The 71,024-nt window shown below is 49.7% G+C and overlaps 2 protein-coding genes across 2 annotated transcripts; both read right to left on the reverse strand.

Annotated features, from left to right (window-relative positions):
• Nucleotides 1-20,805: 20,805 nt before the first annotated feature.
• CD2 (CD2 molecule) lies at nucleotides 20,806-30,208 on the reverse strand. Its single transcript, XM_009816384.1, has 5 exons — nucleotides 30,148-30,208; nucleotides 28,059-28,355; nucleotides 25,518-25,760; nucleotides 23,011-23,130; nucleotides 20,806-21,014 (listed from the first exon to the last, which is right to left on the reverse strand). The coding sequence occupies exons 1-5, from the start codon at nucleotides 30,206-30,208 to the stop codon at nucleotides 20,806-20,808; spliced, it is 930 nt and encodes a 309-aa protein (XP_009814686.1).
• Nucleotides 30,209-45,336: 15,128 nt separating this feature from the next.
• LOC104260614 (T-cell surface antigen CD2) lies at nucleotides 45,337-54,641 on the reverse strand. The gene is made up of 6 exons (XM_009816385.1): nucleotides 54,581-54,641; nucleotides 53,453-53,731; nucleotides 51,213-51,461; nucleotides 47,710-47,847; nucleotides 46,974-47,093; nucleotides 45,337-45,497 (listed from the first exon to the last, which is right to left on the reverse strand). The coding sequence occupies exons 1-6, from the start codon at nucleotides 54,639-54,641 to the stop codon at nucleotides 45,337-45,339; spliced, it is 1,008 nt and encodes a 335-aa protein (XP_009814687.1).
• Nucleotides 54,642-71,024: the final 16,383 nt, after the last annotated feature.

The following is a 71,024-nucleotide window of genomic DNA, read 5'->3' on the forward strand; positions in this document are numbered from 1 at the left end:
GTATTAACTGCAACCTACTGACATTTTCAGCTATCAACTGGGGGGGGGGGGGGGGAGAGTTTCTGGGAAACTATGCAAAAGAAAAAGTTTATTCCCTCCTAAACCTTTTCCTTAAATTCAATTATATTGCTCTCATCCGCAACAGGCTAATGGCCATTTACAGAGTCCGTATCAGATGCAGCTGCACAGTTTCTGCTGAGCAAAAATTTCCCTGGAAAAATGCCACTTCATTTACTGGCGAGTTGGTTTGCTCAGTGCATCTCAGCTTTGACAGATTTTCACCAGCTACCATGCAGGATTGCCAGGATGAGTCTCTGGCCCGGCAACAGTGCCGGCCCCATCCCTGGCTCTCGGGGGGCTGCCAGGGACCCTCTTTCGTGCTGTCAGCCCCAGGAGCTCTCCCAGCCGTTTGGTTTCCCTGGCCAGCGGCAGCTGGGTTTTCGGGCACAAGTTCTTTGTGCTGCATGCTCACACTTCCAGGTTTTAAAGCCATAGTGGAACGCTGGGAGACACGGTCTCGCCCCAACCAAACGCAAACACCACTGGTCACAGTGCAGCTCAGCCACCGTGCTTCTCAGGTGGCTTTGGGCACCAGGAGGACTTCTTACAACCCCTGCCACAGAAGACTGGAGAGGACCTCCTGTGTTACGGGAGCCCAGACTGCCGCTCTTGAAGGGTCTTGAGCCTCAAGCTTGTCACATCAGTGTGTTGGGCTCAGCGGGAGAAAACAGACCAAGCAAATATCAACCAATTCGGTGTGTGTGTGTTTTGGGGGAGTGGGGGGGTGTTGTGTGTGTCAGAGCCTGTCAATCAGAAAAGAGAACAGAGCCAATGTCCTCCTCCCCCAGAAAACAACGCCAAGAGCAAGGGATGGAGGGAGTGAGGATGCAGTGCCCTGGACGAGGAGGGGTTTCTGCCTTACCCAGCTCTCTTCTCTAAAGGCTGTTCCTTTCATCTGCCTCGGAAAGGTCAGCACGGAAATGGAAAACGATTTTTTAAAAACAGCTCTAAGATAAAGATAAGTACTGCTTTCCTTGAAAGCAAAATAAAAAGCCTTACTTTAAAAAAAAAAGGAGGTGGAGGAGGAATAAATAAATAAATAGATAGTCCCTTGACTTTTACTTTATGTTACTATCTGGGGAAATACTCTTATCTGTGGGGACTTTTTGCAATGTTACTGCTCTTGGAGTCAGCATTTGGTGTAGAGCACACATGTGCAAGGATGGCTGCATGGGAGGGTACCAGTTTTCCACACAAGCAGTGAGAAACAGACCCAGACAGCTATGGGGATGACAGGACCAGAGAGACCATCCAACACCCCCTCCGCGTGGGACTGATCTCGCCTCGGGTACTGTCACCGCAAGGGCTGTGGGGTGGCCATCATGCAGATGGTCACAAGCAGGTCACCCCACTGCTATGTCCCCATCCAGTACAGCAGGACCCCGACAGGTCCCCGTGTGGTCAGGGGACACTGAACACGCTGAGGACCCTGTGCACCACGGCCTGTCCCTCAAACAGGCCACCCAGCATCTCCTTTCCATCGGGTGCAAGGGAAGGAGACAGACCACCAATGCTCCTGCAATTAAAAACACAACACCCTCCTGCTGCCCCTTCTGGATGAAGGTCTGTGAGCATTTCGCAAATCTCAATTTGTTACGCAAGCCCCACAATTCTTCTTTGAGGTACTGAATTATTATTTCCATTTTACAGGCAGGGAAATGAGGACGGAGCAAGTGAGGGTGTTTGCGTGAGATCCCATATGTTCTCCATTACGAACCATTGCGCTTCCTGGCTGCAGCCCGACCTGACTGAAGTGCTAAATAACATCCGACATTTGTTCCCTTCGTACGTCCAGACCAACCAGTAGCAGGAAGCACAGTTGCAAACTCATGCAAACCTGGGAGGTCTGGGGAAGGGTTTGGGCCCCCGAGAGCACGTGCTCAGAGACCCAGAGAGCAGAAACGCTGGACACATTAACCTTCTGTGCGACAAGATACACCTCCTACCAAGGGTACAACAGGGCATGACTGCTTCTAGCTAGCAGGAACATTTGCTTTCTAAAGAGGCAGTTTTCTAAGCACCTTCCTTTCTTCCCCTGGCTCCAAAGGGTGGGAAGGGAGATGCGTAGGACACCATCAGGAGAAGGGAGCAGCAGCAGCAAGGCAAAACCACCACCCACGTGAAGCTGTGGGACATCAAAGGTGGCCTTCTCCCAGCTGCTCTGCTTCTGGGTCCACACATGCCTGCCCCACACACCACGTTCCTACCATCCTTTCATCGGGGGGGGTCAAAGCAGCGTGTGATGCAGCCCTTGTACTTCCTCCACTGTACTAACATATAGTCACTTCAGAGGGAGAAGAGGCAATTATTCACCCAGCCAAAGCAAGGAGAGCACAACCACGGTGATGGGCACAGAGCACACTGTCCCAGCCAGATACAGCAGGGAATGGCAAAGGCAGCATTATCCATGATGAAGTGAGGGATCGTGCTTGGACCAGCACCACCACCCTTCTGGAATGTGACGTGGGCATCCAAGAGTCTGGATGCGATCCACAGCCAAGCCAAACCTCTGACCCCTCTTTACATTACCACAAAAGTCCTGCTGAATCCCATTAAGCCAAGATTTAGTTCCAAAGTTACTCTGCAACACAACAATGCCTCACAGTCTACCTGCTTCATTTGGGGGTTCACTGGGACTTGGACTAGATGGCCTTCAGCGGTGTCCCTTCCAGCCTAAACTAAGGTTTGATCCTACAGTTCTCCAGTTTTGAGGGAAGAGGTCTGAGCCAAAGCACCACTCAAGCAACAACACTGCTCCTTCCAGCATAATCACTTTTATCCTCAGTGCATCTTTGAGGGAATTGTTCTTGGTTTCAGCTTGAAAAAAAACTATCCCTGTGGAGACACAGCTGCAGCTGTGTTAACATGGCTGGTCACCCAGAAACTTCTGAAGGAAAACTGGACCATTTTAACTCACTTCACAATGAGGATGCTGCCTCACCCTCTGCTTTGAGTCTCGAAGCCATGGCAGTGGTACGAGGGAGGGCTTTCAGTGTGCGAGTCCAGATTACACCCAACACATACATACAGAGCCCAGCTGGATTTCATAAGGAGGCTAAAAAGCTGTGGCCTCCCCATTAGCACCAACAAATCATCTGGCTTAACGCACACGTTTCACAGTGTCTGTAGCCACATCCAGCCCAGACCCCACAACATAGATTATGTTTGAAATAACATTTTCAACCTGAATCACCTCCTCAGGATTCAAGGGAGATTTTTCTCTCCTTGGGTAGTGTGGATGCTTATCTATCGCACAAAGTCAGTCCAGAAGCAAATGGAGGAGCTGTGCATCAGACAGCATGTGTGACTGCCCGCTTACTGGGTTTCTGCCTTTCACTGTGAAGCTAAGACTGCAGGCAACAGTAAGCTCGTGCAAAGACCCAGCTAATGGTTACAAATAGAAATAGACTGCACTATCAGCCTTCCGAGGCTGTGGGGTTTCCAACATCCTTTTCACAAGAGCTGACATCTATGGCTCTTTCAGCTTGCCTTGGAATCACTCACTAAAACGTGGCTGAGTGCCATTCACCCACATCCAGCCCAAGCCACTCATCTTCTCGGCCACAAGACAAATAATGTGCTCCAGCTCTGGCTCGCCTTTCTCCTCCGTGTCATCTGGGCTAACCTCTCGCCTTCCCACGCAGAACAGCTGGCTCCATCCAGGCTCACATGTTTCCTAAGGACCTTCTGGGGGCTGCACCAATTTTCCACTAACACTGTGCTTTGTTTATGCCCAGAGGTCTCTAGGTCAGCAAGCTGCTGGGGGTGGGGACCTGGAGCCATTGCTTTACACAAGATACATTTGGGGTCCTGTCTTTGGTTTGGCTGGGAACCCTGTGCAAGAGGCAAGTGGAGTGGCAGAGCAAAACAAGCTGGAGATGCTCCCCACCATGGCAGCACCAGCTGCCATCCCCTGACTGAGCAGATGAAAGCTCACTGAAAAATAAAACAATTTGCACAAAAACTGGCTCTGTTAGACATAAATATAACTATTGTGACTCACCACAAAGTTGCAATGAAGGCATGAATAGAGGGAAGCGAGTGGAAGTAGCACCACTGTCACTGCTCGGAGGAGGTAAGCTGTCCTGAGAAGACCATGCAGGAGAGGCAGTACATTTGCTGGGCATCACTTCCTGCCTCATGTCTGTTCTGAACAAAAAGGAATAAATAAGAAAGGGCAAAAAAGTGAAAAGTATGTGACCAATTTAGAACTCTAACCTCAGTGAGAGACCCAGCAGACTGAGAGCAGCAGGGGAGGACAATGGGTTCAGCATCAAGAAGGCTCCTGGCCCAGCACTGCCGGAACAAGCCAGTGCAGGCCAGCATCTCAGTGAGATGATGCCTTTCAATGTATTTCATCCAAGGGTCTGCCACCAGTGTTGCTCTCAAAGCCTCAAGGCTGTTTAGAGCAAAGTGTTAGTGCCCTCAGGGGCACCACAGAGCCTGGCCGTGCCTCCCATGGAGTCAGACACCCACAAAAGCAGGGCTCCCTCCCACACCACACCGCACCGCACCACACTGTGTCCATTTCAGCTGAGTTGGCATCCATTCACCCTGCTTCAGCAGAGCCTCCCACAACACATGGGTGCATTTGGGGTTGGTGTAGAGAGAGAAGAGAGACAGACACTTAGCACAGCCCCTTTTGCTGCACATCACCTTAGCACCAGGACAGAACACTGCTGGCATTCAGGTGCACAAAGCCAGAAACTGTTTTTACATCAGGTGAATCCCACAGAGCCAACACATACCTCTCAGTACCACCCCTGCATCTCCTTACAGCCCCAGTCTCTCAGCCCAAGATAACTCACTCTGAGCAGCAGGAAGCTGTTATTTAAATGCAGAACACAGCTGGGAAAGCACTTGAAATCTGGCGGGGGAGGGCGGGGAGCGGAGCTAAAGCCCTTTCCCCAGGGTATGGGCTCTGCACCACGGCAGCGGCAGCCCAGCCCAGCCCAGCGCAGCAGCAGCAGCCACCGCTTGCAAAAGCCCCAGCAAGGCTGCGTCTTGAGAGCCCTGGGCAGACCAGGCAGCAGCAAGGTGCGAGAAACCTCCCCAGGAGTGGCCAGAGAGCAGTGCTGAGTGCTCAGTATGGGGGTGAAGGGAGACCCTCACCACCTCCCTCCCCTTCCCTAATGCTGCAGTGCACCACAGCCTGGCCACCTGCCCCTGCTCCAGCAACAGGGACCCCCTACCCTGAGTTGTGCTCTCCCAAAAGCTGCAAGCCTTTGCTGTTGCCAGCAAGCCACCCTGAAACCCCTCCTGGCTGCCCAAGAGCCCACATCACTCACTCCCTGCTGCTTGTTGCTCCCTGGCTTTCTGCTGCTCCCTCAGCTCCAGCGTATGAGCAACCCACCCATTAAACGAACGGGGCAGCAGCGCATCGCCCAGGGCCAAGGTGTGCGGGTGAGCCTAAGCAGGCTGGATACGGCCGCCTGGCCTGTCTCGACATGAGCAGGGTGTTGGCAAGAGCGGTTGTCAGGGTTTTTGCTATCGCAACAGTGATGGAAGAGATACCACACCTCCCCGAGGAGGAGCGCAGTCCCTTGCCCTTGCAGCACAGAGCATCCCGCTAGGGGAAGATGTTTCATCAAAATGCTGCATTAAAATGGAGGTCGGGGGGATTCACTGAGAGAGCAGACGTGGAGCCCGTTTTAACAAGCCACACGTTGTCCCTGGAAAAGGCCTTGGCCAAACATCATTTCAAGCAGCTCATCTGCAGCACCTTGCAGCTTAGCTGACAGCCTGAACAAGCAGAAGAGACAGGCATTAGGGAAAACAGAGTCAGAAACAAGGGGGGAAAGAAAGACCAGAGGAGCAGAGACAGCCTAACAACAAAGGCTTGTCTGTTCCGGAGAAAGGAAAATAAGTGTGTGCATGTGTGTCTGTGCAAAGAAAATTAGTATATTTATACTTGAAGTTGTATGGACTGTGTGGAAAAGCTGCCTGTATATATGCAGTCTGTAGTATGAATTTATTATAGAGCAGTCGATGTCTTTGTGCTTAAAAAGTGGAGATGTACACATAAGTGTGAGTTATATGTGGGTTATCTGGGCACAGCTATAGAGCATGAAATGTTTATTGTGTGCGTGCCCTGACTAAGAGCGCAAGGCACTCACCTGAGGAAGGGATTTGCAGGGAAGTGATGCAATTAGGCCATAAGTGTATACAGCAAAGCCACACAGCAGAGCGTGTAAAAAGCATTTGTTGGTAGAGATTTCATGCTTGAATCTGCAAACACCCATGAGAAGCAAGGAGGAAACAGTGCATGTTTGGGGGTTGGGGGTGAAAAGAGTGCATTTCTGCACACGTGAAAGAGGGAAGACCACGAGATGCTCACGCTCTCAGAAGGGAGGTGTGGCGGGGACGCTGTGCTGTGACTGCATGTGTCAAAATTCACTCCGAACAAACCCCAGGAGCTTTATAATCTGGCTGATACTGGTGTTGCGCCTGGCCAGCCCTCAGCACAGCTGCGCTCTGTACATTTCTCAGGCCTGGCACCTTTGATTTGAAGCCTGACTTGCACGATCTCTGGTTTATTTTCAGCCTTTGAAGAACCAGGCTTTTCAGAGAGCAACATTCAACCAGTATTAGCACAAAGAGGGCCAGCATGTAGTGGCGTCTCAAAAAGAGACAGCCAAGCCCGGCACTGCCTTCAGCTTGACATTCTTGCTTGCTCAGGTGGGGTGTTTTTTCCCTTCCTCCAAGCCCTGCTGCGGTTTGAACACTGGTGCTGTTTTACTGAAATCTGCGTGTTTCAGGGAGCTTTTCAGGAAAAATAAAAACAGATCTGTTTTTGGTCCCAGAATTGCTGTGTGGTAACAATATACTTGCATGGGCCCGTGTGTTTTGTAGATGAGCACACTGCATGGCCATGTGTGTGGAGAGGGGGAGAGAATTTGGGGCAACAGTGGAGCGGTGCGGGGCTCGCTGCCCGCTGCTCACCGCTCACTGCCCGCGGCTCTCCGTTCGTGCCACAAAGCAGCAAATTCCAGGAAGATGAAAACGGCTCTCAGGGTTTGCGCAAAGGAAGGGGGGGCGGGCAAGGAGAGGGAAGAGCCCAACGGCAGACACGACCGTGCACAAAAGAGTTGTTTCCAGGTGCCCTCTCCTGGCCTTGCTGGGGTTTCTCCTCAGATCAGGCCAGAGCCGCGATCCGCGCCCGCTCCGCCCGGAGCCGTCCCCGGGCATCGGGCACCTCCCTGGGGGCGGGCAGGGGGGGCTGGAATGGGGTCCTGGGCCGCGGACAGGGTGGGGGTAGGCTGGGCAGGGGCAGGAAGGGCTGGTGGTGGCCTCAGGACCCCGATGTGATGTTTCTGGCTCGGTCCCAGCTGCCCTCCTCTGTACAGCACAGTCGCGTATTGGCAGCTTTCGCCAAAACCGCACTTCCACGAGCAAACGTGTTTTTCCCTGACCCCTGTATCATCCCCAAGTGCGGAAAGGGAAACCCACCAGCACCTTCCTCTACTCACCATCAGCTTGCACCACTGAGCTTCTGCAGCTGCCGTAGTTGGCACTGTGAGCTGGAATAGTTAACCAGAGGGCAAGGAGTGCCTGACACAGCAGAAGAGAATAAGAGAAATTAAACTAGGAGTCCTTTAGAAACCGAACACTTACTGTACTTAAGCAGATGTAACCTGCAGGTTAATGTGCTTCCTGAAAAAGACTAGGAGAAGGGTAGGAAGGAAGCGTAGAGAAGGACAGCATGAATGGGGACCAACAGAGACACTTCATAACTGTATTTCCTTCAGGACACCAGCCAAGATCACCCTCCATCACACATGAACAGAAGTGTTTCAGAGATAGAAAGATGAAGGATTTCAACCTAAACCGCAAGGAGCCACATGAAGAGGACAAGGGGCAATGGGTACAAATTGCACTGGGAGAGGTTTCACCTTGATACAAGAAATAAATTTTTCACAGTGAGAACAATCAATCACTGGCATAAATTTTTCACAGTGAGAACAATCAATCACTGGCACAACCTCCCCAGGGACGTGATGGAGTCCCCATCGCTGGAGGTTTTCAAGACACGACTGCACAGGGTGCCAGAGAATGTCATCTAGGCTCCCTTTTCCACAAAAGGTTGGACCAGATGATCTCTGAGGTTCCTTCCAACCTGGGCTGTTCTACGGTTCTATTTAAAATACGGTTAAGAAATCCCTGCATCTTTAAAAACAAAAACATGCCAATGCTCCTCATATGGAAGACTGCTTTCAGTTCCCTGTTGTGCCTTGCCCAGGCTGTGGTTTGTGTTCCAGTTCCTCCGCCAGAATTAGCAGCATAAGATTTTCCAGCACTCCCTCTGCGGTGAGAGGAACGAGGAGGCACTTACGGGATGAAGCCATTAGAGGCCAGGAAAGACGTAAGATGAGCTGCAGGGCCCTACTCCCACCTCTGCCCTTCCGTTGTCACTCAGCCTTGAACACATCCCAAATACTGAGTCTCTGACATTGGTTTTTGTCTCCTGGAAGACAAGTCATCTCAATGTACCCTCTGGGAAAATTTGGGGCAGCTGACAGGGAAGTTTACCATGTGTTGTGTAAGTGGCGGAACATATCTGAACAGCTGCAAGAGGAACCAAAACTTGAACCTGATTGTAGCAGAGATCACAAAGAGAAAGTAGCAACTGATGTTGCATTTTGAATACTAATCACAGAAAACAAGTGTTTAAGAGACGTCTCTAGCCTTGATCATTCAGATTTCCTTGGGTACAAAACAAGATCTAAATTAGATGGGCAATTAACTATTATTCTATTTGTGCATTGGGCTGATCTCTTTTACAGGCACAAAATACGCTCTACTGGGGGAGGTACGTGAGGGCCAGCTGAGTTCATGAGTTTGGATGAGCTCCCTTTAAGCCTAGCCTGTGATATGCAATCATGATAAAAACTGTGTACGAAGCCTGTAACAATAACAGCTTTTCCACTGCCTATTCTAGGGTAAAGCCTTACAGCCCCAAAACACTCCCAAACCTATTAGTCAGGATGTAAATTACCGCAAAGGAAGAGTAAAAGGCACTGGAGGAAGGGCACAGAGCCATGGTCAGGCCATGCTCATGTTGTCCCACTAGATGACAGCACCAACATGTTCTTCTGCACCCGTGCTCATGCCAGCACCAAGCAGGCTGCTGCAGGCAGGACACCTGCTGCCTGCACTTCTTGACCCTAGAGACAGCTGATTGCGCAGCTGAACGAAGCACTTGGGCCAAATCCTGCAGGACAAGGCTTTGTACAGGAGCTGCTAGGTAGAGCCGTGCTGTAAACTGCCTTCCCTGCCTAGAGGTGTGCAGCAGCAGCTGGCTAGTAGGTGCTGTGCTTAAATAAAGCATCCCTAAACTGTTGTCATCGTTGTATGGCCAGCCCACAAATTCCCCTTGTCCTCCAGTGAGACCAAGCAGCCATCCTCAGCAGCAATGGGCTAGCTGCCCCTTAAGCATGGGTCCGGCTTTGTGTCCCCTCCTCCAGCCATGCTGTTCACTACCCAAGGTAGAGACTTTAGCCCAGGACCACTGGAGAGGGACACCTCTGGGTGTAGAACAGGCATAGCACAAAATTCCCATGCATCATGCACACAAATCCCCCCAGGGAACGTCTTCAGTGGCGTGTTTTAGGTAGGACATCCATCCTGGCCCACTCTGGGTTGTACTTGACTAAAGGCTGACCCTGAAGTGGCAGTAGCTAGGTGTTCAGCTTGCCAAAGCTGCCAAGAGACCCACGGCAGAGATCCATGGACTGGGATCCTGGCTGGGAGCGACGTCATTTGCAGACAAGTCTCTGCTTCCAAGACGCAACTGCTCCATGAAGCCATCTGCTTGCTCTTCGCACACCTGCATGACACTTCGAGGTGGGAGAAGGTGCAGAACGGCCAGGTGCCACGTGAGAGATGGGCCAAATGCATCAGGCCCAGGCAGCCGTGCCTGTCCCTGGGCTCAGCCTGCAGAGGGTCGGTGCCTGCAGTGCAGTCTGCAGTGCTGGGCTAAGCCTCATCTGTCCTACAGAAAAGTATCGTCTGTATCATTTCTTTCATCCCACCTTCCTACAGCAGTTTTTTTCAAAAGGATGCAGCATCTTCTTTTTATGTCGTGGAGAAGCAGAGCTTTTGCTTCCCTTCTGATCAATCTAGGCCTGTAAACCATTATTCTTTAGTATTTCTTATTAGGGCTTCAGAAGCACGCGTCCTTCAAAACTTCAGGAGGGGGAGAGGACTAACAGTTCATCATCTCTAGGTAAGACTTCACGCCTGCATTTGCCTCAGGTGCTCTGTCACAGATGTTCTTCTCTAGCACAGATGCTTTGAGAGAAAGGAGATTCACAGCTACTTCTTCTACAGTTGTCATCTTGAAATGCCTCTCCTCACTTGTCGACATCCCCTCTAACCCTGGCACAATCTGAGGCTCTTCAGAGCTGCAATTTGGTGGTTCTCCTAAAGCTAACCCCATTTTCCTCTTCCCAACATCAACAGAGAGGTCTACTGCAGGTAACATTTGATTTTCACAGACATATATATCCAACCTCTTTTCCCTAGAACATGCACCAGGCAAGCCATCCCTGTGGTACAGGGATGCCAAGGAAGAGGGGCAGGATGAACAAGAATGAGGCTGATAAGAGACTGTACTTTAGCAGCAATAGCCAGGGACGTTTTGCTGTTCTCAGCAGCGTTGAGACGAGGCAGCCCATGTGCAGCCTGAATTTCTAGGCAAGGTGAGATGTCTGATGAAGAAAGAGGGTGGGGACACCATTTATTTCCATCCCTTTTTCCTTATTAAACCTTCCTTTGGAAGACCTTGGATTCCCGGCAACTCCTCCAACAGTCAGTATTTGATTTCCACTACAGGGCCTAAAGGGTCCTACAAGTCACTTGCTGTGCAGACATGTTTCCTTCCTGTCAGTGCTTTTTAAAAAAATTAATGTTACTCAGTTCCTCTTTTGCAGTGGCTAGCTTTTGGCTAATTTTGTCTTTTTTTAACTGGCTAAAAGAAAAATAGAGTCTATAGAAACTGTAAGCTCAGCAAAAGGGTGTTGGAGGTTTTGCTGGTTGAGTTTTGGGTTCGAGATACAGGCACTTCCCCTGCAATAGGAAGCACATCCGCATTCTGCCATTCACTCACACTGGCCCTGGCTACTGAAATCACACTGATGCCAACTAAAATTGAAGTTCTGGCTACTAGCAACCGGTGTGCCTGCAGCACGTAGGCCTTGCAGTCGCCCTTGTGTTGTAGAGCTTGTTGGCTCTACAGGTGTTCATACAGCCCAGCGTTTTACAGCCATTCTCAGAGACACAGCTCCCTCAGGTGGTGCGTTTAACAGCTGTAAAACCTCCAGGAATGTAGAAATGGAATAAAACACTGACGCTGGCATAAATCAATACCTCACAAGTACTCCCTTCTCAGACAAGAGGACCCCATCCCCAGCAGGAGTGTGAACAGGAGCATCACAGTAGCATCCCAAGCCTACAGACTGCCCGTGCTTTCCCAGGTTTGCCATCTGCAGAGTGCTCAGGGCAAGGAGAGGCACCAAGGGACAGGATACGCCATCGGTGTGTGATGAGAGGTCAGGGGTAAGAGCAGAGCAGGGCAAGCCCCTAGCCTCTGGCACAGAGCTTCTTTTCAGGGTAGGGGGCTTAGTGAGCCTAGCAGGACATCCCCAGCGAACCTGCCAGCAAACACAGGGGGCTCTGGGGCACCCAGCCAAATGGGGAAGGGACCGAAGCAGGCTTTGGGAAGAGGCCATCACGGAAGCAAGAAAGGTGCATGCATGTTTTGTGGAAGAAAAGCTGGAGAGCAGGGTACCCTCACGGAGGAAGCTGTTGGCAAACAAGCACCCCTTTATTTCATTCCCATTCTTCATGGGAAAGCTCACCTTGCCTTTAGCAGAGGAAGAGGGGTTTGTCTGACTCTGGCTCCTAACAGCAGTGGTCCCAGACTGCCCCAGCAGGCATTACATTTCAGCGTGAGGTTCTTCAAGGGCTAGTGGTCCTAATACACTGGCCTTACCACCTGTCCCCATTTCCCTGGTGTTCAGCCAGGGAGCGGTAAGCATAGAAATGCCATTTTGGGATGCCTGCATACAGTTTTGTTTCAGAGCTCTTCCCCTCCAGTTGTCCACAGTGCCCGTGCCATGCACATCTCTCCTCGCACCCCCCTGCCTTTGCACCATGCTTGCTCACCTGCCCCACGCCACCCTGAAGGGCTGGAAATGAAAGCGGGTATTTGTGTGGGAGGGCAGGCAGCAACCTGAAATGCTTGCCTGCTGTTGTTATGTAGGCAGAGAAAGCGCATGGGAAATGCAACCAGTGAGCACTACTCTGCGGATGGCGTCTCTGTTGTGGGGTTATCTCTTCCTGTTATCTCAAAAACTGCATTTCAGAGGCACCAAAGGCAGAAACTGTCTAACAATATCACCCAAAACAAAGGCACACGAGGCACTGGCACGGTATTGAGGTCGGTGCTGCTGACAGCCAGGTGGGCAGAATCAAACGTCGCCTTAGTCATTCGTCTGCCCTAGCTTTTGCTCTCTCCTTCCCTCTGCGTGCACTTCAATCAAATCCCCAGCTTGCACCGGTGACACACGTGCCAAAAGAGGGAGAGCAGGGCCTGCCGGCACCACGGGCTCTGGGCAGACAGGGTTCACTGCGTGCCCAGCGAGATTCAGGAAAGGGAGAGTCAGCATCAGCTGTGAACCTCCGCATGGCAGGCGACAGCAATACCCGCCTCCTCTGCAAAGAGGTGTACCCCTCTTCGATCCTTCCGCAGCCAGGGATTGTTCCTGATGGAAATGGCTGAAAACAGCAAAGCGACCTGGAGCAGGGCTTCCTAGGGCAGGCATGATGAAGAAGAACCGTGCTCATGCTCTGAAGCCACAGGGGTGCCTTGGAAGTACCCCCTCCTCCCTTTCGGCAGGCACAGTGTTCTTAGGCTGATGTGTGCATAGGTGGAGAGCTGAGGTATCATTCAAAGAGGAAAATAAACTGCCCAGAGTGGGTGTTCTGTAGGAAAAGAAAGCTAGAATAGAAAGTAATGCTGCAGTAGTGCTGCCTGGGGAAGTGTCACAGGAGGTGAGCACAAGGCAGCTGGTCCTGGGATTAAAAAAGGAGGGGGAAGCAGGAGGCCCAGCAAGGCATGCAACGCTTGCCCCTTGTCCAAAGATGAATCACAGAATGATAGGGGTTGGAAGGAACCTGCGGAGACCATCTAGTCCAACCCCCCCCCACCAGAGCAGGTTCACCCAGAGCAGATTGCACAGGAATGCATCCAGGTGAGTTTTGAATACCTCCAGAGAAGGGGACTCCACAGCCTCTCTGGGCAGCTTGTTCCAGTGCTCTGCCACCCTCAAAGTAAAGAAGTTCCTCCTCGTGTTTAGGTGGAACTTCCTATGACCAAGTTTGTGCCCGTTACCTCTCGTCCTGTCACTGGGCACCACTGAAAAAAGACTGGCCCCATCCTCCTGGCACCCACCCCTCAAGTATTTAGAAGCATTATTAAGATCCCCCCTCAGGCTTTTCTCCAGACTAAAAAGACCCAAGTCCCTCAGCCTTTCGTCATAAGAAAGATGTTCCAGTCCCCTAATCATCTTCGTAGCCCTTTGCTGTACCCTCTCCAGCAGTTACCTGTCCTTCTTGAACCGGGGAGCCCAGAACTGGACACAGTACTCCAGATGCAGCCTCACCAGGGCAGAGTAGAGGGGAAGGATAACCTCCCTCCACCTGCTTGCCACACTCTTCTTGATGCCCCCCAGGATGCCATTGGCCTTCTTGGCCACACAGGCACATTGCTGGCTCACGGCCATCCTGTTGTCCACCAGGACTCCCAGGTCCCTTTCCACAGAGCTGCTCTCCAGCAGGTCAGCCCCTAACCTGTACTGATGCATGGAGTTATTCCGCTCCAGGTGCAGTACCCTACGCTTGCCTTTGTTGAATTTCATAAGGTTCCTCTCTGCCCAACTCTCCAGCCTGTCCAGGTCACGCTGAATGGCAGTGCAGCCTTCCGGTGTGTCTGCCACTCCTCCTGATTTTGTGTCATCAGCAGACTTGCTGAGGGCACGCTCTATCCCTTCATCCAGGTCATTGATGAATATATTGAACAGGACTGGACCCAGTACTGGCCCTTGGGGAACACCACTTGTTACAGACCTCCAACTAAACTGTGCCACTAATCACAACCCTCTGAGCTCTGTCAGCCAGTTTTCAATCCACCCCACTGTCCATTCATCAAACCACACTTCCTAAGCTTGTCTATGATGATGATGTGGGAGACGGTGTCGAAAGCCTTGCTGAAGTCAAGGTAGACAACATCTACTGCCCTCCCCTCATCTGTCCATCCAGTCATGCCATTGTAGAAAGCTAGCAGATTGGTCAGACATGACTTCCCCTTGGTGAATCCACGTTGACTATTTCTGATAACCTTCTTTTCCTCCAGATGCTTTGAGATGACGCCCAGGACGAGCTGTTCCATCATCTTTCCAGGGATGGAGGTGAGGCTAGCTGTCCTGTAGTTTCCTGGGTCTTCCTTCTTGCCCTTCTTGAAGACTGGAGCGACATTGGCTTTCCTCCAGTCCTCAGGCACTTTGCCTGTTCTCCAGGACCTTGATGGAGATGATGGAGAGTGGCCCAGCAATGACTTCTGCCAGCTCCCTCAGCACTCACAGGTGCATCCCATCAGGACCCATGGACTTGTGGATGTCCAGTTTACTTAATTGGTCTCTAACTCGATCCTCCTCAACCAAGGGAAAGTCTTCCTTCTTCCAGACTTTCTCTTTTACCTCCAAAGTCAGGGACTCCTGAGGGCTGGCCGGAGCAGTAAAGACTGAAGCAAAGGTGGCATTCGGTAACTCCGCCTTCTCTGCATCATCTGTCACCATGGCACCTGTCTTGTTGAACAGCGGGCCCACATTTTCTCTAGTTTTCCTTTTGCCTCCGATGTACTTGAAGAATCCCTTCCTGTTGACCCTGACATCCCTTGCAAGGTTTAATTCCAAGGAGGCCTTGGCTTTCCTCGTTTCATCCCTGCCTACTTGGATGGCATTCTTGTAATCTTCCCAAGTGGTCAGTCCCTTCTTCCACGTACTGTAAACTTCCTTCTTCCACCTGAGCTTTTTCAGAAGCTCCTTGCTCAACCATGCAGGTCTCCTGCTTCCCTTGCTTGATTTCTTGCTCTTAGGGATACACTGATCCTGAGCTTGGAGGAAGTGGGACTTGAATATCACCCAGCTCTCTTGAGCCCCCCTACCCTCTAAAGCCCTGACCCATGGGATTTCTCCAATGAGAGGTCTGCATGGAAAGAGAAGCCCCATCCCAGGACTGCGAGGACAATAAAGTTATGGGACTCAAATCCTGCTTCCTGGTCGTCCAGTTCATCTTCTCAAGCAACTGTTTCTGTGCTTGCCCATCCCTCTCTGCCTGCCCTGTTGTCCAGCATGCTACATGCACAGAGCCTGACTTATTCCCTGGGTGAGCTCAGCTCGTCCCTGCTCTCCTCCTCTGCCCCAAGGAAGCCCTGGGCAGTAGCTGGCAGACGCCCATACTGATCCTGATGTGAGGTAGCTCCTCACACACCTGCTCCTCTCTCCCCACAGCTCCCCCCTTTGCACTTTCCCAATTCCAGCAGAAGATTGAGGGGAGCAGCAGCCGTGTCGTGCTGCCCTGCCGCAGGCTTTGGGAAGGCTCCTTTGCCTGCATCCCTGCTGTTCTCAGAGGGAGAGCAGCTCCTCCTCGCCAAGGAGGGGGAATCCTGGTGAGGGTGCTGTACGTTTGTATCCTCACCGGGTTGGGGTTGTTTGCCTTTGCCCTGCCAGGAGAACCCAGAAAGGGTAAGAAATTTTGCTCAGTTTCTTACTTTGACTGCCATCCTCCCCTCCAAAGGGGAGCTGGGGGGGAGTCAGGGTGTTGACTCCTTCCTGGCCTTTCAGGACAGACACGTCAGGGGCGGCTTCCTTCTTTGCAGACGGTGCTTGGAGCCCAGCTACCGCAAATTAGCCTCAGCTGTGCTGGGACAGTGACTTCACCGTCCGCCCACAGAGCTGTAGCTCTCCCCCTCTCCAGCAGCAGGGCAGAGGGGAATTTCCATTTGGAGTGAGCATCAGAGGCCCCTTGAGCAGCTGCTCTGGCAACCCTCTGCCAGCGTAAAGGCTAAAGCTGCACCCCTGAGGGAGGGAAGCGCTCCCACAGCCTCTGCTGATCCGTGGCTCAAGGCAGCAGCCGGCTGCAATGGTGGGAAAAGGCACTTCCGTAAACTCCCACCTGCAGGGAGGGAAGGAGCAATTTGTTGGGGGAGAGGGTGAAGAGAGGGCTGGATTTTGCATCCTTCCTCTGAGATGAGGGTGGGAGAAGATGCCAGGAGGCCACTACATTGTCATAGGGCCTCTGACTGTTCTCTCCTTCAATTAATTCTTATCTTTCTTCCCACAGTGTGAGATAGGACCGCCCAGCAGGGTTATTTCACAAGCTTGATAGCTACCAGAACCTGATCTCATCCCAAAGTCTGAGGCCAGAACTCTTGCATTATCACTCGTGGCACATGAACAAGCCTCTCAGTCCCTCCGGACCCAGGGTGACCATGGTTCAGTTTGGGGATCAGAAGGTAACAGCCATGCCAGCCCACTCGCTGCATAGCCGGCACCTACAAGGAGCATTGGTGGAGCACCTCACCCACCCGGCTGAGCTCTGCTCCTGCCTGTTGCCCATAGCACACTCCAGGGAGGACTACAGATTAGAAGAAAAGCCCAGCACTTCTTAAGCCTTTTGCAAGGTTACAGCATGGCTGAGGAGGTAATCCCCTGTCTATCAGAATGGAGAAGGGAGCTGATGGGCAATGCAGTCCCAGCTGGGGTTTATCTCTGCATCACAGCCTGAAGATTTCTTGCAGAATAAGGATGAAATCGGTGTCTTTTACCCCACAGCACCATTTTGGCAAGCATTCCAAGAAAGACATTTGAATGAGCCATGGTATCCTACTTGACCTTTTACAGACTGCAAGTTTTATTTTAGAAATGACATTATCTAACTGGCTCCAGCACTGCCTGTGCCAGAAGCAAGAGAGCCTCCCTCTGGGCTGGCTAATGCCCAGCTGAGATACGTGCAGGTCTTGTATACTTTACTAGAAAGGCCAAGTTTGGGCAGCAAGTGCTGCTGATGTCAAGTGGATTAGGACCGAGGTAGAAGATTTATATCTTCTATACAACCAACCATTGCTCTTTTGGGTGTCTCAGACTGTGCAACCGGCGAGCGCAGGACCACAGCAAGACTACAAACCTGCTTGGATCACAGGGCTGCACTTTCCTGCCATTCCTTCAGCGCTGGCTCCACAGCACATCACCAAGCAAAACTGATCCCTGCTAACACCCGGGCACCGTAAGCTGCGTCGCCCAAACTGGGGAGGACAAGCCAGCATCCTTACAGAGCATGGCTCAGCACATCAGCCCTCTCATCTCACCCCCCTTAAGAAGAATGGGGAGAAACACTTCATCTTGTGTGACTCACCGGTAGATGTGTCTACGAAAGAAGAACCAAGAAAGGTTGCAGCAAGTATCACCAGAGCCAAGCCCTTCCTGTTATTTCTTAGGTCTCGCTGTTGGCTCATTTTCCAGAACTGAAATGTCCTCTACAACATAAAAACCCAAGATTTGAGTGCTCCATGACACACATTCATAAAAATTGCTGACTTTCCAAGTCAGCACCAAGTACAACTCAGGACCGTACAAGTATCGTCCATTGCAGCGCATCAGAAAAAAACATGAGATATCACAAAAACAATGGTGACAATCAAAAAAAAGGTGTCAATCAAAAATAAGTATTGCCCTGATGAGACTGTGCTCATAGTATTTTCTTGTCTGCCTGATGAGGGACTGTGTTTTGCTGCAAATCCACCCAACAGGGCTAAATTCAGCTCTTTTTACCTAACTTTGAGTCTCCTAGCATCTGAGAGAAAGCTTTAGCTGGAAAGCAACAGGGCAAGAGTGCAGTAACCCAAAGGAGAACTTAGTGACTTGCACAGAGGCTGAGAGTGCTTCTCTCAGCCCGTGGTTACAGCAGCCAGGTGGAGGGCAGTATTAAAATAGGCACCTCCACACTTTACTCATGCCCACTGTCATGGCCTCTGGCCTGCCCTGGACTCAGGGTGCCCCACTCCCCAGGAAGGGGAACCAAAGGCAGCTTTTGCGTGTGCTCAGCCCTCACATGCCTTAAGCTGAGACAACAGAGGTTCCACAGTTCACAGGGTGGTCTCGAGCCCGGTCTCGAGGACGGGTTTGGACCCAGTTTGTGACTGACAGTAGAAGAGCTCTGAGCCTCCCGTTCCTATCCTGGGCGTGACTTAGCTTCATGCTGCAGTTCCTTGCCAGAAGAGCACACCTTTGTGCTGGGCCAGAGTCACTCCGGCACCACCTCATGCATGCACCAGTGCCCCCCTGCAAGGTCCTGTGGCAAGTGTCACCCCGCCAGCACCAGCCCCAGGCGGAGGAGGGCCTGAGGCAGCAGCTGGGGGGAAGCTCAGGGGGGTCTCTCAGAGATCCAACAGAAGCTCACCAAGCCTCTGTGGTGGGGAAGGAGCATTTCCAAAGCATTCCTGCAGCTCTGTTAAGCTCTGGGCACAAAGAGCACTGTTCAGTGCCAGGGGGTCCCAGGAAGAGTCTGCTCTCCTCCTCAGGTCCCAGTAACCCTCCCTCTCACCCAGGAAGGACCAGTGCTCCCGTAACCACCGAAGAGTCCCAGCTCGGCTGCTCGCTCTGGAGAGGGCACCAATAAAGCTCTGGCCACGCGGGACAGGCAGAGCACGCTGCCGCAGCCGGGCACGGCGGCTGTGCTCCCCCACACCGACCCCAGCCCACCAGCTGCCAGCAGTCAGGCAGCAGCTGGTACCTCCCGGGGTTCTGTGTGAAACCTCCGGCATCCGTGTTTCCGTGGCTCAGTGACCAAAACGTTTTTCTTGTCTTCTTTCTACCAAAGTGAGATCCAGATGCTGAAGTACCAGCACAGGTGTGAACGAAGATCCTCTCCACCCACTCTCATCTTTATTCATTCACTACAGGGATATAGAATATCTTACAAAATAAACCATGAAATGTTTACGAAATGCAACTTTAAATGGTGAAAGCGCTAAAACAAGCTGCAGAAAGCTAAGGTGAGAGCAAGTGACACTCCCAGGGCTGTGTCCGCCGTCGGAGTTCAAGCAAAGGGACTGAGCTCTGGAGGAGGCAGAGACCTCCTTCTCCCTGACAAGTTACTTCCCTGCCCTTGTACCAGAAGGTAAAAATAGTCACATTTCTGAGGAGAAACAAAGGATGGCCATTTTAACTCCCCTGACATGTGTAGGATAGTCAAGCCTGGAAGAGGTACTACATGTTCTTCTGCCTAATGCAACAACAGGCTAGCTGGATGTCTCGTGCTCTGTGGCTCTTACAGCTCTCTCTGCCTCCACCTGCACTGCCTCTTACACCAGATGGGCCAATGTACCCCTTCAGACATTGCTTTAAAAAGGTCTGTCCTCTCTCATCTCCTCAGCTGTCCTGTAGAGGCGGTAATGAATGTGTCCAAGGACCAGAGGAGCCAACAGTGTTTGTCCAGCACATGGAGGGTGATGCAGGGGCAGTTATTGCAGTCCAACCTCTCCCTTTGGGACGGGGAGATCTCAGACGTTCTCTGTCATCACCTGGTTATACATGAGGTGCTTACCAGCAAAATCAAGGGACACAGTCCCTCATCATCATCAGGAGGCTCTATGATGAAAAGCCATGACCATCCAGACAATGCCAGTAGTAATTAGGCTGCTCGGCAGTTTGTAACACTTGTCGCATGAACCAGCAGGTACCAGATCACTTCTGTGACAAAAAATTTGTCTGGACAGCCAAACAGACCTATGCTGAGAATCAAGTTTCACTTTATTTGCCAACAAGGAGTCACAGAAAACCGAGCTGAAATGGTTCTTGGAGAAGCCGTGTAGCACATTCTCCTGGCCCTCAGCAGGACAAGGATGCTTTGCAGATGGTTGCCTAATCTGCCCTTTGAAACTCTCAGTGCTGGAGATTCTCTCCCAGAAATCTACTTCAGTGCTTCATTTAAAAAAAAAAAAAAAAAAAAAAAATTCCTGACCTAACTCTCCTTTTCTGCAATTTAAGCCCGTGGTTTCTTGTTCTAAACATGGTAGAGAAAGTGAAAAGTTTACTCCTGTGGACACCTGCATTTTTCCCACACATATGCTTCAAGGCTCTCACATCTCCTTTCAGTATTTTCTTCTCTGCATTAGATGACACCAATTCTTTCAACATCAGACAAGCATTTAATTCATACAACTATTTTTTCATCCAGGAGGTCATGCATTTGATGCTGAAGCCAGAAGGCTATCTTAACGTGCGGCGGAAGAAAGGAAAGATACGTGACAAAACCACATGAGATCCTTAGGCCGGTGTTGTCTCCATAGAGCTTTAGCTTCTTCTTGATATAATCCATCCAAAAAGCAGGAAGACAACAAGGTGCAGTTAAAACAAGGGGACCACAGAAAGACACAGGTTTCGAGGCTCAGTTCTCCATACCCTAAAGTGGAGACACGTGAAGAAAAAATGGCCATCACCTTGAATCTCCTCCACTGGGTCTCTTCATCTCCGTTTGATGCTTTCTCTAATATTCTGCAACAAAAGCTGCCATTTCATAGCTGAGTGTTACGCAAGCCTGGGCGGGAGGGGTTCCTGACTATTGGAAACTTTCTTTTCCCAGTGAGTGGTGGAGCAGAGAGATACCCATCCCTCCCAGGATAGACACTCAAGGTCTTTCTCTTGGGTGGTTTGGAGTCCGCTGCTGAGTACGGGGCCTGGGCCGTGGGGGCAGAGCTTGCTGCTGCACCTGGGGCTGCAGCTGCGGCCGCTGGGGCACGCGCAGCTGCTTCGGGGTGGGATTGCAGGGTGGCTGAGGGAGCTCCCGCACCACCATTTCATTGTCCACTTGGCGAGCACGCATCGTTCGCTCCTCGTCTGCAATGACAGAAAGACCCAGCAATCAGGCACATACTCAAAGTCTACGCAGAAGTCCAACAGCCAGGGAAGAGTACTTGGCCCGAGCAAGATAAAGTCAAATATTGGTCTTACCTGGAAGACCATTGTCACTCTCAGGTGTTCCTGCTACTCCAGTGGAGCAACCAAAATCACCTCCGCCTGCGCACCCTGGGCAAACCTGTCTGGGACAGCTCTGCCCTCTCTGTGTTTGGGGAACCAACTTTGCTAGGGAGGCCCCAGCCGTCACCGATGGACACCCCCAGCCTGAGCTTTTCTGTCCTCTTTGGGAAATGTGCCACTGAAGGGCAAGTGAGATGTAACCCCAGGAAGCAATATCAAAGCACTCTGCCCTGCCACTATCCGTGCTGGGATTTCCAGGCACCTGGAAGCCAGAGGTCCATTTTACCAGCATTAATTTCCCCTCATGAAGAAGAAGTAAATTCATGCCAGCTGACTTTTGATCACTCACTCATCATTTCTGAAATGTTGGTCAGCTTAGTTTAGGATTGAGTGACTTACTTCTTGGGACACTGAAATGGCCTTAAGCACACACCAAACTGTTTTAAAAAGGCTAGTCACCCACTTACATTAGTTCTCATTTTCCCCGACTTCTCTTTTTCTTAATTCTTGCTGAATTCAGACCCAAGAATTGAGGATATCCTATCACTGCACAGTTAGGGGCGTACTGTATCCCATTCAAAGAAGAACAGGCATAATGTAAAATAACACTCAAGATGGCTATGCTCACACCAGCGTTGTGCTCACGAGCTACGGCAAGACTTCTGAGATAATATCTCGTGATTGCACTGTGGTGAGCTCTCCCAGCGAACGGGGAAAGCGCTTGCCTATTCTTCGCGGTCGTAACTTCGGGGGCAGCAGGAGGGCCATGGCGAGTTGCCCACGCTCAGGTAGAGTGGGGTTGCTCTCCCCCTCGGCCATGGGGCAGGACATGCTCACCCTTGTTGTCAGCCTGACCACTGACACCTTTGAGGTATCAGCTGAGGTTTCCTTCAGGCACTGCCCTCTTTATCTTGACAAAGACTGTTGTGGTGTACAAAGGAGCTTTTACTCCCATTTTGTAACTCGAGAACTGACTCACAGGAGAGTAGCTGTTATTTGAGACCACAGAGGAAGCCTGACTGTGTGGGGGCAGGAAACAAGCCTTTAAGCCGAGGTGCTCCCCCGGCTGCAGGGTGACCTCCCTGCCAGGGCGACCCCCCTCCTGCTTTAGCCTCCCCTTCCAGGTGGGCCAGACAACTCTTCCTGAGTGTTGCTCAGTATCCTCTGTCCCCCCAAACTAGCAGCAACGCCGGGGTTGCAACTCAAGGCAACCTCTCCATCATGACTGAGAGCCCACTCTCAGAGAAGACTCTGGCAGAGTATTTCCTATGGTCTTGAAGAGGCATGAATTTTGGACAACAGATGAAATCTCTGCCCACTCTGAAAACCTCAACTCTTTAAAGTGCCCCAAGTTGGACCTCCAGTGTTGACAGGCCCCCAAGGACATTGTTCAGTAGAGAGGACAAGTTCTGTGAGATGCCTGAGGAAACTCACAGAAAAGCTGAGTGCTTCTTGCCCCTTCTCACTACCTACAGTGTTTCCAAATATGACTACTGATTTCAAGGATCCTAATTTTACACCATACAAATTTAGTGAAAAAAATCGGCTGACGGGATATCTAGTTGTATATTTTAGCCCCACAGATGCTCATGACTGGTGGCCTTGGCTGAGCTTTAGAGGAGCAATTCTTCCCCCATGAATAAACACTTGAGAACAAGAAGTCTTGTGTTCAAAGCATGTATCGGAAACCAAGACTGGCAATGCCAGCCAATCTGCCGGGATTCACCATATGCCAAAACCGTGTTTTGCTCATGCCAAGGCAGAGAGCATGCTCCTGCCCACAGGGGTGCTGTCAGCGGGAAGCTCTCAGATTTTAGGTGGCTGGATAGCAACATAAAGCCCCTTAAACACTTACTATCATCTTCAAGCCTTTCTGCTTTCTTCTTCCTTATACAATAAATAAGCAAAATCACGAAGATGATAAAGAAGACTGCGCCTCCTGCTATGCTTAAGATGAGATAAAGGTCCAGCTGGCCTAGTTAAGGGAATGAAAGAGGATGTTAGAGGGAAGGAAATAACTTGCACAACGTCTACCTAGAATTCTGTATTTTCTTCCATTGACTGAAAAGGCAGCCCTGGGGAGAGAGCCCACCCTTTGCCTTTTCTCTGTGCACAGCAGAAAGTTGCTGGTCCTCATTGTGGAGGATTTTGATTGCTCCCTGATGGATTCAAGTTCTGCAGAAAATTGAAACCAGAGCACTGATGTGTGCCAGCTCATTTTATTTAGATTACCACAAATGCCCTGTTCCTGCTAGCAATGGACCCTTTTAAGGACAATGAGCATCCAGGCAGTGCTCAGCATCTAATAAAAATAAACTTTTTAAGTACTTCCTACTGAGCTGGAAACACTGAGACTAGCTTGCTTCATAGTATTTTGGTACTTCCTCTTCAATTTTTGGCTGTATGCAAATTAAAAAAAAGTGAAAAGGAAAAGGACATAACCCACATATCCCACAGCCTCAAAACGGGCTGTCCTCCTGGCATTCAGTGTTCACGCTCAAGCACAGGTACCATGGAGCTGAACCCAGCAGAAGCGCACCTTTCTTGGCTTCCTGGGGAATAAAGCTCCAAAGGGGACTACACCACTGGTACCACCCTTAACATTCACCGGGCATGCACGTGGAGGGCGAAGAGTGACGACACCAAAGCTGAGATGTCTACAGTATAAAGGCCACCATCAGCCTGGGCTGCCCCAATGGAGAAAAAGACAAGTACCCTCAGTGACGTGGTTCTTCTCACCTGTTTTAGCTGCCAGTGTTACACCGAGTTGTATTTTTCCCTTTCCATGCCTGTTTCTCCCAGCTGACTATAAGGTCAGGCCAGGCAGATTCACACATAATTACACTTAAATGAAAAGTTAGCTAAGCTGAAGCCCATCTGAAGCATGTCTTGCCTGCTAAATGTCAAAATTCAAGGTGATAGACCTTGAATGCAGGACCAGGTGTTCATGGAGGGGAGCAGGATGGGAAGGTTTGACTGCGAGCTGAGGGGTATTTAATCTACTATCGAGCTGGCACAGTCCTGCCACCACACAGAAAGGTTTGAGGGGTTTTTAGTTTGAGTAGGAAAGGTAGCGCTACATGGTTTCAGTGTTTTTTTGGTGTCTAAGTAATGCTATATTTGTACCTTAAAGGTCAGTGTGGCAAACCTTTTATTTCTCTGTTAATGATTTGAGAAAAAACAAACTCTCCCACCCAATTTGCGATGCGGAAAAAGAGCATTTCTCAAGGGTGAAAAGACATGAAAGCAAAGTGTCTTGCTGATGGCCCATGTCTGCCCATAACAGCAATGCAGGCAGGCACACACTTGCCTGGCTCGTGCCTCGGGATGGCCGGCTTCATCCAGCGTTTCCTCATTAAGACAATGTGTTTGGGCTAGTTTGCCCTGCCTTAAACGGACCTAATCCAGCAACATGTTTTCACACTTGGCTCCAAAGTCCATGCCACATCCTCCTCACCCGCAGTCCAGCCCCTTCCCAATGCGAGCGCCAATGGGACTGCGCAGCCCATCAGGTCAGGAAGCTCATGCAGCAGAAAATAACCCTTTTCTGTCCATTTTAGGCATCAGGGAGATCCTTCAGGAGGCAAGGGCTGCACAGGAGAGCAGAGGCCACCCCATCCCTCAGCCCTTTGCCTTTCAGTCAGCCTCAGCAGACCTTGGATTGCTTCAGTAAGGCCTCTATATCTTAAGGCTTGCTCTCTCCCTTCTCACACCATGGGCTGGCCTTCAGACTTGGACTTCCCCTAAATTCACTATGGCAGAAATAGCTGGAAATTGGAAATACTGAGCCAGCTCTTGTGATCTCCCCCACTCTCCACTAGCTCTAGAGGGAATCTAGAGCAAGAGAGTGGTTTAAGCGAAGTGCTCACAGTTAGGTAGGATGAACCCGAGCCCAGAAAATTCAAGGACTTTTCCTCAGTGCTGCACTAGAAATCTGAAATTGACTCCAGAAAAACCTCTCCCCCTCTTCCAGCGACCCCCAGGCCTCATTGAGCCTGGGGGAAAACACCATTGGCCCCAGGAGAAGAGGAGCATGGCCCACCTCACACCCCGCTACACCCAGCTTGGCCTCCCTGCTGTTGGAGCAGGGATGCCATAAGGGCAGCAGTGGGGCAGGCAGCAGCAGGGTGGGGAGGTGGAGATGCGGCAAGGCTGGGGAATGCCAAGGAGAAAGCATGACTTGCACCCCAGCTACCACAGCAGCATTGGCTCCCAATAATTGCAGTGATGTTAGACTCTCAATACTGGGTACCAGGAACCATCAATGCTCCTGGCACCTGGACAAGTCCTACAGATTCGTGCAACTGCATCAGGCTTTGTGGGTCCACCCTAGCAGATTCTGGCAAAAATAGATTCTTTTACCTGAACACTTAATTACTTTTTCGGCCGTTTTTTCGCTGACTTGGTTCTTAACAACACATCTGAACGTCCCAGAATACCGTGTGTGCAATTCCAACCTTGTTGCATTCTTTTGAATTTTTTTGCTTTTATCTTGAGTCAGTTCCATCACAAATGTTTCTTCTTTAGTCTTCTGCTTGACTTCACACTTGACAGATACAGTTTTATTCATGCATTCAGCACTGAGGACTGGCTGAGGGACAGGCTCTGAAAAAGAAGAGAAGGGACGGGCACCTCTGAGATGGTTTCTCGTCCTGAAAACCTCCATTATTAAGCATAACAGAGAATTAGTCCCCAACAAGCAGTGAGGGAATAACCCCAGCTAATGAGACCAGAGAAGAATGAAGACCAAATTAGACCTCTACTACAGAAGTAACATGGCAATAATAAAGAAAATGCACTATATTAGCCTACATATTTGGCCTGGCAAAGCAGAGCTGCATCACCATGGCTGGACTACTTTCAGGCTCAGCCTGGCTCACAGCCAGCCAGGCCGGCAAGGGGAGGAAGTTGTGTTTTTGGGGGAGGTGGTGGAGGGGAGGGACTTGGAGCCACAACCCCCTCCAACTCTGGCCCCAACGTTTTGGTGCAAATGAAGTTCGCTCTGATCTGCCTGTGCACATCAGGAAAGATTTCCTCTAAGACAGGGCAAACAGCTACTTACGATGCTTTATGTACTACCAAAGGTACTCAGATAGCATGACAGCCGCAGCATGAAAACCCATCAAAACAGAACAGAAAACACAAAACAGACACCTCTTCGCTCTCAATGAGGTTATGACAGAGAGAACTGATTTCTGTCTCTTTATGTCCTGCAAACAGCTAGCTACATTTCTGTTCCAGATTCTCTATCACTAGTGGCACTGGAAGAGCCAGAAAAGCCTGCGGGGCTTTCCTTAACTGGGGGCAACTGGCAGGGACATCAGATGGAAAAAAATTAATTTCTACCTTTTAGACCAGATAAACAAAAACATGCCAGAGCCACCTATGTAAGTTATAGGGAACATAAATTTTAAAGCCAATAAGGGTTGCTTGTAGCAAATGCAGTCTAGGCTCACGTTGTGACATCTGCAGCCACCCTTTCCTCATTAAGCCCACTCCTCTTCTGCAAGCTGTAACCTATCACTCAGGGGAACACCCCAGTGTGGAACACTAGAGTTCAGGTCCTGGTGATGGAGCTGCGTGATGATATCATCTAAACTATTATTTTTTTGGAACAACTCTTTGTCCAACCCTAGTAACAAAGTATAATCTGGCTGACATATGACTCTATCACCCAACAGTTACTAAAGGACTTCACTTCAAAACCTGTCTCAGAGGTAAGCCAACCTCTGCTGCACAGTAGACAAAATGATGCAGCACATAGCTAGGTTGGAACCTTAACCTGAAATTGAACCCAGGACACCATGACAACAGCTCAGTGCCTTAAAGCATAAGTAAGCAGCATCAGGCCGTGACGACTTCCTGAACCTGTAGAGAGTTTGCAGTAATTCTCAAAGTAGCGAGACACCCTCACTTCTCAGCAGCCTGTTAGCCATGGGGCCTCCCACCGCACAGAAACCATTCCAGCTGTCTTTGCTGCTGCTGCCTCATCAAGGCATCATTTCTGTACTGCCAGCTGGTGCCCACAAACTCAAGAGGCTGGCAGAGGTGTGCATACCGGCTGAGGAAGGACACAGCAAAATCATCTTGCTGGGAAAAAAACCATGCTGCCCAACAGCTTAGTGGTCTGGACAGGGGGCAGCAGCCATAAAGGAGCAGAAGAGCCACCGCCTTCTTCCTTGTCCCAAACGCTTTGGGTTGCTACTGCTCTGATTTCTCAGGGCAAGATACAGCACAGGAATGGAGGCTGCCTTCATGCTTTGAACCCTGTAGCTGAAATCCCCAGACGTGTGATTAAGTGTCCTTTGAACAGCACAATCTTCGTATTTGTTGTGTTACACTATGCAAGGATAGGGTGCAGGAGTCGTCTTGCCCTGCAAATTCAACTCCTGTTGTGTATCTCAGGGGAGGTGACTGCTGGCTGGTTTTTATGTTAGAGCAAAACCAGAGTGGAATCGCATTGCCTAAATACAGGCATTTAGTGCCACCTGGGCTCCTGAGCTCTCCTCAGGAGGTTGGCAGATGCAACACAAGGTGCTCACTTTGCTGGAGCAGTATCTAGAGACCAAAAGTGATAATTCAGCGCTCATAAAACAGCACCAGAAGTGCACAGTGCATCAGCCACAGGCATACCTCGCATAGGTTGCTGCGCTCCTGCAAGAAGTTTCTGCTTGGACATTTGCAGAAACCTGGTGGCTCGCAGAGGGGGGAGCCAGAAAGCGGGGGCGGGGGGGGGCAAGAGAAGGGCAGACTGCAGTCAGCGGCGGGAGGAAAGAAGTATGTCTCACAGAAGTCCCCCCAAAATAGAAAGGGGGTCAATGAGTAGAAAAGTTTGCAGGAGAGAGCTTATACCAAGTCTTACTCAGCTATTCTGGGAATGGTATGGCAAGAGCAAAAACTCACCCTGAACGATGAACATTGTATCTTCTTCTGCCTTCAATTTTCCATCCTGCTGATAAACAGTCACCGTGTACTTTCCACTGTCCTCTTTCGCCACCCGCTCTATTTGCAGAGTCCCATTTAGGAGTATCTTACACCTGCACTGGTCCTTGTTCACATAGTACTTCACTTTCTTATCTTTTATCTGAAGCAACCTTTTTCTGTCTTTCAGCCATGTTGCATCATACACGCTCCCAGAAGCAGCGATGCTGAGAACAGCCGACTCATTCACTGCCGTGTAAATCCAGTTGGTGACGGAGCCTGTAAAGGGAAGCACAACCAGCCCATCAGCCTGTCTCCAGCAGCCCTCACCACCACAGCAGTGACCCAAAAGTCTGTCACTTGCTAACCCCTCCGAGTTGCCTCTCTTCATTACTGATGCTGTTTTCTTCCCCTGCTCCAAAGCGCCTCTTGATCGTTCATCAGATAAATGTCAGCACCCAATTTAATTCTGGGGGGCAAGGAAGCTAAAAGTCCGGCTTTCAAAAGCTGGCTTTATACTTTGGTTGACTTATTTGGAGTAATTTTGGATGCAAGATTCATGGCTGCCTGTGAACACAACCCTGAACTTAACCCTTCCTGAAAAGAAGGTCACTTCAGCATGTTTTTCGCGTGGCACGGGCTGGTACTCAGCGCCCATCACTGCGGATGGCAAGAACACAAACTAGTCGTGGTCCCGGACAGTAGGATCAGTTCAGCAATAACAGCGACGGTAATAATAATAGTGGCCCATGTCAAGCAGTGAGTGAGTGTAAGGCACTGAACTGGAGGCAGACCCAGTGCTGCCAGCTTGCAGTGCCCCCTCCTCACCCATCCTGAGCACCCCGCCCCGCTGGAATATACCCACTTGATTTTTCTAGAACAGGATCACGGTGGGGCAAGTAAAGTGGGGAGAAACAAACAGCTAACCGCATCCTGCGAACTGATCAGGCACTGGAGACATCAGGAGACGGGCAAAGGCCAAAAAGGTTTTCGAGGATAATTCAATGGCATCTCTACCATGGAGACCACCTAGACACATCTCTGGGTGTTTTTCTGATCTCCGTAGTCTTGCTAATGGAAAGCTGAGTATCCCACACACACGATACTAAAAAACTGTTTAGCTAATGAAACAGCATTTCTGCTAATGCCAACTGAAATGCACTCCAAGGGGCAGAAATATCCAAACTGGCAGCGTAGAGCTCACTTGCAGTCACAAGAAAGAGTCAAAAGGAAAAGCTCCCATTATCATTTTAGAAAAGTAAGGAAGTCTTTGAAACAAGTTTTCCATTCAAGGGAATAATCTTCATTTCTGCTGGGGAAGATGTTTTATATATCACGTACAAAATAAAAATTCCTTATTTATCTATTAATTTTGTTCTGGATGAAAAGAAAAGCATTAGACAGCCATATATACAATCTGTAGTGGAATGAACAGAGAAAAAAAATCTATGCATGATGGTATTGTCTCCATCTTTTATAACTTTCTCTAATCTATGAGTTAACACCTAATTAAGTTTTTAGATTAATATGTTAAAAAATAATGAGAGCAATAATATGCAAAATATAAAAGAGGTATGTATCTGCTTGCTGTTTTCATATCTTAGACTTCAAGTCCACTGAAGACACTAAGATATAGCACTCTTTCTGTTAATATTTATGGAAGAATATAATGTGCATTTTCAAAAGATTTGCTCATCTTTGATAAGAAAAGGAAATTACATGCGATAATGCACCATGAACTGGATCTCTAATGTAGTACAAGCTACCTCGAGGGCAGAGAGAAAGCTGCATGCTGACATTTCTCATTATACATGTGTCAAATTAAGGCTCATTATCTTAAAACCAAAACTGTTTACAGCTATTATTATAACTGGAATAGGAAACTCAGGTCCTGCCCTTCCCCCGGCTGAAAATTAAATCAAATAATAATAGCAATAACCCAAAGGTCTTCACTCATTGGGAAAGCGGAACTAGTTTTTTATCAGTAATATCCCACCAAGTTGTAAATGGTTTAAAATGCAATTTTAACAATGCTAGCCCGAAAAAGCAAAAAATGGTAAGAAAAACTCACATTTTACACTGGGAAACAAAATCAGCAAGCACTTGACTAGGAAAATCCTCCTAAAGTTCATTTTCAGGGTCAAAAAAATCCAGTGTCGCCTTGTCTAATGATAGTTCCTGGAAGGTGAAAGGATTTTCTGCTGTGAGCAAGCAGTCGTGGGAGGTGTCTGTACAGCCCTTGTACCCTCCTCCCAGCTCTCACCCTAGCACTTCTCGTTTCTAGCACAGGCACAAAAACCATAGGCAGAAATACCTCTCGATGGGGCATTAATCAGGATGGGGACAACGTGCATTGACAAGGAAAACACACACTAAAATGCAGGAATGCCCCCAAGGTTTGCCTACCCAGCTGGAAGCCCACCCGGGGCCCTCATTCTCTTCAATGTTCACCCAAAGAGTTCAACTCCAGCATCCGCGTGCCACCATCCTACTGGGACAGATGCGGTTTTTGTGGTGGTGGGGTGATGGGAATCCTGCTCCCCCATAGCCTCAGCAGCAGCAACGGGACAGCAGGCCCTAGCGGGGAGCAGGTAGCCGATGGCTGTTGATCAACACGTAGAAAGGAGACATGCTTCCCCTGGAAACCATCAGGATCAGCTTCGCATCAATGTCTGATCTATGAGAGGCAGGCTGGTGCCACACAAAGGTGTCCTCCAGGCACGGCCGGCCGTTTGAGCAAGCTGCAAAAGATGGATGAGTGTGGAAGGGGATGAAAACACTGCCTTGGGTCTAGCCAGAAACCAGCCCTGAAGCTGGTTGGTGTGGGAAAGACGGTCTGAAAAGAAGCTGGGACAAGGCATGGGTGACATGGCAACACGTGAGAAGCTAATAAAGTCTTTATCCCCGATTCCAATGTGAAACAGATGGGGTGGTGAGGATTTGGAATCATATCATCCCCAACACAATCCCTCTGCTACAGTGGCCACTGAAATCTTCAAGCTTTTTATTACAGACGTAGACCAAGAAAGAAAACAGAAGAAAAGCTGTGGCACAGGAGATGTATAATATCAGACAAATCTTTCTCGTTCATTCGTGTCATTCTTCCTTGAAGTCATAGGAAGGTCTTGTAAGACACCTCTCCTTCTCTGGCTTCATCATCTTTTAACCGGTACTAATACTGGTAAAAACTACCCCTTTTTGCACAAAAGGAGAAAAAGTTACCTGAGGTAGAACACACTAAGGTCACAGTACTGCTGCCTCTGCACATCACGGGAAAACCAAGCTTTTCTTCCTTCTTTTTGTTATTGTTTCTTTACAAAGAACGCACAAGGGAGGCACACGCAAAAGGAGAGAGGAAGCAACAGCAGCAAGATGACATTTGTGTGCCTGACCTCTACTCTCTGTGGAGAAAAACAAGCCGAGGGCAAGGGCTGCCGTCCCCTGGCATCTCCCCAGCCAAGAAGACTGTGCCAGCAGTGTGGGCCCTGGGGGGCTGTGGGGACCTCTCTCCCCAGCCACGCTGGCAGGGACATGCAAGGTCTGCACGCTTGGACACATCTGCTTCCAGCCTGAGCACCTACAGGGCTTTGGGCAAAGGCAGCAACCCCGATCTCTCCTGCCTTTTTTTTTTTTTTGCTGGGTCCCTAAAGCAGAGCAGAGGGAGGCCCCCGGGCATGCTGAAACCACTGCTCAACCTTGTCTCTCTTCTTCCTCAAGGCAACATCCCTCAAAGCCACCACCTGCTTCCAGTGTACCCCTGCGTTTTGTCTGTTTGTTGGCACGCTTAGATGGCAAACGTGCTGGGGCAGGGACCGTCCTGCTCTGTGCACACACAGAACCTGCTCAGTGCCACCCTGCTCCCTGGATACTGCCTGCTGCAGAGCTGCAGGCAGAAACTGGGGTGGGTGCAAATGAAAGACAAAAGCTCCACAGCAGCAGAACAAGGCTTAAAAGGATCCCCTGTAGTCACTATGAAGACCACTACTTCCAGTTAATCAAGTTTGCCATGCCCAGATGCCTGCGCTTTTGTACAATCACAGCTGAAACGACTCAGGCTGGAAGCCCCTGTGCTCCAGCAGACCAGTTACAGCACATCAATCGTGGCATCCTTTTTCCTGTTAGAGCAGCAGGTGGACAGGAGCAAGAAACCACTCCTAAAGGATGTAAAAGGTGTGTTCAAAAATGAGTTTGCTGTGATGAGGCACTCAAGAGAGGTGGTGAGGGCTCAGTAGCTGACGTCCCCTGTCCACTGTGCCACAGAAGTGACAACAGGCTGTGGTATTTCTGAGTACTTGGGTGCGTGTGCACAAAATCAACTTGCTTAGAGATTTTGTATAACAAAAGCAAAGCCGAGCCAGCAAAGGGGCACACCACCCACCTGCAGCAAGGATTCACCATGAGATCCTGGCATGTGCATGGTCCATCCCACCAAGCAGCCCCTTTTCTAACCAGGATTGGAAACCTCGTGCACCATCAGACCCAGCTGGATGAGGAGAAAGCACCCTGTGTCTCTAACCTCAGCCTTCGGGCCAGATGAGAAGTGGGGAAATGGCAACATCTTTGTGGCTTTACCCTCGGTCTCTTGAGGAGCAAGACAATGTTGTGCTGCAGCCCTGACTGGGCTTCGATCCCCGTTTTAGAAGAAGGAAGGGATTTTCTGGATGTTACTGGAAGGGGAGCACTGGAAGTCCCTGCACTGATGTCTCTGTTTCCCCCCAAGGGAAGACATTAAGGAGACGGTGTCTGAAGGCAAATGGGTATCTCTGGAAGGGACAGCAGCTTTGGGCTACTGCCACAGAGGAGCTCTGGACCCAGCACGTACCTTCAGCAATGCAGCGTGGGACGCCTGTCCTGAAAACAGCTACAGCAGGGAGCAATGGCAGAGCAGCCCCCCCCCCCGCCAACCAGCAACGCTCCCCGAGGAGCGGGACAGGCACAGCGAGAGCTATCACTCGCAGTTGTGTGCTGCCACAGCCCAAACACTGTCCCAAGTTGTGCTGGGCAGGATGAGGCGAGGTCTGCCATGCCTGCAGATAACAATGCCCTCACGCTCTTCTGCTCCGCTGCAGACACCCTCTCTCCTACCCGTTGCACAGGAAGTAACACTGCTGGGCTAAACACAAACCAGCTAGAAAACCAGGGCACCAACAGAGAAGGAGAGGTCTCCCAGTACGGTGGTGCTGGACCTGTCTTCAGTTAGGCCTGTCAGCCCATGGCTGAGGGTGCTTGGCCTCTGGTGAGCCCACTACATTGCTAGACATCTCCATCTTCTGACGCACAGTAGAGCAGAGGACTGAATGCAGCCGTGGCAACGGGGTGTTTCTTTGCAGCCTCTGCGGTATTGTTTCCACTGCAAAAGCCACAAAGTGCTGTAGTCATATAAGTTTGCTTTCGTTGCTTGCTCTCTCTTTACTCTTCTGTTCTTTGTAACACACTAAGCAGTTTCCTCACAGGGAATATAAGTATCATACTCACATTTCCATGTAAAGGTGACAGACTCCCACACATCTGAAGGCAGCATCTCAAGAGACAATATGTAGCTGTTCCCAGCTCTAAGTCTTCAACCTAGTGATAAGCCAATAAACATTCATGCCTGAGGCTAATAAGAAAAGAGAATGTTATTAGATCTAGAAAAGGAAGAGTACAAATACACTTAGCGTGTTATTCTCAGGAAAGTCAGCACACAATAAGCCAGGGTGGCTTTGTAGCCTGTCTGATAATTTGCACCTTCTCCTCTGGTATGACGCTTAGGCTGTATTAAATGGCATTTGCATGGGACTCACTAATCTTCCCTGAAAGTACAGGCAGACACCCTGCACTCACCACCACCTGAGACCCTCACCATGAAAGACGACAAGAGTATTGCAAATTCACACCTCTAAATTTCTCACAAAGACAGGCCTCTAGTTAGGCACAGTTTGTGAAAAGAGCAAATGTGATCCTGACTGAAACACCAGACAGGTAATATCAAGTGGAAGGGAAGTTTTGGATAAGGCCAACCTTATTCTTGGGAGCAATCCTGAGTTTGCACCCTAGCCTGCAAGACTAACAGCTGGGCTCCATGTGTGTTGCCCTGGATGGTAGCTGGGGGTTTCATGATGGCACATTCCCTTCTCCTTTAGCATAACTTTGCAGGACGGGGTGAATTGTGGGCAGTGGCTGGAGTGGGGAAGAAGCAAAGTCAGCCCTGGCAGGAGAAATTTCCTCTGTACTGTGAAATGCCACGGAACTGCTGGCTCTCACATACACTTTCAGCCATTTGGCTGATGAAGGCCACGTATCTCCTCCTTTTCACTTCTGTCTTACACAGAGCCAAGAAAGGAAGAACTCCAGCTTGAATAAAGCGGTGCAAAAATGAACATCATTAAGTCAAAATAAAGCTTTGGCCAAAGGTTTGGCAGGGATGCTGACTCAGTGGCTTGCAGCCTGTTACATGCAAACTGAAAGCAATGCTTTGCCTGTACACAGTGGAAATATTCCAAAAATAGTGACACACCCTGTGGGCGCTGAAACGGCTGTCTGCAGACACTTTTTCATCCTTCTCTAAATGGAGGTAGATGGAAGCTTTCAAACTGTGACTTATGCAGAACGGTTCTTGGCTGATTATTCCAAGATAAATGGTTCCCTTGTGATGTCCATAATATCACATCATCAGCCCCAGGTGTTCTCTCTCTCAGACTCGTTTTCTTCTTTTCTACCTGTGAGCCTGTGTCAACAGCCAAACCTCACAAAAGACGCCCAGTTCAAGTCTGGTCTGAAGGAACGTAACATCCTTAGACAGAGCAGTCTGACAATCTGTGCTTCACAACGACTGAGGCCAGAGCAGATGTGAGCATCCCATCAGACAGTTATTCTTGCAGACGGTGCATTTCAGTCTTGTCTGACACTGATTTCCATCATCCATAACGATCCTAGATTTAGCATCTAGCTTTCAGTATCTTATTCCAGTAATCTCAGTAACATTACTACTACTGCAAAACACGTTGCGGTCCAAGCAAAAGTTTGTTGGCATGATGCAGTCAATCTGCTTTACACAAGATGCCAGGTAGATGAACAGAACAACCTCTTCCAGTCTTAGCAGTGGTAAATATGTGAAGACCTGTATTAACTACAATATGCACCTTCATCACCAGAGAGGGGATGGATTAGCTACCCAAGGAAGATATTAGAAGAACAGTTGCTCTTAGAAATACATGCAGGAAAGACAACTTGTTACTACCATCTGATCTCTCGGTCAAGATCTGACACTCACCAGCTTAACAAATGCATTAATAACTCCTGTCTTGTACAATATTTTAATGCATCATACTATTGTAACTCTAGAGAGGAGTGAGGGACAGCCCAAAACAAGTAAGTGGGAGGATGAGAAGTGATCCAGGAGACTAAGCACAAACAACTGCATAACACATTTCAGTATTAAAGGCTTGTATTCCTAGGAGGGGCCCTGAACGGCCTTTATACAAGTCCCACACGCAAAGGCATACAAGCCCTTTTGCTGCTCAGTGTGGATCCCCACTTTGCAGCTCAGTTTCTCCTGCTACTTCTCCGGTCCCACAACTTTCCTGTGCCCTGTGAACCTGGATTTGGCCTCTCTGATGTCTGTCTGTTCCTACATACAGCCGTTTCAGCTCATCGACCCATCCAGCCCTGCCATCTGGCAAGCTGAGAGGACAGAAAGCGGGGCAGAAAAAGGAGCCGATACCTTTGCTGTGGCTAGTCAGTGCGGCAGGACACCCTGCTCTCCCTGGCAGCCTTGAGCAAGCACAGGTGGCACACCAGGACCAGACCCCGGTCTGGCCAGACCAGGCAGCACCCTCCCTCTCGCCTGGGTGACCCAGCCCCACATCAGGGCTGAAAAGCAACAGCAGACCCAGATGGCCACTTCCTCAGGGTGCGGGGGCCACAGGGCAGCAGGATGGGCTCACCCCCATCCTGACCACGCTCTCAGCTCCACTGCCAACACGCCATGCTTGCAGAGGAAAGGGCGGGCAGCTGCAGGAGGGAGCTATGTGAGCGTTAGCAAAGAGCGGGCCTTTTCCACAGCAGGGGAAAGTACAGGCACAAAGCTGCCCGTGTTTCTAAATGCTCACAGCCCACGGCTCCTTGTTGTCACCGAGGAAGGGTAATGGCTAAAGTGCTGTGTCATTGCATTTCTGAGAATTTCTAGTTTTTAAGATCTCAATAAGGCAGGCAGGGGATGTTCTGTGTAATGCATCTGAGCACCAGGGGATTGGAAGCAAGCTGTGGCTTTTCACAGTATTTCTACCAAGGCAATACGCAAGACCCAACACTCCCTCTGTCACACACTCCCAAGAGTCAGAAGGAAACCAGCATTTCGCAAATTAGCAAGGTTAATGAGAGAGGTGGCGTTCACCATAACAGTTTTGGTAACCCTTCTTCCTCACATCCTGGGCAGTCAGATATCCTGTGGCAGCTGGATCACAGCGCTTGCTGCAGACCGGACAGACCTCCGCATGCAGCACCCCATGGGGTCCCCCAGCTCTCGGCCACACCAACACGCAGGTATGAGGTGCTGCTGTGTATCAGCAAGGCTTAAACCCATTTTACAGAGGATGCCTGTGTGATCACCCCAGTATTACAGAAGGGGAAATGAGGCAGAGGAGGATGAAACTCCTTGCTAGGGTCAGCCAGCCAGTCCAAAGGAGGACAACAAATGGAACCAGACGCTCCCGTGACCCAAACTCCTGGCTCCCAACTATCTGTCTACAAAGCACCATTTAAAAGCACCTTCCATTCAGAGCATCTATTGCCACAAGTGAAGTCTCAGTGGACAGGTTCAGACTGGTGTCACCATTCTTTTCAGCCACCCCTTTTTCTTTCCATCGTGGAAGAGGGGGCTTTTTGTTGACTCTGTTTCTCTCATGTGTCCCACTCACACTGCTTTCAACAACTCAGTAAAAATTTGCTGAACCTTAGCGACCACTTTGCAGAGCTGCAAGTTTACAGTGCAGCCTCAATGGAAAGTTACCATGCATGCCTTGTGCCCACACAGGTAGGATGCACTGGGTTGGAACTACAGCTGCAGTCGTCGTTTGTGTTATCTTGGACGTTCCTTTAAGCTCTGCAGCATCAGTAATTAGGATAAACACAAGCATCTACTTTCCTCTCTCACTGAGGCTGTTCAACCATTGGGGGTTTTTTAGATGTATCAAATCCATGGTGGTGTTGACTCCTACTGACCTTCTCTCCAGCAAAGAAGGGCCTCTCCATCTACAGCTGGTTCTCCAGAAAAAGCTATAAACAGGCATTTCTATTTGCCAAATAACAAAGCTTTAAACTCTCAACAAAAGGTAAGGAAGCTAAACTCCTTATCAGAAATCACCTGAAGAAAAAGTATCCCAAACCCTCCACAGCTGGGCAGGAACACGTACAAACAGAAGCTTAACTTGGACAGCTTTCACCACGGCCGCCTGTGGCAACACGAGAAATCCTGACCCAGCTTGTGCACAGGAACAGGCAAGTTCTTACCTATATTCAGGGTACCTAAAAAGCTGGCTGGGGTCCTGCCTTCCTACCACCATTCTCCCATCTCATTTGGCAAAATCCAAACCAGAAAGTGAGGTCAGGAGAAAAATCCTGAAAGGGCTGGCTAGAACTAGGTGGGGGTGGGGTGGGGAGGAGAGCGGATTGGGGGGGGTGTGAAAGAAGAACAGGTATTTCCCGTTTGCTGCTATGGGAAGATTTGTGTTCACTCCCCTTCCCGGGCTTATCAAAACTAGCATAGCACATTCTCTGCAAATGGCTCATCAGAAAAGCAGAGGAGTAAGGAGTCCCTGGCGCAAAGGGGCTCAGGGGAGCTGTGATCTACCACCGGGAGAGAAATGCATCCGTCTGGGGAACACGATATGTGCCAAGTGTCAGGGGAAGTAGGTGTGAGGAGAAAGCAGCAGCGACTATTGCTTTCTGGAGGACAACATTTTATATTGCCTAAAGAGTTTGCAAGATGATGGAAGACAGACCTTGCGTGTCACCCCTGTAGCCTCCCCACCCATTTGACGGAAGAAACAGCATCTGTGACTGCCGTTACTCACCATCACTTCTGCACCCTCAGTCATTAAAGCTGTGCCCTTCCTTCCTCTTGGATCCTCTGCAGCAGTCACTCTGCTCTCTGCACCCTCCTCCTCCTCTCTCGGTCCTGCCACAGTTCGTCCTGTGACGACAGAGAGCAGCAGCAGAGGCTGTCCCACTCAGAAGGCAGCTCCTGCTCCAGGCTCCAAGTGCCACCTCGGAAAAGCCTCCACCCACCCCAGCTCCTATAGCCAGCTCGAGGTGAATCGAGACTGACTGCCAGGCAGTTGACTACCCATTCACACACATCACTGAATCCCACTCCTGCTGTCCCAAATCCCCTAACTATAGGTTTGTCTGTTGTTTCAGAGGAGAAATCTCTGAGGCCTATTGCTCTGTGATGGAAAGCTTTCACAAGAGTGCAACAAACTCCTAACGTTCTTTGCTTCAAGTCATGCATTCAAAGTCACTATTGCAATTCTTTTCATAGACAAAACCACCATCGCATCATCTTTTTCTTTCATTTTTTGTTTGTTTGAACATATCTTATTACATGACTCTTAGTATCAAAAAAAACCTTTTAAAACTGCTTCACTCCTTAGTTTTGGGAAAGTATGTTTCGCCCTCGAAGAGGAACTTGTATAAACCAAAGCTGAGACAGAAATACTGGCAAGAGGATAGCCACTAAACTGTATTTCTTCATCCCATTTGCATATGATACGGGAGCAGATAATAATTCTCTTTAATGTACTGTATTTGCAATTCCAAAAGATTTGCTGAAAATTGCCTCCAAGTAATTCTTGGTCTGTAATACATCCAGTTTCCATAGTGTTAGACAATACTAAAACTATCAGTAGTTGTCATCAGTTTAGGTGAGTTTTAAAAATTCTGCATAGAATTTAGATTCCAAGTTTTGCTTTTTCCCCTCATTTCTAATATTAACTATAAAATACACACTTTATACTATAGCCCCATCCAATATTTTATCACGGATACTGGCTAAGTGTGACATAGAATATGCTAACCAGAAAAATAAATCAATTAAAAATAAGCTGACATAAGCCACCTGTATTTGCTACCTCTACAGATAGGAACCTTTCCTTACCATCAGTGTTTGGCACAACAGCAGATGAGCAGACTACAGACATCTCCCCGTGTGCCAGGACCAGCCCCTGTCCCAAAATGCCCAGAAACCAAGTGAGCATAGGCCAAGTATTCCCATCTCCCAGATGGCAGAGCCTCACCCCATCCTCACAACACCCACCCCTCCAGCCCCCAGGGACCACATGAGGAGCGAAGGGAAAATCCACAAATCGCTCCACTCACTGCCTGCAGACCTGCAGCCAGCTCCGGCTGGGATATCAGGCATCCCTGGTCACAGCCCAGTGGGTCCAAACCCAGCTCCCTGACCGAATACGAGGCACAGTGCTGGTGGACAGCCCCTTCTCTGAGCAAAGCTTGAAGGTGACGGGAGGCGTGGACCGAAGAAGATGGCAACAGTGGCTCCTGGGGCAGGAACCAAGCTGCCAAGCACTCATCTGTAGGTGCGTTGAGAGCTGAGGGGTACAGTCAGGTACCTAAACTTGCAAGCATAATGAATGATTTGATGAAGTTGGGCCCCTCATACACTCATGACAGGAGGGTGGGGGAACACCAGGGACGAGGAGCTGTTTGGGGCTGAAATCCCACCTCCTGGCTGAGGTGGGAAATACCCCCATGAAGACGCTCTGGGCTCTTCACATGCTACTTGAATGTAATTGCTATCCAGCTCCTGAGGGGTTTAGCCATATTTGAACACTTTAGGAGGATGCCTCTGCCCACCCACCCCGCTCTAATCTTCCTTATCATTAAACATCCTTTGCCCTCCAGGCATCTGCTTTGGTACAGGCAGGGAACAGTTTCTTTAGTCCTTATCAATAGTGGATAGCCATGTGATTCAGCCATGTTGCTTGCTGGCGATCAAGAGGGCTGGAGGTAAGAGCCTCTCAATCCCAGAGCTGGCCAAGAGCTCCACTTCAGCCCATCAGCCAGCCTTGGAGCCAGGCAAGTGGTGTTTGAGGGAGGCCAGCCAGAAAGATGCCACACTTCCCAGTGGTCCTGCACAGCCCAGAGGTGTCTCTTAACTGATTGCATCCAGGTTAAATTAATCTTGGTATTATTAAGACAACACCTGCCACCATTTGCTTGTTGGAAAAGTAGAACTATTTAGAAGGGCTTCATCCAAGGGTCTTCTAGGTTCTCAGTAAGAAATCCCCTGCTGCCTCCAGCCACATCCCTTGCCTGACAGATGAGTCACATAAACTTGCAGAAAGGAAATGCAGCGCTCATTGTGAACAAAACCAATGCAGGATGCAGTTACTGGTTGTCAAAGGTCACAAGGTCCCCACTGGGTGATGATGTTGTTTCCCAGCCTGTTTTACACCAGGGGACAAGAGGGGAGCATTCCATATGCTCAGGAGGGACTTCACCACCGCTAGCCTTGTGGAGGCAGGGTTTGATTGCACCCAGGCACTGAGCGGCCTGGCTGAAGGCACAAGCAATACCCAAACACTAATCCCTCTGTGATCATACATTACCGAATTCTGCTTCCATCTCAGACAGAAATGGGTGATGCTGCTGCTCTTGCCCGCTTCTGTTACCAGTTCTGTGTGTTTAACTGTGGAAGTCTATGGGGCATCTCACTCCTCCCTGCCCAGCAGTAGTAATACCTAACACTTCTGGATCTTAGAGCACCAGCAGAATTTGTTGGCTAATGTTAAGGAAACGGTTTTGAAGATATCTATCAGTGACACTGTATCCTATAGCTGAGTTACAAGTAAACTCTTCTGGTTTGCTTATTTTGAAATGAATTGCAGTAATTCATAAAAAGTGACACGAACTTACTATGCACATGCCTAAAATCTAGAGGTTTTTTCCAGCTACACAGAGATTTTCATCAGAAGTTAACACAACCACCGATCGCACGCCTCTTCGGTATTTACAACAAACGTTTCATTTGCTAACTGGCCCGTTACCAGTTTTGTCTGTCTGCTCTCAGACTCACCAGCTTCTACTTTGTTGTTTCTGTAGAGCTGATGGTGGCGGGGAGGGCTGGTCCTCCAGCTCCCCACAAACTGCTGGCTTTTGCCCTGGTGCCTCTGCCCCCAGGCTGGGCTCCAAGGGAGGACCCCAAGGGCTACGTACACAGCCACTGGGACATCGGGCACGGCAGTCTGGGGTAGTGGTTGGAAAGCAGAGCGCAAACTGTTTCATTATTGAGACGGGGAGCTTTACTGACATGAGAATTTTGTGGGGATGACTTCATCCTCAATGCTAAAAAAAAAAATCTATAGGGCTCATTCCCCTTTCTCTGCTGGCTGTTACACAACACGTTTCTTTTCTGCTTTTGCTTTCACCTATATCTTAAATCAAATAAGATCAGTCTCTGTTCTCCTTTTATATTCATAAACTGCATGAATTACATGATGAAAAGACTACATATTACATTTCATGTCATTTGTTGCTTAGCATATGCCACAAGCAAAGGGAAATTTTTCTCTTCCCACCACAAAACATTGACATGGATACAAATCTAAACATTCATTCTGTACGGTACTATGAAGCACTGGTGGTTTGTCTCAGCTGGGAAGAAACCACATCCTAAAACATTCGCCTTTCCCACAGAGCACAGCTCCCCTTGTCCCGCTAGCACTTGATGAGCAGAGGGATGAACGCTGGACTACTCCCAGCCTTCCCCAGCCAGGACCAGTGGCCGGAGAGGATAGTGTGACTGGCAGCTCTCCCTGCAGCTCCCCTCCCCTGGAAAGCACCAGCTCTCCACAGGAGGCCAGAGGCACCCGGAGGCACCCCAGCACCAAGGGCTCCCTCAGCAACCCAGAGAGGGTAGGGCTGGCATGGCACAGCCTCGCCAAGGCCACCAGAAGAGGCAGCAGAGACATCTGTGTTTCTGGTCAAATTCCTGATAGCACCATGACAGCATCCATATTCCTGATAGCATCCATTCCCATTACTCTGCCAGATAGCCCCAGGCCTGAAAGTATCCTTGCTATTGCCTGGGTGATGCAGCGCCGTAGTCAGGCTGGAAAACAACTGCAAATTCAGGCAGGTGGCTCCTTGGGGTGCTGGGTTCACAGGCTGCGGGACAGGATCACCCATGTCCAGTCACACCACTGTTCCAGGGCTAACCCTGTAATGGTAAAGTCAAGGGATTTTATATGATCACAAACCATCAGGACGTTGGTTTTACCCACTGTCTGGGCCCACTTGTCTAAGGGTGAGCACGAGAGGGACACTTCCTCCTCACGAAAGGAGCTATGCAGTCAAGCATCCTCTCTCACAGCTTAGGTGTCACAAAAAATACAGATGGGTAAAGATGGGTAAAACAAGACCATCTCTCCCTGCATCCCTTCCCTGCACCTCACAGTTCGGGCAAGGCACCAGAGCAGGGTTTGGTGAGCTGCTGGTGCACACGGATGTGCAGGTACATTAGCACATATACTCCGATGGGGACTAGTTATATGCTACTGTCCTACAGCCTCTCCTGGACTGACTTACAAACGAATGTCCTTGTGATCTCTGTTCCCTAGACTACCCAAGTCAGCTCTAGTCAGCAGTAACTTGTTATCACCTTTCCTTTATTTGGCCAGGTGAAAATTTGGAAACCAACCTGTACTTCCAGTGAAAACCATAAAGAAACAACTATTAAATAACAGAACTTAAACATTTCCAAAACAAGTTAGAAAACAGATCTTTTTATTAGGAACAAAATCATCACAGGGAAAAGAAAAAAAACACCAAAAAAGAACAATAGCTGAGCATGAACACACACAGTTAAAGAGCACAGGCTGCACAACTTCTCTCCTGACCTCACAGTAACAGAAACCTTTGCCCCGCTGCTGAACAGCATCTTCAGCGAGGAAGAACAGAAAACCAGCCGTGTCCTATCTGCCTCATAAAGACGTCTTGAGTCTCAGATTCCCACCTCAATGGGAAAAATCCTTCCCAGACTGGGGTTACACCAGTGGTGCTGCTAACAGCTGCCAGGGCACCCCCAGACTTCCCAGGGCTGACAGCAGCAAGGCAGCACTAGGGCAAGCTGGAGCCAGGACATACCAGCCCAGCAAGACAAAGCTGGCGCAGCTCTGTCAACCCTCAGTACCTGAAACACTGGCATCTTCTCCAGTGCAGCTCAGAGCACTGTTCAGCCTTCAAAGCATGTACCGGAGTCGACTGTCCCCTGCCTGCTCCTGCCAGAAAGTGCAGAAGAGAAGCAAAGCTGACCACGTTCCCCCATTTCGGTGACCTGGCCCCTGTTCACCCAGCATCGCTGCCACTGTGCTGCCTACAGGCAGCTACCACCCCAAGCGCTCAGCGTCACATTTCTGTCATTTAACTCGCAGCCTTTGAGGAATGTTTGTACTGAAAGGAGACAGCGCAGCACCATGAGGAAAAGGATTATTATCTCCCTCTTAATCGTGAAAAATCTGATTCCTATGCCAGCCTTAAAAAGCAGAAACAGGCTGAATCACCACCAACACAGCACACAAGATCCAAAAATCTTCTAAACAGAGTCACAAGACAGGGAAACAATAAGAACAACCACCTATGGCTGGGCGTCAGCCATGCAGAGCTTTACCATGTACGCAGACATGAAGGACTTCCAGGTAAGCATGCAGCTGTCCCGCCAGCTCCCCCGCCTGGGAGAGAAGAGTTCAGCTTGGTTTTGGTGTTGCTGGGGTACTTGCAGATCTTGTTGGGTGGCATTTACAAGGCATACCTTAAATACATTTCCAAGGGATTCATGGCACAATATCAGCACAATATAGAACAGGGACAAAATGACAAGGGAAGAGAGGAATGCAATACACACTTCCCCATCCCTTTCGGCCCTGATCTCTACCATATCTGCTTTTACTCTACCATGCTCTTCTAGCCCATTGGGCGAGTTTAACACCAACATGCCTCGCTTCCGGCTACCAAAATGCACTTACACAGTAAATACCTTGCTCTGGCAGTGCATCCTGCAGCACTCCCTGTAGCCTGACAGCCCTGCAGCCCCTGGCAGCTTTGCCAGGGACTCAGCTACCTGCTGCCTGGGACCGAGTCCTTGCCCTCTCCTCACCCTGTCCTTCTTCCCTGCAGGTCTACCCCAGCTGCTCCACTTGCAAACCTCCCCTGAGCACAAGAGGATGTGTGTAGCAGCAAGACTTGCCTAAGAGGTTCTATAAATTGCCGCTGTCTGCGCAAATAAACACAGCCCTGAAAAAAACCTACATGCACAGGCCAATAGCCAGCTTAATCAGCTTGCGGTAGCTAAACCATTACACTAAAGGCACTAATGCTTGCACTGATGAACGATCTCAGCATTATAACCAACACTTCTGCCACAATTACATATCCAAGTCCCAGGCACCCTTCTACTGCAAGCAAGCAAGCTAGCAACAGGGCTGTTTTAACTCACTGGCAACCTGAGCAGTTAGGTTCTGGCAAAAGGTAACCGGTAGCCCCCTGCCATTACAGGGCATTGAAAGGTGAACAAGCCAGCGTCACCTCCTGGGGTCTGCACGCAGCAGCCCCTACTACCACTCCTGGCCCCACGCAGCAAGCAGTGAGGGCCACGTCACAAAGGGTCTGGAGCTTAGAGGAGCAATTCAAATAAACATATGGCAACAGCAGATACCTAGCTGAAACCTCCATTAAGCTTTTTTTGCAGGGCCTGTGAAAAATGCCTTGAAATCTCCTGAGAAGAGGCTTTCTCAGGAAATTTTGCAGGTCCTTGTTTCTGTCTGGGACTGGCAGGCCATCTCAATCCGCCTGTCATGCCTGCTCCCTGCAGGAAGTGCTGGCTGGAGAAGACATGGCAATGCGTGTGGTGGGGAGGGAGCAGGAGGAACCACCCATCTCATTTCAGGGTGTTCTCTAGGGCTCCACAGGTTAACTGCAGGTCTATTAACAGGCAAAGCGTCAAAGAGCTGCCCAGTTTTGTTTGTTAGTAAACCTGTCAGCTCATGGCAGTGCGGCCTTGAAGCCACACATGTGCTTTTTCTTATATTTTTTTTCTTTTTTTTTTTCTTTTTTTTTTTCTTTTTAAAATGAGGTTAGCAGGCCTAACACTTCATGTCTTTCCCCTGCTAAAATTTTCCGGACCAATTCTTACACACAATGAAACTATGTGATGCAAAGGATGGGTGTCATAGGCTTCAAGACAGGGTGGAACAGCAAGCATGCCAGATCAGTCAGCAGTCGGATCCAGGAAACAGTCTGAAGCATTTTCCTGGCTTTCCACATCAACTATGACCTCTGGGTCTGGCAATTCCTCAGGTTCTATCTCCACTGCTAAGTTTTCTTCCACCAGCAGCTGGGGCTCAATGCCTTCACCAGTCTGGGCAGCATCTGGAAAAGAAGGGAGAAATGGTTTATAAGTGCCTGCGCTATGCTCACCCTCACGGAAATCCTCCCCCCAGTCCCTGATGCTGCAGGCTGCCTAAATAGTTCAGTCCCCTCTCCCCAGGCATCAGCAAGCCAAATTTCAATTTTATTTATAACTACTCATGTTACAAACTACTCATTGAGCTGTCCATCGCGGCTTTAGACACTTTGGTGCTGGACCTCTCTGGGCTCAACTGTCCAAAACATACCAAAATACCAAAGCCAAATCTATTCAGTTACATCTGAGTAATTAAAGCTGGCTAACAGCACACATTTAGTATGTTCTCACCTAAACAGTTTCCACATGCACCTCTGCTTTTTACTTATTTGTAAAAAAATTAAATATGGGATGTTTTATTAGTCAAACTGACAATGTGTGAATTTTTTATATAAAAAAAAAGTTTTACACTTCAAGTATATGAATATTAAACAATGACCTGAATTACTTACACCTTCTTTCGTTCTTTCTTGCGCTATGTTAATGAGTAGCATTTAATACTTTGAAAGCAGAGCAAAGCAGCATCCAAGGTTAGACATAAAGCATAGCTGAGCTGCTGAGAGGCTGTGCATGGTACGGTGAAGGACACCAGAACTGGAGACAGCAGTGCTGAGACCAGGCTATGACCTATGTAACGTTGCTCTAGTTCATGATGTTTCTGCTAGACCTACGTCAGCTGATGATGGTGCATTACCAGGGAAGGTGTTACCAACATTTCATGTTTGTGAAACAAAATTGAGGGAAACATAATGCAAAATGTGAAGTATTAATATCAGGCACTCGTAAAACAGGAGATTTCTGAACGGTTTTTATCGCTGCACTCTCTTTGACCATACTGTACTAAAGCTCTGGGGTTTTACTCTTGATTTCTTTGAAGGATTTAAAATGTGACTGCATTCTTACTTTAGCCCTAATTTAAGGAAATACACAAGCCTCTGACTTTTATGGGATTTAGCTGTGTTTACAGCTCAGCATATTGGTGGATGCTGTCCTGAAGATGACTGCTTAGAAACACCATGCCGATTCTTATAAAATGTTACTGATGAGAAGGGGATGTGTGTGATAAAATTGCAGGAAAACTGCTAAGTTTTGGGGGGGTTGCTGGTTTTGAGATGTGTCTTTTAGCACATGAGATGCTGGAACAGTCTCCAGTCTGCTGGCAGTACCCTCTGCGGGATGCTTATGAGACAGCTGCCGCTACATCTCGTGCTGGGTGAGGGCAAGAGCTACTCCTGTGCAGAAGCTGACCATGAGTAAGGTACTGATGAATGACCTGCTGCAACTTCTGCTGTTTGGACAAGATGCAGCACCTCCCCTGTGCTGGTGAGTCCCAGGACCTTCTCTACAGTCAGCTCCTCCCCCATCAGCCACACATACGCATTTTGTCCTTCACCTTCGTGAACAAGCTATCTGTCCAACTTAAAACAAGTCACTGGACCCACCAGGCTTTGGAGGGCAGTCGATTTGGGCAGCTTGAGCCTCGACATGATCTCCGTTGGGGGGGCTCTTCACACCTTCACTGGAGACCATGGACATTGTTAGTCCATCTTCCTTCTCCTCCTCTGTAAAACCAAAACCAGAGACTTGAAGGAAAGAGGTCTCCCGCATCCCAGCAGCCTTGGCATGCTCATTGCGAGGCCAGACCACCAACACATTTGCATCTCCTCCTCATGCAGCACTGGCTCCATTCCTGGAGCAGACAGATGCCGAGTACAGAGGGCCACTGCCAACCTGTCAGAGACCAGCTTGGCCATGCTGGCAGGATCACAGCTTGAGGTGGCCTCACTGGGCATGGGCAGATTGCACTCAGGGACTGGTGCTGATAAAGGACTGCCATCAGAAGCCTTCAGGTCATTTCAGGATCAGACCTGAATGAGGCTCAATTTTCTTGCCCATAGTAAATGTTCTGCTGTGTTTCTTTCTGGCCAGGAGCACATGGTGGCAAACATGACGTGAAAAAAGGAAAAGCAAGGTTTATTTAATTCAAGACACTGCTGGTCATAACAGTTGCCTATCAGCAAGCTGCTTTCTGCTCCACCAGGTCAAGGGAGGGCTGGCTGGAGGACAAGTAGCCACCCAGCTGAGACCAGTTTATGCTGAGGCTATTTCAACCCCAGCCTGCACAAACACAATCCTCTGTGAGACTCATTCCAAGGGGCAACAGCATTCTCCACTCACCTGAAGGCACTGGGATGAACTTGTGTTTCCTCTTCATGCAGCAACATATGACTGAGGACACAACCACCACCAGGATAACTGCACCCCCTGCACACCCTGCCAGCATGTAAATGAACCACGGGTACTGCAGCAGGTCTCCTGCAAGAAGGACATTGCATTGTTAGTTACCAGGGTGGACAAACATCTTTCTCCAAATGGGAGAAACCCTGCAGCCAGATTAGAGCATGTGGGCATTACTGTTGCTTTGGTTTGGATCAGGGGAGCTGACACTGTGAACTGTGGCACATTGTGATTTACATCATATCGTTTAATTATGGTATGGAATTTTTCTTTAAGAGAAGAGGCTTGTGTGACTAAGCTGTGTGCATTTCTTTCTACCTACTTTGACCAGTAGCATCTAAGATAATTTGTAAGTTTTAATCAAATTTAACAGGAAAGGTGGTGGTTTGAAAGATACTACATTTCAACAATTTTTATGAAAACAGGCAACTGAGAAGAGAAGGGAGACCTAAGCTAGCATGTCCTGCTGAAAGAAAAGCTGCAGAATCTACCCATAGTTTGTATTAGGCCCCAGAGAATCCACTTAGGACAGTCATGTAACGATTACGCCAACCTCAAAGCAAGTCTGATCAGAGCCTGCACTTCCTCAGGCACCAGAGACTCCAGCCACCCGATTCAGAACTGTAGGAAACCGGCTTCACTGTTGCTCGGAGAAGGATTTCTCTTTATTCCCCTTCCCAATCGAGATCATGTGAAATGCAGGAGGCGAAGGCTACAGATGGCTGAGCAGAAGGCCACACTCAAGTCGGTGGTAATTATTACCCAGTTCAGAGTCCCTTGCTCAGGGTTGCTTTGGCAGGTCAGACTTTCACGTATGCTGCTGCTGAGCAGGGAAGCTGGTAGAGGGCATCACAGACTTGCAGGAAAGAGAGACCCATCCAGACTCGCGCCTTCACCGAGACAATTTGCTCCAACCTGGGGCAGCCAGTCGGAAAACTCTTCTTCCCATATGAAAAAACCATACAGCTCAACTATTGCTGTAATACAAATTCCTTAAAACTCCTTAGGTAAACCTACAGTATCCCTTTTTGAATCATTTGGCTTCTTTTTGGCCGCACACACGCCTGCACAGCACTGCACTGCAGAAACCAACAGGCTCATTTGGAGCTTGTTTTCGAGACCCCAAACGCACAAATTGCTGCATATCCCCAGAGGCTGGGAAGTGTTTCAAATGTTCCAGGGCGTACTACGTGCTGTCATAGTCCACATACTCACCAGAACAGTAAAAACAACTGTAGACAGGTCCTCCTGTGTATGAAATCACACATACTAGAAGTATTTTCGGAGTGCTTGTTCCAGTCTTTTTAGGAACAGTTACCAAGTTCAAAAAATCTACACCCAAAATTAAACTTTCAGCAAATGAGAAATAATTTCCCTAATAATTTTATTTCCTTTTTGATGAAAGCTTAGTGAATATTGTCAAAGGCATAAATACATGTCGGAAATATTTTTTTCCTGAGTATTTTTCTCTAAAAATTTGCCATTTGTTAAGAAGGTCTTTTTGAGATAAAATACTGTGTTAAAAATTGGTAATAAACAAGTAATAAATTGATAAAAGTCTTTTATATATGTTGACTTGTTAACTTCTGAATCCTCTGCTTTAGATCCTGCGTGATCAGAGCCCTTTGGTGCCTGGGAAGTTTACAGTGTTTCTGCCAAATTGTTTTACGCTAACAACTATTCAGAATTAATTTCATCAGCCAACAGGTTGCCCAAATAGATGCTTTTACGTAGATCTTATACCTACAGTAGAAAAACCATACTCAGCCCTTTGCCTGGAGCAAGTAATAACCCACAAAAATAACGAATTAGTCTTTAATTTATTGAACTCATTTCTCTCTCCAATTCATTTTACTAGTGTTCAGAATTGCTTTAGTTCACTTTTTACAAATGTGGTTGCATTTGGTGACTAAAAAGTAGAATCGCTAGTACTTTATTGCTCTCAGACCCTTCCAAATATGAGTCTATCCCAACAGAGCTATCACTAAATTCCCCTGTGGGCTTTTCAAGAGGAAATGGGGAACCAGTATCGCACCCAGGGGACTGGGCAGCCACTCAGAATAAACAATGGTAACTGTCAGCACTCGCGTGATTTATCACAGGGCTTGACTGAACAGCTCATGGGTGTTTGCATCCTTACTCCCCAGTGCCTCAGCCAACTTGGGTCTGACTATGCTGAACAACCTCTGACCAATTTAACCGGACAAAATTAAGATCACTGCTCCATAATCACAAATGCCAAGCTTGTACAGATTGGCCAGCGGTGCCAACAAGATAGTGTATGAACAGCCCATGGCATTTCTGCTGAATGTCACCACACACGATACAGGGTTTATGTCAGTAATTTTGCTTTCACACCAACTGTATGCCAACCACAGCAGAAAAGACAGGATCTGCTGTGGACCTGGAGCATCTCAGACAATTTCTAAAATGCTAGGTGCTATTGCACAGTACAATTTCTCTAGTAGCAATGGTGATTAACTTAATTACAGCTAAATTAGTCAAAAACCTTATGGTTAAATTATGCCACCCTGATGTAGTTTTGATGACCACCTTCACTGCCAGAGAAGAGAAAAACCTTCACTACTGGAGATGCAAGTGAAATCACACCCAAGGTTATCTAATATTTTTTTTTTTTCCCCTAAATAAATGGGAACTTATAACACAGACCAGTGCTTTGCATCATGAGGTTCTGGCAGTTTTGATCAGTCCTAGGATCCGTATTTTCTGTCTCATTAAACTATGGCCTTATTCAAGCAGAGTACTCGGCATTTATGGATAGCTTGCAAATGGATAAAGTCACAGCCTTCTCACAGAACTACATATCCGAGCAGGGACACGGAGGGAAAAAACCCTACATTCCATAAGTAAATGATTTGTGTCTTTACCCCACCTCTGATGGTGTGAGGCTGATGGAGACACATTTCTATAGACTGGTAGATCTTTGTGCAGCTGGCCTAGATAAGGAGGAAAGAGACAAGGCAAAACACCTCAGCTGAGTCCAGCAGCAACAGGGCTGAACTAGCGGAGGTGTTTTTACAGGGATGTTGCAGAAATTGGAAGGCTGTCTGGGTAGTGGATGAATGTCAGAGTAGGAAGCAGCTTGTGTTTCCAAACCGGCGTAGAGGATCGGTGCACAGGAGGTGCAAGGTCTTCATCACTGGGAAGTAGGAAAACAGACAGAGATCCACCCTTGCTGCAGAGTTGGGCAGCATGACCTCCTGAACAAACTTTCATCCCTTCTGTGGTTGTAGGCTGTGTCAGTCTGAGACACAGGAGGGAGAAGTAAGTCTAGGGGACACTTTCTAAAGGGAGGATGTGGTAAGTCTGGAGGGCAGCTGCCAGAGGACAGAAGAGTCTGGTATTACGCAGACAGCAACAACTCCTTAGTTTTCTGCTGCAAGAGACCAAAAGGGAGATTTTCTGGAGATGCCGTTACTCACCATAGCTGCAAGACAGCACAACAGGCCTGGTCTTCGTGACGCTGTTCCCATGATAAACCTCACATACAAATTCCCCAGCCACAGTTTTGTCCAGGCGAACCTTCTTCCCGCCGTCCTTAATGCAAGCCTCAGGGGCACTCAGCGCAGTGCCATTGAGCAGCCACCGAAAGCTGGTGCTCTCGTTGCTGGTCACATCGCAGGACAACTCTCCAGTCCCATTAGGGAAGCACTGGATTCCAATGGCCGGCTCTGGGCACACACAGCACAGGGCAACAGGAACAGCGAGAAATAGAGAGGTGAGGAGCAGACTCAGCAGCGAACATGAGCTAGACAGGAGCTAGACAGGAGCTTCCCTTACCAGCAGTCTTACTACCACCACATTTGCTGGCAGCCAAGGAGCACAGAAAAAGGTAACCAGGCTCTTCAGTGCCTGCTCCCAGCCCTGAAATGCTTAGCAGTGCCCACCCAACCCTGCTAGTGACTCTTGGTCCCTATTTTGGGGATGCTACAAAAATCTGGCGTCTCTCCATTTTCCTTATTGGAATTGAAAAAGCAAAAAATAAAAGCCCCTCATCTGAGAGGATGGTGGAAATACCCAAAGCATCTGCCAGCCAGAGGCGTTCTCTGCAATCAGCAGATAACTGTAGCTTCAGAGGAGACACAGCCCTCCCCTCCACCAAAGGTTTGTACTTTTGCTGTCACTCTGCCTCCTCTTTTTAGAGAGGAACTAGTACAAATCATGCCCAACATATGTACCAACACTAGACACCCACAGTTAGATAGGATGACCCAGACTAGAACAATTTAAAACGAAGTAATGAATCATTGATCTTACTAGATTTTCCTGCATTTCTCTCTTTCAGTCTACTACAAGGAGCCAACCCATCTCCTACATTTGCCACTTTGCAAATACAGACTAGACAGAGAAGTGGTATAGTTTTATGACAGTAAGAGTCACATTGAGAACATCTATGCAAACATCCATGTAAATAAGCTCAGAAATCACTTTCCTCAACTAGGACACCACCTTCAGCTAAAATTCACTGCCTCCAGGAATACCTTTGCTGTGAAATTGTTTCCCTTGACTTAGGTGTGGCAACAGAACATAAGAAGGAGACAGAAGTTCCCAAAGCAAATCCACTGAAATGGAGGTTAAACCCAGGACACTTCTGCAGTCTTTGCCTACTTCCAGTCTAAGGCCCTGATCTTTGTGCCAAGGAGTCACATCTTTGACCTATTCTCCACGGCAGTTCCGCCTGTTTGCACCCAAAAGGTGTAAGGATTCATTTGTCTTCGCTGAGACCAGTTTGCTCAGACATTTTCATTGCAATTTCATACGCTTCGTTTTCTTTAGAAGCTTCTGTAAGTGAAAGCCCTGCAAAAGGAACGGTGGAGATGAGGACCAGAGCAATGGTCACTGGCTGTCTGGAGCACTATTCAGCCGGGGGGCAAATCCATTTAAGCTTTCTCCATATTAACCCAAGCAATGAGCTGGATCCTGTACCAAAGCGACTTTGTTTCTGTCTTCTCACCCCACAGATGGATGAGCAGGCACACAAAGGGGAGCGGCAATTCCGAGGCCGCAGGGAGGACAGCAGGGAGACTGGCATGGTAAGGTCTCTGAACAGACCCAGAAGATGCTGGCCTCCAAGCTGCTCGGGGGCAGCTAAGAATCAGAAAGTCACACCCAGATTCCTTTAATACCTTTCCTCGGCTGTCTGAAGCAGAGGAAAAACCCAGCACGCCTCAATTCAGACCTGCACTGAAGTCCAGTTCAGTTCCCAGAGCCAAGTCAGGTAGGGTTAAGTCCTTAAGGAAGCATGTCCACAGGCAGCAAAATGCTGTCGGTCAGTGACAGCTTTTGCGAGAGCCATCAAGAAGAGTACTCTGGAAATGGACTGAAATCTCCAGCTACATGTCTACATACTGTAGGCTCAACTTTACAAACACTCCATGCTGCTGTCTCTTGTATCAGGGAAAAATAGCACGTAGCTCAACTGACTGGCCACTTGAAGGAATGCTCAACAGACAGGAGACACTGACAACATGGATGCAAAAAGCATCCCTTAGTTTACACTCACCATTACTGCTCCCTGAGGTGCCAGAGGCTTACAAAGCTCTTCCAGAAGCACCTATAGCTCCTGCAAGCTCAAGCAGTCTCTTAGGAAGAATTCCAAAGCACCAGCTTCCAGCCAGGCTCACAAGTTCAAAAGCTATTTGTTGCTAAGAAGGCCACTTACCAAATACTTCCAGTGTAAAAAATCTGGTGGTGTTGTGAAAAACAAACTCGTATTTTCCTTCGTCCTCCTTCTCCACACTCCTCAGCACTAGGGAGCCATTCTGCAAGTTCAGGCATCTGCCAGCAGAAGTGCCGCACTCAGCCAACAAAGTATCATTTAAGACAGCTGTCAAGCATCTCACGTCCCTCTTGCTCATTCTGGAGAGGTTCTGCAGACTTTGAATTCCCACAGAAAAGACTGCTGAGCCACCGCTGAGGACACCAGTCCAGGTGACAGAGCCTGAAAGGAGAGGTATAGAGAGTGGGCAGCGAGCTTGCCGTGTCCATCCATCCCCTCTCAGCTACCTCCCAGAAAGGCAGACGCCCAGGTGAGACATAAGAGGGACAGACCCACCTCTAGTGACAGGCTGGGTTCACCAGTAATTGATAATCAGAGGAGTGGGAAGCCTTCTATAAAGGCCAACTTTCTCCACGATAACATGGGAGTGTGTGCACACCATGGGCAGAGGGCAACGAAAGGCCGAGCAGCTGGTCTTTTCTCTCCCCAAATTTGACATGACCATCTACCACCCCCCCTCAGAGCTGAGACACTGTGAGAAGAAAGATCCTCAGGGCATCAATACCATGGATCTTGTACAGAGGGTAGCAAAAACAACTGCTGCCTGCACAGCTGCTTTTACCCAAAGAGTAAGGTTGCAGTTTTCACTTGAACAAGTCTCACAGTATCCTTGCACATTATTAAGTTGCTGTACGCAAATCAAGAGATGGGTAAATGGTAGGGCGACAGCAGCTCAGGGACTAACCCAAGGTCACACCGAGTGTTAGGAGCAGGACACTGCTCTCCAGCCCCTCCCGTCAGCATTCTGCGTACAAGGACCTTACGTTCTCCGCTAAAATGCTTTTACAGATGCAGTACACTGAGAAGGTACTATATTGTTAGTTATCGCTCCTTTACTAAAAAAATAATCTGTCTTACTTTGGTCTGACTGCCCCTTTCATGCATTAGCAGTTACACTATTTGATGTCTCCCCAAACCTGGTAAAGTCCTTAAAAGATCTTGGAGCAAAATTAAGGTGTCTGCTCATCTAAGCAAATTTGTGCCAGTTGCATAAAGAAAAATCCCACTTACCATGAGTAACAGTTATTATCACCAGCAAGCACTGCAGAGTAAAAGGAGAGCTGAAATCCATTTTAAAGAGCTCCTTGCATCATATGCTGAGAAGACGATCTGGCTACAGAGCTCAGTGAATATAGCGTTCAGGAAATGATGTCAGAAGCAAGATTGAAAAAAAAGAAAAGAAACTCCATAGTGGACAGATTGAAAAATGTTTCAAAATAGACCTGCAAGGTTTTGGGTGACTGAATTCGGGCTGAACCAATGTGAGCAACAACATGGTCTGCAAAAGTCCTGCAAGTGCGAGAACAGGGCTGAGAGATGAGAAGAGACAAAAATATCTCCTGGTCAGTTCAACCCATCTAGGACGATGCTAATGCTGAGACTGGGCAAAGGCAAAACACCCATTTCTTTTACCCTTTTCTGGTTTATCGAAGTACAGCATCCCCACCCAAGGAAGAGAAATCAGTCCAGTCAGATAAAGCACTGTACATGCAGACCAGCTGATTTTCTGAAATACCAACAGCAATCACTCACAGAGAGTCTTAAAGCAGAAGGTCTGGGAGAAGGCTCTCCCTCTGTACGCAAAGGCTATGTTGCCAGCCTGAACTTTACTGGGCTCTTCTAGTGACCGAATGGTACCTGCCATGCAGGAAAGGGCTCCATACAGCCATCCCGGGCAAAGAATAAAAGGTTACAGGAAGTGAAGTTGCATCGTAAAACTAGAATGAATGCAGCCTGAAAGCCACCCCAGCTCTGTCTGGAGTGCCAATCCCAGAGAAGAGACTGAAAAACCAATCTTGAAGAACAGCTGTGAACCAGTTATCTACAGGGCCACACAGGGCCAGATACTTTGTCCACATTTATTGAGATGGCTTAAAGCACGCTGGCATTTTGTACTGAGTGACGAGGTGGATTACACAAACAACGCAGCAGAAACCATCTCACTCACTGGAGGAAGTAAACTGCCATAGCATTAGAGCCAACATCTGGATTTTTTTAGATGCACTTAGCAGATGCGCTAGGGAATAACTGTGACAGCAGTTCAGGATGCGGCTGGGCATCTTACACTTCCGTGCTGTTTCTCTGGACACAGACATAGACACAGCCCATTAAGGAAGCTCCACATGGTGGAATTACACGTATACACGCATTTCTGAGAAATGGTTAAATCCCTTGTGTTGTGGTCTGCACTATTTTTCAAACAATTTGGCTCTGCTTGATAATTCCCCATTTCAGCCAACAGTTTAGCCCTCTGACTTCTTAGCAATGACAGTTACCTCTCACCTCCTGCTCCCAGTGTCCAAAATTTACAAGTTTGTTCAAGGCTACCATAGTACCATCCTGTCTTTATCATATGTGCATAGGACAGGCCTAAATTGATCTAAGATGTGACAGAAATAGCCACCTCTGAGAAAAGCAGTGAAGTGAGTCTTCAGACACAGCAGTGCAGAGGAAGGGGGAGAGAGAAAAGTATTTACAGTAAGAAAGACTTTCATTTCCTTCTGTACTGCTGAAATAACATGAAGAAAATCTCTCTCAGACACCACTGCAAGACTGGGGCTAACCATCTGCCTCGGATGTGCACATTCAACTTCCATTTCACCTTCATGCTTGAAGGGCAAGCTGGTAGAGCTTGGGGTTGCAGTGCTGTGTTGGAGACACAAGACAGAACAGACAGCCTGTGCAGGGTCACTTCAAAATAGCACCCCAAAATGTTCAGAATCTCAGAAAAACAACAAAATACAAAAGGGGTCTGCATACAGCCAAATCCAGCAAAAGTTTACCTTCCCCTCCAGCCAATGATAGCAGCCTCACAGAGCTCATTTACAGATTTGCAATAAAATCAAACAAAAATACAGCCTTTCTACTGTAGCGCTGTTGTTACAGAAGTGACTCTGCATGACTGTGACATTGCGGTGTCCTGTATTTAGTCTCCTTCTCAGTGACTCCAGGGCAAATGAGTACATTTATGAGTTCAATATTTCTGACTGCAAGTGCCCCATATATCACACAGTATATGAAGTCCCATTAGGCTCCTTCTGTCCCTCACATCCTCACTAGCTAAAAAAAAAAAAAAAAAAAGGAAATCACAGCCAGGATAAAGACAACAGCACATGCACAATCTGTGTTGTCATCAATCAGCAGCATCTTCTTAAGAGCAACCCTCTCAAATTTCATATATAACGAATTTTTTAGATGAGATTAGACTCTAATTTCGAACATTGGCTAATGAATGCTCACAACACCCTTGGCTAGCCAGAGAATTCACTTCCCCTTTTTATATAAAGATGCATAAAGTTTTGTGCGATTATTGCACACAAAAAACACCTTGCAAGGCTTAACAGAAACCACAAGAAGAAAAAAAAAAAGAAAAAAGGCAAGAATTTGTAGTTGGAAGGTGAACTAAAATCTTTTTTACTTGATGAGCTGCAAGCTCACAGCCCATTTTGCCCTTTCAGCCACCAACGGCATCATGAAAAGAGAACGGAGATTCATTCCTTACATGACATGAGGCATTGATGGAGCATGGGACATTGAAAAACCTGATTTTGTAAGTAAAGCAGGAAATAAGCTGTGAAGTATTACGAAGTAAACTTGTACATACTAATTCCGCACATCTTCCTTTAAATAGGCTGCTAAGCGCAAGCAGCGCGCCTATTTTTACTGTCGTTAATGCAGGTCAGCATTAATGGAGGAAATACACAGGCGTAGTTTCAGAGAGAGGCAGCAGAGCTAAATGCCAGAAACTCGAAGCGTGGAAACAGAAAATAAGCCTGCGGCCCCAGCGACGCACAGAGCCGGCTCTGCAGGCTGCTGCTGAGGGCTCCCTGCCCCAGCACCAGCCCCGGGCCAGGAAACGCTGCTGGTTGTGGGCAGTCTGCTCTTCTGTCCATCCATCTGCTCCGGTGGAGCAGCATGGCCACAGCTACACCACAGGCTGCCAGGGCAGGTACAACCCGGACTGCGCAGCACTGGGAGGGGGGAGAGGCCTGCAGCGACGTTAGCTTATCTATCCAATCCACACCTACAGCTACTCATGCATGAGAAAATTTTTTTTAAACATGCTTTGAGTGGCTCTGATGAGAGTTTAACTGTGAAGCCACAAGGCAGGAACAGGGGGCAAGCCTGAGAGATGCTTCTGTGTGGGGGCAGCAGGATCCCAGAGACCAATGAAGATGCAAAGACTGAAGAAGATTCGTAAGAATATGAATTCCTTGTGAAATAAAACTAGCCAGAGAGCTATGCTTGAACTCTGAACTCTTTCTTGATCAAAGAAATAGCAGTAGCAAGCAAAAAATAGCAAAGATAACACAGAAAGGTGTAATGCTTACGTGGTGATAAAGAAAGAGACTGTCATGCACTTTGTTTCTCTCCAATAGCAAAGCTGTGAAATTACAGCTATTTGACAACTTATTTAGGAATTGGACATACATAATCAAGGTACTCCTGTAGATCACGTTCAGAGCAAGTGACTTTTGGACAAAATAGGCTGTACTGGCATAACAAGAGTGACCAGGACCTCTGGTCATAGGTGAAGGCCCTCTTATGTCATGGACTCCACAGCCCTGCACAGAGCTGTAAAATGGAAATAAACCTGCACGTTCCCAGACTCCCAGCTACAGACAGCCCAGAATATGGACATACACAGAATTTCCCCAGCAGCTCCAAAGCACAGGCCTGCAAAATACCGCATGCTCTGCGTGAGACCCGCTCCACTGGCCCTGGCCCTTGCCTCCCATGATCTGCCGCAGCACGCGTACTCCATGCATTTGTGATACAGCACAGCAACCCTGCTGCTTTGGGACCCAACACACCAGAGAGAACCTGTCAGCCTGATCCGTGATGTCCAGCCAGCTGCATTTGGTTTACGTGGTCCTGGAGGGGCAGAGAACCCAAGAGGCTGTGTTGCAGCTGTGGATAGACATAATTCTACCGACAGCAGCCCCTTCTCAATGCTGACCTGCACCCTTAGCATACATGGCACTCACCTCAGTGGATGCGCACCACGCTGTCTACCAGCATGTCTTGACAGGTGAGAGGCTCTTCCCCACCACATGGACCAGAGCAGAGAGGTCTCATGTCAAGTCTTAGGAAAGCAGACAGGACAGACACAGGTCACCGACGTTTCTCCCCACCTCCTGAAATCGCCCATTTGTCACAGTTTTCACAGAAAGTTGCAGCCGTGGAATTTCTCCTGACCAGCTCTCACCTGGATGCTGAATAAGGCAAATCAGGAGGAAAGAAAGAAACTGGACTTTCATTCTCATTCCTCCTACCTCTGCCTTAAAGGCAACCTGCAGGTGATCCCCCTTTCAGCTCGATCCATCCAGCTTCCACAGGGCTGGTCCTCTGCCCTCAGACAACACCCAGCCCTGCGTGGCACCCCACAGCTGCTGACAACTGCGCAACAGGAGGTTTAATCAGAGGCCACTGTTAAGGGGAAGAGAGTGAAGGAGACACATCGCCACTCTGTTTTTCCAGCTTCCAACCCCAAAAGGCCATAATAAAGACTGCTCCGAATCAAATAAAAAGTCCACCTCAGCCCTTAGCCTGTCTCCAAAGACAAGCTGATGTCAGAGTCTCAACTAAAGATGCTGTTTCTGTGACAGGGCCATTTAAAGTAACCTACAAATTACAAAAAACACATTACAGAAACATGCTGAGATCAGGAACTGCTACAGAAAGGCTCTGGACCTAATTACGGACAGGGTACATGTGACTTCTCCAGCCTGTAGTACCTCCAGGGAAGGAATGGTCCAACATGTACAAGAGTCAGGGCCAGGATTTCTGGAGCTCCCGGGACACCCCCATGGGGACTGTCAGATCTCTGGTGACAGGGGCCCACGGGAATGCTTTCTCTTCTTCAGAGCATCCATGGATATTTTCAGTTTTCTCTTGCCAAGGGATGGAAGGAACATCCAGACCCTGCAAACACAGATGAGGACTTTGTTGTGCTGAGGCTTAGCAACGGTGCTGATAAAAGGAAAACCTGTATCGATACCCTCTCTGAGCCACAAAAAGGAATGTGGGAGGCCTCCCAGCAGCACGTCTGCCGAGCCTCAGACACCTCGCTGGTGAGACACACATCACTGGCCCTTGTCTCACGTTTCCTGTGACAGCCTTCGCTTTTGCTATGGCATACTGAAGCTATCTGGCACCCACCAAACCAGATGCTGCTGTTCTGTCTAAAATGCATCATTCAAGCAACAGCACGGGGCAGGGAGGACCCTGAAGGGGCAGAGAAGACTCTGCATAGTACCTAGGAGCAAATGAAGGATCTAGTCCACAGAAGCCCTCTGCTCAAAGTAACCCAAGTAGAAAAACTCGCAGTAGCACTTTGATTTTATGCACATGGTGCCTACATGTCTCACGTTCTGGGAGAGCTGATCCCTTTGCTGCCCTGTATTGCACAGCAGAGTAGTCCCATGCCTTCAGAATATGGAAATAACAAGCTGGAAAGAGGTCGTCTTCAGGTCCCGTTTCTGACAAGTTAAAATCCCTGTGCTTGTCACAGGTCCCACAATTCATACACAAGTTCCCCCCTCCCACCTCGCTCTCAGATGCTGAATGAGACCGATCAGGGCTACAGACAGCTCAGGATGAATGTCATGCCTTCAGCTCTAATGCCACTACCACTGAGCAGCTATGGAGCTGGGGTCACCCAGGCAGGTCGACCTAAAAGCAGACACATGAAAGAGGCACTGTGCGACACTGCTTCTCGGGGTGCTGGAGTACAGCTAGTGCTGAGCTCCAGGTACATAGTCTGACGGCAGATACCATCCTGTCTCAACACTTCTGCCACACACCCTCAACCCTTTCCATACTCCCTGCTTGGGGCACAGGCTCAGGCTGCACCTGGTAAAAGCATCAACTCCATTGCTGTAGGTCCCAGCACCATCTACCACGTGCCACCTCACCTTGGCGTTCGACTATCACCTCACTGCCAGGTGAGATGAACAAGAACATAAGGATCCCAGTTGTCCAGGTCAAGTATACCAATCACATACGGTTTCTCTGACATAGCTCTCCTAGTTTGGCCCACAATGACAAAAGAAGAACAAGAGTCCATATATGGAATAACTGCTAGAAACTACACAACTTATATTTAGCACCACTGCATGCAGGTTGAAATGCTTTGCATTTGCTTTGGAAAAAAAACCCCAGATATTATTACAGAGCTATTCAGACGTATGGCTTCAATCACGCTGCTACATGAACAGAACTTAACTGAAGAACCATACCAAGGACAGCAAGCACAGTGCCTGTAGTCTACGTGCTCTGGCCAGTTTCACCACAGTCAGAGGAAAATCTGTTTCTGTGAGTGGACAACAGTAGGAGAAGTCAAGTTAGGATCCAAGCTGCCACAGGTTGCTGCAGGCCAACCGGGGTTTTTTTTTCTTTCATCTCTAATATAACTCAGAAAACTCAGATGAATTTCAGCCCCCAATCAGTTTCATATGGATCTTGCTCAGAGGCTGCTATCGTGTATCTCTGCCACCAGTGCCCCCAGCTCACTGTCCTTGGCCTAGCCTGCTCTTGGGGGAACAGCCAAAATCATCTCCAGCAGATATTCTCAGCTCCTGCCAATCAGGATTTTTCTGCAGCCACCCACTCAACTCCTGAAGTACCAGACCAACTTGTTCATCTTTTCCTGTTTCTCCTTGCTTTGCCTTACCGCATTTTGGTAAGGGGAAAATCAACTTGGCAAAATCCCAACTTGGAAGATGAACTTGGGAAATTTAACTAATGTTGCCATCTTCAAACTAATCATATAAACATTATTTACGAAGGTAAAGAGATTTCGTAAGTTAAAATTTCCTGCAGGATTCACTTAACGATGTCTCAGCCTTACACCTGCTGTGGTCACGAAAAAGTTAATGCCAGGCTTATTTAAGAAAATCTTTCAACACAGCACAGAATGGGGACAAAAGCCACCAAAACAGCCTTACAACCACAAGACTGCAGGTGGTTATGACAGGGATTCCCCATGCTGTCACACTGCAGTACCATGAATAACCTAATGTGACAGTCAAAAGACTTGAAAAAGCAGCAAAAACCACTTTGTGCCTTTTGCTGAAGCTTTGTTACCAGACACAAGAAACTGCTGATACTCGCCCCTGGTTCTTCCCTCTAGAGCCCTTCTTCATAAACATTTCTTTTTATCTCCTTGGAGACTGAAATCTGGGTGTATTCACCAGAGGTTTGGAGCTGGGGGTCTCTCCAGGAGTAGAAGTCATGAAAAAAAGGCAACAGACCAGAATGACTAGTTTTTGCAGTCATATATGTTCAGAATTTTAATATCCCTTCCAAATAATACTTCTGCTGGGTCAATCTCAACTTAGTCAGCCTTCACCTTACATGCACTGAAGCAACAGGTATAGCATCCGGCCATTTTAGTCTCTGTACAAATCTTTGCTATATCTTTAAGGCTTTGGTTCATTCTTTCTGCTCTCCCTGAGGACTAAGAGTGGTACAGAGCATGCAACTGTTGCTCTGCTCCTGTTCCTTAGTTGTAGGCCTAGGCATACCTTGGATAGTTTTTGTTCAGTCATGTGGTATTTTCCTGCCCTCTTGTGACAAAAAAAAACCCCTAAAAAAACCCCACAACCCTACCTTTTCGTTACAGAATTGTAATCTGGCTGGGGAGACTTAATAGCCTTTATTAGCCAAAGCAATCAGCATTACTTGTGTCTTCAACACAATTTCCCCTATTTGTACTTGGTATTAGCACATCATACACATACTGTATTAATGCAGAGTTACTGGTTAACTCTGTGTCCTGTAAATCTGTCACTAGAATTTTCAAAAATAAAGTTAATGATCCTGCAAACCCTTGAGGAAATGTAGTCCACATTTAACTTCCCAGGTGAAGGCAAAAATATACTGAGATTCTGGATGCACCATTATAATGAAGCAAGCTGGGCACCAATCAATTACTGTAAAACATTTTGTGTTAGCTGGTATCATGGTTATAACTGTTGAATAATCAGAAACTAGTGGATGCAATACAGTTACCCATTTCTTTATTGCTCATAAGTCTTGGACAAATCTATAAACTGGTTTTCCATGAGCCTAGTTTAGGTTTTTTAACCAGCAAGATAGGAGTATTACAGGGAAACTCGCAAAGAGTTAAAATTCCTCTTGGCAGAAAATCTTCAATTATTGGTCTTATACCTTCCCTTGCTTTCTGAGATAATAGGTATTGTTTTAAGGAGGGAGGTTTGCCTCCCTTCATTTCTGTCTGTACTGGGTTAGCTGACCTTAATCACCCCTACATCTGCAAAACTCTGGGCCCATAAAATCCTAGGTACATCTTTGAGTTCCTAGGGTATTTCTATCCCTTCTTCAGTTGCTACAGTTGTCATGATTTTTTGGTACATTATCCATCGGGAGTCACAACATAATTCCTTGTGGTGTGCACTGCAACTCTGCCTGTAATTTGTGTAATGAATATTTTCCCACCAAATTTGCTGGTGCCAATCCCAACAGCAGAATGATTAACAGACCATGGACCTATCTGTACCATCATTTCCTCTGTCCTGGGTACAAATGTAGATTTACCTTCTATTCCTACAATGTTTACTTCACCCTTAATTCCTGATCCTTCGTGGGGGTTTGTTAATGTTGAATAAGTTGCACCAGTATCGATCAGACATGGGTTAAGTTTCATCTCCAATTTTCAAATCTATAGTTGGTTCCTTAGAGTCCCCTGAGAGGATTACTTTTCTATCTCCTTCCACTGCTAGGGCTTGGGGATCTGGTAACTGTCATTGTTCGTCGCTTTTGTTCAGCTCCTGATTAATTTGATTTTTCCTTTGTTGCTGTCATAGTCCCCTTCTCAGGATCACAGGGCATTCTCTTTTCCAATATCTTGGTTTTATTGCAGTAATCCTTTGGTCTTGTGTGATTTAGATGTCTACTTCCCTATTTCCATTATTATTACTTCTTTGCCCCCTATAATTCCTACCTTGCAAAGCAGCTGCTAACAGACAGCTTCTCTTCCTGCTGTTTTCTCTTCTGCCCAGCCTTAGCCTCATCCCTCCCATTATATCCAAATACTGCAATTCTTACTCTCTCTCCTATCAGCTTCCCTTGTCAAGCCCGAGAACTTGGTTAAAATACTCCTTAATACCTGGGGCCGCTTGATCGACAAATAAGGAGGCAAGCAAAGACCCATTTTGCAGGGCTTTAGGGTCAATTCCCCCAAACATTTGGAATTATTTCTCCCGCCCAGTTAACACCTTGTAGGCATTCTTTTTCCTTTGTCCAACTAACCATTCTTCTAACCCTTTTCGACATAATCTTAATGCATCTAATCCTGCCTTGGTCTGATAATTCCTGCCTGGTTCTGCGTCCGGCCATGCACTCCTACCATCCGGAACAGCAGCCCACTCTCTATTTTTCTGCAAAATCAACAGTGGCTCTTCAGGGGTAAATACAGTTTCCAGTAACCACCAAACATGTAGACCAAGCAGGGTAATATGCTCTAAAAATTCCCCTAATCATTTGCTGAACCTTTTCCAGGTCCTCCTGGAGTGAGGGCATTTGTTGCTGCCATAACACCAAATCTGTCAGACCAAATTGTTAGGGTTCCAGCTGCCCCTGCCACTGGAGGAGGACTAATTACCTCCTTCAGCAGAACTTGCACAGCTGCTGAAGGGAAAGCAGGAGATGCAGAAGAGGGAACAGAAAGAGTGATAGAGTCAATAGGAGGTAAAGGAGATAGAGACACATCTATAGCAGCTGCCTGAGCTTACATGAATAGCAGTGACTAAGGAGATGCCTTGGTTTTGTTATTACTATTTATCTTATTTTTGCAAGACTGGCTTGTATAATTGCCATTAAATCTATCATGTCACCAATTATCCCAAATGTACCACTAATCGATTTGAGCTGGGAAATGGCCTTCCACTATGAGCTTTAAAAACTTTAGGCGGTCAAAGTTAAAAATGCCTGCTGACAGCTACTTTTGGTCTCTAGACCCTCAAAGCAGTCATAGCCAGCCAGGTATCCTAACACTATTCCACAGCCCTTTTTCTTGACAATCCATGGGTACCCAGCAATTTGGGTCCAATTATTCCAGATTTCCGATAACAAAGTACATTCCACTACACCTTGTCCTGTTTCCAAATTAAAGGAATTACGCAGAATTACAGAAATTCAACCCACTGCCTCACCTCTTTGTGGTTGGGCCCAGCGCATGCCCTACAACACGCAGAAATAGATGAACTCATCTGGTCCAGGGATCAGACGCTCCCCAAGCGGCACCGGAGTCGACCAGTGGACAAGGGGGTCCCATATGGGCTACAAATTCTGTTACAGAAGTGATTTGGAATGTTCGATGACCAAGGAAGAAAGGGACGCAAGAGTAGAACTACAAAAGATTTATTTCATGATCATGAGACCCCTCCTCCATAAGAGAAGGAAGGCATCCGAAGGGATTTTCAAGGAATTGATCTTCAACTTGAAATGAAAGGCTAAGCATAATCATCCAATAACACACAGACATACTACTGCCCTCTCCCATCACATTCAGGACCTTTGAAGTATCCTCAAACATCCAGTATTGTGCTGCCTCTGCAGCCTGGCAGGACCTTCTGATGTCCACCTGATACCCTTAGACTGCCAAACACGAATTATTGTTTATTATTCTTCTCCTGACGGCAACCTCCTAATGTTCCTTCTCACAATTGTTATCTGGCATGCTGCGCTCAGCAGCTACCCCTTCAATCGCAAAAGCCAGCAAAAGCATCTCCCCCCAGGTAGGACGCCAGAGCATCTCTACCCAGGTCGGCGAGACAGACCACCTGCACCTGGACATCAAACAAGAGCCATGCTCCCTATTACCAGTCAGCAACAAAGTCTCTCCCTGGCCAGACAAGCAGCCAAAACTACACTCACGCAAACAGTCCGAAAGAGTGACAATTTCCTCTGCCAGCCAGCAACAGCGTTAACTGGCTGACCAGAGATATAATCAGCAGCCACCAGTCACAGAAACTCTCTAAAACTGACCACCCATACCCTCTGTGTACAGCCAGCTACTCTCACAACAGGCCCTGGGGCAGCCAGAAAAAAATCCCACTAAACCACGTGCCAGCTAGCTCGAGGCCTATCCCTTACCCAAGCAGAGCAGACAGAAACCTACTATTTCCGCAGCCACAGAAACAAACCCTAAATCTAGCAGGCAACAAAAAAAGAGATTCCTACCCCACTTCGCATGGCCAGCCAACCAGAGCCCTATAATGCTTGGCCCGGAAATCCAGCCGCTTGCCACGGCTGGACAGGCAGAAACTTTAGCCACTCTCCACAAGATGGCCACCCAGACCCTTACAATGCTTGCCCCGACTAGCCAACCAGAACATTTACGCACCTGCCCCGGCCAGCCAGCCAGAACCCTTAGCCACTTGACGCAGGACGAATAGCAACATCCCAACACCACTTGCCCCAAAAGGCCAGGAAGAACCTTACACAGCTTGCCCCAACCGGCCAGCCAGAACCTTACACAGCTTGCCCCAACCGGCCAGCCAGAACCCTATACACCTTTGCCCTGGCCAGCGAGCCAGAGCCCGACACCGCTTGCCCCGGCCGGCCAGCCAAATACAGACACCGCTTGCCTTGGCCGGCCAGCCGGACCCCTACGCCTCTTGCCCCGGCCGGCTGGCCAGCCGGACCCCTACGCCTCTTGCCATGGGTGGCCATCCAGGCCCCGACGCCGCTTGCCCTGGCCGGCCGGCCGGCCGGCGCCCGACGCCGCTTGCCATGAGTGGACAGCCAAGGCCCGACACCGCTTGCCATGGGTGGACAGCCAGCCGGAGCCCGACAACGCTAGCCCCGACTGGCCAGCCAGAGCCCTGCGCCTCTTGCCCCGGCCGGCCGGCCGGCCAGAGCCCTGCGCCTCTTGCCCCGGCCGGCCGGCCAGGGCCGGACGCCGCTTGCCCCGGCCGGCCGGCCGGCCAGAGCCCTACGCCGCTTGCCCCGGCCGGCCGGCCGGCCAGAGCCCTACGCCGCTTGCCCCGGCCGGCCGGCCGGCCAGAGCCCTACGCCGCTTGCCCCGGCCGGCCGGCCGGCCAGAGCCCTACGCCGCTTGCCCCGGCCGGCCGGCCGGCCAGAGCCCTACGCCGCTTGCCCCGGCCGGCCGGCCGGCCAGAGCCCTACGCCGCTTGCCCCGGCCGGCCGGCCGGCCAGAGCCCTACGCCGCTTGCCCCGGCCGGCCGGCCGGCCAGAGCCCTACGCCGCTTGCCATGGGTGGCAAGCCAAGGCCCCGACGCCGCTTGCCCCGGCCGGCCGGAGCCTTACGCCGCTTGCCATGGGTGGACAGCCAAGGCCCGACGCCGCTTGCCATGGGTGGACAGCCAAGGCCCGACGCCGCCTGCCCCGGCCGGCCGGCCGGAGCCCGACGCCGCCTGCCCTGGACCACCGGCCAGCCGGAGCCTTACGCCGCTTGCCATGGGTGGACAGCCAAGGCCCTACGCCGCTTGCCATGGGTGGACAGCCAGCCAGAGCCCGACAACGCTAGCCCCGACTGGCCAGCGAGAGCCCGACGCCGCCTGCCCCGGGCGGCCGGCCGGCCGGGCAGGGCCCGACGCCGCCTGCCCCGGGCGGCTGGCCGGCCGCCCAGGGCCCGACGCCGCCTGCCCCGGGCGGCCGGCCGGCCGGAGCCTTACGCCGCTTGCCATGGGTGGACAGCCAAGGCCCTACGCCGCTTGCCATGGGTGGACAGCCAAGTCCGAACGCCGCTTGCCATGGGTGGACAGCCAGCCAGAGCCTGACGCCGCTAGCCCCGACTGGCCAGCCAGAGCCCGACGCCGCTTGCCCCGGCCGGCCGGCCGGGCAGGGCCCGACGCCGCTTGCCCCGGCCGGCCGGCCGGACAAAGACCTACACCGCTTGCCCCGGCCGGCCGGCCGGACAAAGACCTACACCGCTTGCCCCGGCCGGCCGGCCGGACAAAGACCTACACCGCTTGCCCCGGCCGGCCGGCCGGACAAAGACCTACACCGCTTGCCCCGGCCGGCCGGCCGGACAAAGACCTACACCGCTTGCCCCGGCCGGCCGGCCGGACAAAGACCTACACCGCTTGCCACGGGTGGCCAGCTAGAACTCAGAACATGGAAATTCCGAAGAATATGCAACCTCACAACATGGAAGTTCTTACTCAAACAAGTATTTTCAAGAGGTACGACTCGCATGCCCAGTGGAGGAATTCTGACCATTAAAACCTGCAGTCCCTTCCCTCCAGAGATGTGGGATGCTTACACCTCTTCTACCCTCCTAACTCAATGACAGACACCTATAAGCTTTCCTTTCGTATGTGAAGTCACCTAATCAGTGCAGCAGACATGCTAATTTCCCACAGTTAAACACTTTGCAAATGGAAACTAATCTGAAGCAGTCAAAGATTTTGCAGTATTTACTTAGTTTTCCCCTTCTAAGCAGGACCACGCTCTAAGCTCACAAACTCCTTTTCCATGACATCTTCTGATCTGCAACTTTTAGGAGCCATTCTCAAATCCACTCACTCACTTTTCAGACACTTGGTGCTCATCAGCTCTGAACTTTTTAATCACAGTACAAGACTGGGTATCTCCACAAGTGCCATGCATTGTCAGCAGATCATTCCGTTTCTCAGTCAGTGCAAGTCTACGCTCACTGAATTCTCGTAGATCAACAGCACAATCAAGCTTTTTTTTTTCCCCTATAAATAAACAACAGGAATTTGAAGAGCTCTTACGCCACAAAGACTCACACCATAGATTGGAAGGTAAATCTGAACTGTGCCTTCAGAAAGAATGTTTTCTGTGACAAGCCCGAAGGCGAGCTAGCAGGTGATCCCCCTTCAAAAAATACACAATTCCTTTCTGAAGGCAGCAGGAGGAGCAATAGCTATGAAGACGGCGACTTATTCCCCTGAGTAATTTCAAATTAAAGAATAGACTGGTCAGTTTGCAGAAACAAAAGCGTGCCCCGGCCAGCCAGCCAGAGCCCTCCACCACCAGCTGCCTTCTATCAGCACCAATAGCCCCATTAACAAACAAAAACATCTTTCAATCGGTACTTACCAAAAGGACGCAGTATGCCGAGGATCCAGGAGAGCCACCTTCTCCTGCCAGGCCGCCTCATTTTCCCCCACAGCAAGTCGCCATGTTCTCAGCCTCTCTCCCAAGTCCTGCACCGAGGCAGGCAGAGCTTTGAGGCCCCTTTCTGGCCCCTGCTCCCCCAGCAGCACCCCCCACCAGGCACCAACACAGCTCCCCGCGCTGCTCCCATCCCCACCCCTCAGCGACCCTCGGCAGGAGGCCCTTCCGGCGGGAGAGGCAGCCCCACCCACATTCCAAAACCTGCCAGTCACAAGGCAGCTAAGAATCACCGGCCAGCCAATCCCAAGGCAGCTGACAGAGACCCCAGAACTTTCTGGAACACACTCTGCAGAGAAGCCAGGGCCCGCATGGGAACGCTTCAATAAAGGCTGCCAGAACCACCACAGAAAGCCATGGGCTGATAGAAAATGGAATTAAAACCCACACGCCGTTACGTCGTCGCGTCGTCGACGTCGCGTCGTTGACGTCGTCGCGTCGTCGACGTCGCGTCGCCTCGTCGTCGACGTCGCGTCGTCGCGTCGCCTCGTCGCCGACGTCGCGTCGTCGACGTCGTCGCGTCGTTGACATCGCGTCGTCGACGTCGTCGTGCCGTCACGTCGACAACGTTGCGTCGTCGTGTCGCCGCGTTGTCGCGTTGTTGACGTCAACGTCGTCGACTTCGTCGCGTCGTCACGTCGCAGCGTCGTCGACGCCGCGTCGTCGACGTCGCGTCGTCGCGTCGTAGCGTCGTCGACGTCGTCGCGTCGTCGACGTCGCGTCGTCGTCGTCGTCGCGACGTCGCGTCGTCGACGTCACGTCGCAGACGTTGTCGTGACGTCGCGTCGTCGACGTCGACGCGCTGTCGCGTCGGCGGCGACGCGTCGTCGACGTCGTCGCGTCGTCGCGCCGTCGACGTCGCGTCGTCGTCGTCGCGTCGTCGCGCGGTCGTCGTCGCGCGGTCGACGTCGTGTCGTCGACGTCGTCGCGTCGTCGACGTCGCGTCGTAGCGTCGTCGCGTCGTCTCGTCGTCGATGTCGCGTCGTCGACGTCGTCGCGTAGTCGCGTCCTTGACGTCGCGTAGTCGCGTCCTTGACGTCGCGTCGTCGCGTCGTCGACGTCACGTCGCAGACGTCGTCGTGACGTCGCGTCGTCAACGTCGTCGCGTCGTCGACGTCGACGCGTCGTCGCGTCGCCGACGTCGCGTCGTCGACGTCGTCGCGTCGTCGCGTCGCCGACTTCGCGTCGCCGACGTCGTCGCGTCGTCGCGTCGTCGCGTCGTCGCGTCGTCGACGTCGCGTCGTCGCGTCGTCGCGTCGTCGCGTCGTCGACGTCGTCGTCGCGTCGTCGTCGTCGCGTCGTCGCGTCGTCGCGTCGTCGACGTCGACGTCGTCGCGTCGTCGCGTCGTCGACGTCGCGTCGTCGACGTCGTCGCGTCGTCGCGTCGTCGCGTCGTCGCGTCGTCGACGTCTCGTCGTCGACGTCGACGTCGTCGCGTCGTCGCGTCGTCAACTTCGTCGCGACGTCGCGTCGTCGTCGTCGCGCCGTCGCGTCGTCGACGTCGACGTCGCGTCGTCGACGTCGACGTCGTCGCGTCGTCGACGTCGCGTCGTCGATGTCCTCGCGTCGTCGCGTCGTCGCGTCGCCGACGTCGCGTCGTCGCGTCGTCGCGTCGATGTCGCGTCGTCGACGTCGCGTCGTCGCGTCGTCGTCGTCGTCGCGTCGTCGCGTTGTCGCGTCATAGACGTCTCGTCGTCACATCGTCGCGTCGTCGCGTCGTAGCGTCGTCGCGTCGTAGCGTCGTCGCGTCGTCGCGTCGTCGATGTCCTCGCGTCGTCGCGTCGTCGCGTCGCCGACGTCGCGTCGTCGACGTCGCGTCGTCGAAGTCAACGTCGTCGCGTCGTCGCGTCGATGTCGCGTTGTCGACGTCGCGTCGTCGCGTCGTCGACGTCGTCGCGTCGTCGTCGTCGCGTCGTCGCGTCGTCGCGTCGTCGATGTCAACGTCGTCGCGTCGTCGCGTCATAGACGTCTCGTCGTCGCGTCGTCGCGTCGTCGCGTCATAGACGTCGCGTCGTCGCGTCGTCGCGTCGTCGTCGTCGCGTCGTCGCGTCGCCGACGTCGCGTCGTCGACGTCGTCGCGTCGTCGCGTCGTCGCGTCGTCCCGTTGTCGACGTCGCGTCGTCGTCGACGTCGCGTCGTCGCGTCGTCGTCGTCGTCGCGTCGTCGACGTCGCGTCGTCGACGTCGTCGCGTCGTCGCGTCGTCGCGTCGTCGACGTAGCGTCGACGTCGTCGTCGCGTCGTCGCGTCGTCGTCGTCGACGTCGTCGCGTCGTCGCGTCGTCGCGTCGTCGTCGTCGCGTCGTCGACGTCGACTTCGTCGCGT

The sequence above is a fragment of the Gavia stellata genome, chromosome 1, assembly GCF_030936135.1.
Source record: "Gavia stellata isolate bGavSte3 chromosome 1, bGavSte3.hap2, whole genome shotgun sequence".
Taxonomy (NCBI): domain Eukaryota; kingdom Metazoa; phylum Chordata; class Aves; order Gaviiformes; family Gaviidae; genus Gavia; species Gavia stellata.

Excerpts from the sequence above, each read along its gene's own strand:
- CD2 (XM_009816384.1), bottom strand. The coding sequence starts at position 30,208 with ATGAACTTTAGGAGGATTTTCCTAGTCAAGTGCTTGCTGATTTTGTTT. Across the intron at positions 28,356-30,147 it reads TTTGTTTCCCAGTGTAAAAT|GCTCCGTCACCAACTGGATT; the intron begins GTGAGTTTTTCT and ends TTCCCTTTACAG. Across the intron at positions 25,761-28,058 it reads TACAATGTTCATCGTTCAGG|AGCCTGTCCCTCAGCCAGTC; the intron begins GTGAGTTTTTGC and ends CTTCTTTTTCAG.
- LOC104260614 (XM_009816385.1), bottom strand. The coding sequence starts at position 54,641 with ATGGATTTCAGCTCTCCTTTTACTCTGCAGTGCTTGCTGGTGATAATA. Across the intron at positions 47,848-51,212 it reads TGTGCTGTCTTGCAGCTATG|GAGACCTGCTGCAGTACCCG; the intron begins GTGAGTAACGGC and ends TCCTTCTTGCAG. Across the intron at positions 47,094-47,709 it reads GTTCATCCCAGTGCCTTCAG|AGGAGGAGAAGGAAGATGGA; the intron begins GTGAGTGGAGAA and ends TTGGTTTTACAG.